The sequence below is a fragment of the Choloepus didactylus genome, chromosome X, assembly GCF_015220235.1.
Source record: "Choloepus didactylus isolate mChoDid1 chromosome X, mChoDid1.pri, whole genome shotgun sequence".
NCBI lineage: Eukaryota > Metazoa > Chordata > Mammalia > Pilosa > Megalonychidae > Choloepus > Choloepus didactylus.
This window is the reverse complement of record NC_051334.1, coordinates 123,745,158-123,817,246: the sequence shown is the minus strand read 5'-3', so window position 1 is coordinate 123,817,246 and position 72,089 is coordinate 123,745,158. Positions and strand designations below refer to the sequence as shown.

Sequence of the window (72,089 nt, the reverse complement as noted above, 5' to 3'; positions counted from 1 at the left end):
TTACCCAGTCCTACAGTCAACATCAGGAACGTTTATTTTGTTTAGCACTAGTCACTTTCACCTAATGTTCAGCCCATTATATAGGAAGAATGCAAGACAGATTCCTCACTCAGCAGGAGTGAGTAGTGTCAAAATCTCAGTAGAGACACTCCTACCCACCTTGGAAAAATGCCACGTAGTGATGACTTCAGCCTTGGGTAGACACCATTTGCTGTACCACGGGTACAAGTTTGCACACTCAGGCATGTCTGTTCATCTCTTTCCATCAGTCACATCCCTGCACTGCGGTGACAGTTGTGTCCCTCTTCTGTTTTCCTGATCCTCCACCCCTGGATTCCATGTCTATGGCCGTGGTGAACTTGGCTTACTGGTGTATTACACTATCCTGCTTCTCAGGGTTTGCATATGTGGTTCCCTCAGACAGAGCAAACTCTCTAACGGCTGCTGTCCCTCTCCCCTTCTTGCTTCCTTTCACTCCTATTTGGATTTGCATTTATGGCTTAGATGTCCCTTCCTTGTCTTGGGCTAGTGTGTGAGCTCTTCCTGGGTGCTTTCAAGGAAGGCCCCCTGCATGTATTCCTTTTTTGCACAATTGTACTTAATTATAGCAACTGGATGCCTTTTCTGTGTCTCCTACTGGCCTGTAGAACCCCAGAGGATAAAGACAGTGTCATGAACATCATCCTGGTGCCTGACTTTTGATAAATATTTGATTAATAAATGAAGATACACTATGTACCACCTTTAAAAAGTGCAATGCCTTTTTTTCACTGAGTGAAATTACATCTTATTGTGTCCTAGATCTTTTCATATGTATACTTAGTTGGCTTGAACAAAAAAACGACAAAACGAAGAAATATAAGATAAATTGGAACTTAGCTATTCTTTGTTTCCCCTTAATCACAGCATCTTTAGCAGCTAAAGACCATGAAAAACTCCAAAGAATGAAAAAACAATTAGCAAATTCATTAACTGTTTGTTTATGCTTCTAGTCTTAAGGATAATTAGTTGTCTTAGATGAAGATTTTGGAGTACATTAATGCCTTTTGCAGGGCAACAGCCTGTATTTCACAAGTATTTTTCAAAATATATCAGTGTAGCGAGATTTGTAAATGGGTTAATGCGAAGACATCTTGTGTCAAGCAGACGCTGCTAAGTTTGAGTGTAGGAGTGCAAACAAATGCATTTCATGAATTTGCAAGAGTTTGAATTTCTGCCAGGTTGATCTGAATTATCCAATTTCATCACGCAGCCAGAGCCCTTGCTTAATGATATATGACATTCTTTGTGATGTAGACATTTTCAATTATTTATATGGCCTGATGTTGTTTAAGATACTTGGTGATAATTACTGGTTGATCCAAATTTATATCTGAGGATCCATTGAAGCAAATTATTAATTCATCAAGCAGATATTGGTCTTTGTATGCATTGCGTGCAGACTCTATCATGGGAGTTTTGGAGTAAAAAGCACAATATGACAACATGATTAAGGTTAAAAAACGAACACACAAAAATACAATACAAAGTAAACTATTAGGTGTGCTATTTGATAGCAAAGGCAGAACATTGGATTTTGGAGAAGACAAAGGATACTTCCAGATTGGAAAATCAGGGACATCTTTATAAAAGTAGTGGCTCTTGACTTGGGGTCTATAAAACAGAGGGGATTCAGATACAGCAACATTTGGGATTTGGGGGTTGGGGGTGGGGAGAGAAAGTCTGCTTGGTTCCTAAACTGAAACTATTTCTAAAGGGGCCCCTGAAGAAGAAAGAAAGAGTGGGGTTTCCCTCATTGACAAACTGCTTTAATATCTATATCTCTTTGACCAGGTGATAACACTTTTAACATCCCAGGCTTGGTACCTTGGGAAGCAGTTGTTTTTCTGTGAATTGGCTCTTTTCTTAATATGAATTCACGTTTTGGTTCTCAGTGCTGCAAGATTTACTTTCAAATAAAATCGCTTAGCGATTGCAAGCTGAATGTGATTCAACTGATCCCTGATGTTCTTTCCAGAACCCAAGTCTTGGTCCCAAAGTATGACTTTGATATTTTGAAATACTTAAGAAATAAGCCGTTGGGACCAAAAATGCTTAAAGAGGTTATTCCAGGAACAATCTAGGGCTAGTGACATTGCCGTCTATTCCTGTAAAATCTAGGATGAAAATGCAATTTTCCAGATTTACACTCCCATCATTCACTTCAAAAGCAGACTTTACTGTCAGGATATAGAAGATACATTGTCACTAGCAGCAAAGCCTAGTTAGTCTAGTTTCCACTACAAACAAGTTAGTTAAAAACAGTGGCTCCCTGGATTTTACACAATGACGATGCTTTATGGGAAGAGATGTCTTTACCCTTGGCTTTTAGGAACATTTTTTCAAATGGAAGAGTTAAACACATCCAAATGACAGGTTATAAGACAGAGAATAAGGGTCTCACTTAAAGAGAGCACATTATAGTAATAGCTAATGATGTAATGAGGCACTCTTGTTTCGGCCATCCAAATGGGATAGAACAAGACAGAACTGCTGAATCTTGGGGAACATGGTATATTTATATATCTGATAAACAGTGCTGGATGTCTCACAGGAAAGTAGTTTTATTACGTACTATGAATTAAGTGTGAACAATATGACTGTCTTCATGATTTCATACTCATCGACTTTGGGGCAAAGGACAATAGATAAGATACAAGTTTTCATTAAAGCCAAAGGGTCATCTCTAGCAGAGATTGAGAAAGCACCACATTTTGCAATTAGCATTGACTCTTCATTTTCTTTATAGACCCAGTATGCCTATTTGAGGTGACTGGAGGGGGGTTTCTTTGTAACTTCAGGCTTCCTCGAGTGTGATCACTACAGAATACAGCGTTATAATGATGGTAGCTTTTCTTGTGTGACAGCCCATGCTGAATTTCACATACAAAATGAGCTCTTGTCTCCTTCTCACTTACCCCATCCTGCCTTGGAATAGACAATATTAAAATGGAAGAAAAGTAAATGACTGTTTTAACAGGTTCCGTGACAAAGTGCCAAGGAGAATATGCTTATATAGTAAACCTTGTTTACATGGATGATTATGTATATCAAATGTTGCTAAAATCTGGAGATTTTCTTTTAGTATGCTTCAGGAAAATAATCCAATTTTATTTTACTTTTTGTACTGTATTGTTTTTTTTTGTTTTGTTTTTCATACAAAATAAATTGTACTTTCGATTGTTTACAGTACCATTACATAGTTGTACATTCATCACCTAAATCAATCCCTGACACCTTCATTAGCACACACACAAAAATAACAAGAATAATAATTAGAGTGAAAAAGAGCAATTGAAGTAAAAAAGAACACTGGGTCCCTTTGTCTGTTTGTTTCCTTCCCCTACTTTTCTACACATCCATCCATAAACTAGACAAAGTGGAGTTTGGTCCTTATGGCTTTCCCAATCCCATTGTCACCCCTCATAAGCTACATTTTTATACAACTGTCTTCGAGATTCATGGGTTCTGGGTTGTAGTTTGATAGTTTCAGGTATCCACCACCAGCTACCCCAATTCTTTAGAACCTAAAAAGGGTTGTCTAAAGTGTGCGTAAGAGTGCCCACCAGAGTGATCTCTCGGCTCGTTTTGGAATCTCTCTGCCACTGAAGCTTATTTCATTTCCTTTCACATCCCCCTTTTGGTCAAGAAGATGTTCTCCGTCCCACGATGCCGGGTCAACATTCCTCCCCGGGAGTCATATTCCACGTTGCCAGGGAGATTCACTCCCCTGGGTGTCTGATCCCACGTAGGGGGGAGGGCAGTGATTTCACCTTTCAAGTTGGCTTAGCCAGAGAGAGAGGCCCACATCTGAGCAACAAAGAGGCATTCAGGAGGAGACTCTTAGGCACAAATATAGGGAGGCCTAGCCTCTCCTTTGCAGCAACCATCTTCCCAAGGGTAAAACTTATGGTAGAGGGCTCAACCCATCAAACCACCAGTCCCCTATGTCTGTGGTCATGTTAGCAACCATGGAGGTAGGGTAGGCGAGTACCCCTGCATTCTCCACAGGCTCCTCAAGGGGGCACTACATCTTTTTTTTTTTTCCTTGTTTTTCTTTTCTTTTTTTTTTTTTTTTTAACTTTCCCTTCTTTTTTAAATCAACTGTACGAAAAAAAAAGTTAAAAAGAAAACAAACATACAATAAAAGAACATTTCAAAGAGACCATAACAAGGGAGTAAGAAAAAGACAACTAACCTAAGATAACTGCTTAACTTCCAACATGTTCCTACTTTACCCCAAGAAAGTTACATAATATAGCAACATTTCTGTGAACTTGTTCCTACTATATCCATCAGAAATTAACAGACCATAGTCATTTCTGGGCATCCCCAGAACGTTAAATAGCTTATCTGTTCTTCTTGGATTATTGTTCCCCCTTCCTTAATTGCTCTCTATTGCTAGTTCCCCTACATTCTACATTATAAACCATTTGTTTTACATTTTTCAAAGTTCACATTAGTGGTAGCATATAATATTTCTCTTTTTGTGCCTGGCTTATTTCGCTCAGCATTATGTCTTCAAGGTTCATCCATGTTGTCATATGTTTCACGAGATCGTTCCTTCTTACTGCCGCGTAGTATTCCATCGTGTGTATATACCACATTTTATTTATCCACTCATCTGTTGAAGGACATTTGGGTTGTTTCCATCTCTTGGCAATTGTGAATAATGCTGCTATGAACATTGGCGTGCAGATATCTGTTCGTGTCACTGCTTTCCGATCTTCTGGGTATATACCGAGGAGTGCAATCGCTGGATCGAATGGTAGCTCTATATCTAGTTATCTAAGGAACTGCCAGACTGACTTCCAGAGTGGCTGAACCATTATACAGTCCCACCAACAATGAATAAGAGTTCCAATTTCTCCACATCCCCTCCAGCATTTGTAGTTTCCTGTTTGTTTAATGGCAGCCATTCTAACCGGTGTTAGATGGTATCTCATTGTGGTCTTAATTTGCATCTCTCTAATAGCTAGTGAAGCTGAACATTTTTTCATGTGTTTCTTGGCCATTTGTATTTCCTCTTCAGAGAACTGTCTTTTCATATCTTTTGCCCATTTTATAATTGGGCTGTCTGTACTATTGTCATTGAGTTGTAGGATTTCTTTGTATATGCAAGATATCAGTCTTTTGTCAGATACATGGTTTCCAAAAATTTTTTCCCATTGAGTTGGCTGCCTCTTTACCTTTTTGAGAAATTCCTTTGAGGTGCAGAAACTTCTAAGCTTGAGGAGTTCCCATTTATCTATTTTCTCTTTTGTTGCTTGTGCTTTGAGTGTAAAGTCTAGGAAGTGGCCGCCTAATACAAGGTCTTGAAGATGTTTTCCTACATTATCTTCTAGGAGTTTTATGGTACTTTCTTTTATATTGAGATCTTTGGTCCATTTTGAGTTAATTTTTGTGTAGGGGGTGAGGTAGGGGTCCTCTTTCATTCTTTTGGATATGGATATCCAACTCTCCCAGCCCCATTTGTTGAAAAGACCATTATGGCTCAGTTCAGTGACTTTGGGGGCCTTATCAAAGATCAGTCGGCCATAGATCTGAGGGTCTATCTCTGAATTCTCAATTTGATTCCATTGATCTATATGTCTATCTTTGTGCCAGTACCATGCTGTTTTGGCAACTGTGGCTTTATAATAAGCTTCAAAGTCAGGGAGTGTAAGTCCTCCCACTTCGTTTTTCTTTTTTAGAGTGTCTTTAGCAATTCGAGGCATCTTCCCTTTCCAAATAAATTTGATAACTAGCTTTTCCAAGTCTGCAAAGTAGGTTGTTGGAATTTTGATTGGGATTGCATTGAATCTGTAGATGAGTTTGGGTAGAATTGACATCTTAATGACATTTAGCCTTCCTATCCATGAACATGGAATATTTTTCCATCTTTTAAGGTCCCCTTCTATTTCTTTTAGTAGAGTTATGTAGTTTTCTTTGTATAGGTCTTTTACATCTTTGGTTAAGTTTATTCCTAGGTACTTGATTTTTTTTAGTTGCTATTGAAAATGGTATCTTTTTCTTGAGTGTCTCTTCAGTTTGTTCATTTCTAGCATATAGAAACATTACTGACTTATGTGCATTAATCTTGTATCCCGCTACTTTGCTAAATTTGTTTATTAGCTCTAGTAGGTGTATTGTTGATTTCTCAGGGTTTTCTAGATATAAGATCATATCATCTGCAAACAATGACAGTTTTACTTCTTCTTTTCCAATTTGGATGCCTTTTATTTCTTTGTCTTGCCGGATTGCCCTGGCTAGCACTTCCAGCACAATGTTGAATAACAGTGGTGACAGCGGGCATCCTTGTCTTGTTCCTGATCTTAGAGGGAAGGCTTTCAGTCTCTCACCATTGAGTACTATGCTGGCTGTGGGTTTTTCATATATGCTCTTTATCATGTTGAGGAAGTTTCCTTCAATTCCTACCTTTTGAAGTGTTTTTATCAAAAAGGGATGTTGGATTTTGTCAAATGCTTTTTCAGCATCTATTGAGATGATCAATTGATTTTTCCCTTTCGAGTTTTTAATGTGTTGTAATACATTGATTGTTTTTCTTATGTTGAACCATCCTTGCATGCCTGGAATGAACCCCACTTGGTCATGGTGTATGATTTTTTTAATGTGTCTTTGGATTCGATTTGCAAGTATTTTGTTGAGGATTTTTGCATCTATATTCATTAGGGAGATTGGCCGGTAGTTTTCCTTTTTTGTAGCATCTTTGCCTGGTTTTGGTATTAGATTGATGTTAGCTTCATAAAATGAGTTAGGTAGTGTTCCATTTTTTTCAATGTTTTGAAAGAGTTTGAGTAAGATTGGTGTCAGTTCTTTCTGGAAAGTTTGGTAGAATTCCCCTGTGAAGCCATCTGGCCCTGGGCATTTATTTGTGGGAAGATTTTTGATGACTGATTGGATCTCTTTGCTTGTGATGGGTTGGTTGAGGTCTTCTATTTCTTCTCTGGTCAGTCTAGGTTGTTCATATGTTTCCAGGAAATTGTCCATTTCTTCTACATTATCCAGTTTGTTGCCATACAGTTATTCATAATATCCTCTAATAATTTTTTTAATTTCTTCAGGATCTGTAGTTATGTCACCTTTTTCATTAATTATTATGTTTATATGGGTCTTCTCTCTTTTTGATTTTGTCAGTCTAGCTAGGGGCTTGTCAATCTTGTTGATCTTCTCAAAGAACCAACTTTTGGTGATATTTATCCTCTCTATTGTTTTTTTGTTCTCTATGTCATTTATTTCTGCTTTAATCCTTGTTATTTCTTTTCTTCTACTTGGTTTAGGATTGGTTTGCTGTTCATTTTCTAGCTTCTTCAGTTGATCCATTAGTTCTTTGATTTTGGCTCTTTCTTCCTTTTTAATATATGCGTTTAGTGCTATAAATTTCCCCCTTAGCACTGCTTTTGCTGCATCCCATAGGTTTTGGTATGTTGTGTTCTCATTTTCATTCGTCTCTATATATTTAGCAATTTCTCTTGCTATTTCTTCTTTAACCCACTGATTGTTTAGGAGTGTGTTGTTTAACCTCCAGGTATTTGTGAATTTTCTAAGTCTCTGATGGTTATTGACTTCTAACTGTATTCCATTGTGGTCAGAGAATGTGCTTTGAATAATTTCAATCTTTTTAAATTTATTGAGGCTTGTTTTATGTCCCAGCATATGATCTATTCTGGAGAAAGTTCCATGAGCACTAGAAAAGTATGTGTATCCTGGTGATTTGGGATGTAATGTCCTGTAGATGTCTGTTAAATCTAATTCATTTATCAGATTGTTTAGGTTTTCAATTTCCTTATTGGTCTTCTGTCTGGTTGATCTATCTATAGGAGAGAGTGATGTGTTGAAGTCTCCCACAATTATTGTGGAAACATCAATTGCTTCCTTTAGTTTTGCCAATGTTTCTCTCATGTATTTTGTGGCACCTTGATTGGGTGCATAGACATTTACGATTGTTATTTCTTCTTGCTGAATTGCCCCTTTTATTAGTATGTAGTGGCCTTCTTTGTCTCTCAAAACATCCCTGCATTTGAAGTCTATTTTATCTGAGATTAATATTGCTACACCTGCTTTCTTTTGGCTGTAGCTTGCATGAAATATTTTTTTCCATCCTTTCACTTTCAGTTTCTTTGTGTCCCTGTGTCTAAGATGAGTCTCTTGTATGCAACATATTGATGGTTCATTTTTTTTGATCCATTCTGCGAATCTATATCTTTTAATTGGGGAGTTTAACCCATTTACATTCAACGTTAAAACCGTGAAGGCATTTCTTGAATCGGCCATCTTATCCTTTGGTTTATGTTTGCCATATTTTTCCCTCTCTCTATTAATATCCTTTATTGTACCCTTACCGAATCTCTTTAGTACTGAACCTTTCTCCAAGTCTCTCTGTCCTGTCTTTGTTTCTCTGTCTGTAGGGCTCCCTTTAGTATCTCCAGTAGGGCAGGTCTCTTGTTAGCAAATTCTCTCAGCATTTGTTTGTCTGTGAAAAATTTAAGCTCTCCCTCAAATTTGAAGGAGAGCTTTGCTGGATAAAGTATTCTTGGCTGGAAATTTTTCTCACTCAGAATTTTAAATATATCGTGCCACTGCCTTCTCACCTCCATGGTGGCTGCTGAGTAGTCACTACTTAGTCTTATGCTGTTTCCTTTGTATGTGGTGAATTGCTTTTCTCTTGCTGCTTTCAGAACTTGCTCCTTCTCTTCTGTGTTTGACAGTGTGATCAGTATATGTCTCGGAGTGGGTTTATTTGGATTTATTCTATTTGGAGTTCGCTGAGCATTTATGATTTCTGTATTTATGTTGTTTTGAAGATTTGGGAAGTTTTCCCCAACAATTTCTTTGAATACTCTTCCTAGACCTTTACCCTTTTCTTCCCCTTCTGGGACACCAATGAGTCTTATATTTAGACGTTTCATATTATCTATCATATCCCTGAGGTCCATTTCGATTTTTTCAATTTTTTTCCCCATTCTTTCTTTTATGCTTTCATTTTCCATTCTGTCATCTTCCAGGTCACTGATTCGTTGTTCAACTTCCTCTAGTCTTGTACTATGAGTGTCCAGAATCTTTTTAATTTGGTCAACAGTTTCTTTAATTTCCATAAGATCATCCATTTTTTTATTTAGTCTTGCAATGTCTTCTTTATGCTTTTCTAGAGTCTTCTTGATTTCCTTCATATCCCGTACTATGGTCTCATTGTTCATCTTTAGTTCTTTGAGTAGCTGCTCTAGGTGCTGTGTCTCTTCTGGTCTTTTGATTTGGGTGCTTGGGCTTGGGTTATCCATATCGTCTGGTTTTTTCATATGCTTTATAATTTTCTGTTGTTTTTGGCCTCGTGGCATTTGCTGAACTTGATAGGGTTCTTTTAGGGTTTGTAGACCTATTGAAGTCCTTATCTCTAATTTATCCGATCTACAGCTTCGTGGAGTACACTTTCTCTAACTAACCAGCAGGTGGCGTCCACGCGCCACCTGTTCTCCACAAGCCAGTTCTCCCCTGCTTAGCCTTTTTGGTGAGTGGGGGAGTGAGTCTTGTGGGGCCCAATTGGTGTACCAAGCTTGCGTGTGTAGTTGGTGTTGCCTGCCCTGCATGTGGGGCTTGTTTCTGGGCAGTCGGGGAGGGGCGGTGGCCCTAACAATCAAATCTCCCTGATGATCCTAGAGTTTTAAAGCTGCTGCAATAGTCTAATCCTTCAGTTCAGTCCTGCCACAGTTTGTCTCTGCCACTGACCCACAAGTCCTTGGTATTGGCGTATGGCTCCTGAGACTTGCAAGTGGGCCCCTCTTCCAGGCTGTGCACCCCGGGTCCTCTGTTGAGGGATGACTGTGCTATGTCACAGGTGAGTGCCGTCCCCCCAGGGCAGTTCTGGGCTGCTGGGCTGTGTAGGGAGGCTCCCAGTCTGCTCAAATGATGGCTGAATGGGGCTTTGTTAATTCACACTGCTCCACCTTCCCAGCTCTGGGACAATCAGCTGAGGTTGCAGGGAAGGCTAATGTCTACGCCCAGTTTTGTGGTGTGTGCCTGTTATTTGAAGCACTTCCGTCACACTGGGTTGTCTGGGGCAGCTCTGGGCTATGGGGCTGGCGATGGGCAGGAGTGTTTCCTGTCCACCAGGATGGTGGCTGTGAGCGGACACCCCCCTTTTCTTGGGAAGTTGTGGTGTTTAGTGAATTTTCTCAGCCACTGGATTATTGCCTTTTGTCTCAGAGCTCTCTTAGTTCTGCTCTTGACTTGATGTGCCCAAATTGCAATTCTTTGAAGCTTTCTGTATTGGGCTTCTTAGAGTAATTGTTTTAGAAAAAGAAAAAAGGATTAAAAAAAAAAAAAAAAGAAAAGAAAAAGGGCCCTCCTCAGAGATCTAATAGGTTATTGAAATGCTAATAGACAAAGCAACCAGGGCCATTAAGGAAAGGTCCACAGGGCAGAGAGATCAGCTTTTCTTCGGGATTTGCATATGCGCCTCAAGTCCTGAGCTCCGCCCTTCCCCTTTCTGTGTTCACCAGAACTCCAAAAATCCTCTGCTTTTATTTTGGAGTTTTTCGTGTTATTTTTTTTTTCTATGCCTGTCTCCTCTCTTTTGGGCTGGCAGCTGTCAGATTCTCTGGTGTCTGGTCTCAGTCTATCTATGGTTGGAGTTTGGATCAGTAGAATGAGTTTCCGAGAAGGGCTACCACTGCAGTTCTCCCTTCTCCTTCCCGGAGCTGGCAGCCCCTCCTCCCACGGGACTGAGCCTGGCAGGGAGGGGCGCGGGTCCCCTAGCCGCAAAAACTTACAGATTTCGCTGATCTCAGCAGTTCGACATTTTCATGAGTGTTGTATGAAGTATGCCCAAAGACAGATTGCTCTGTGGTGTCCAGTCCACGCAGTTCCTGGCTTTTTACCTACTTTCCTGGAGGAGTAACTAAAACTTACAGCTCACCAGTCTGCCATCTTGCCCCGCCCTCCCCCATTAGCTTCTTAATCAGTCCCCAAAACGTTTCCCTTTGTGTCCCCCGAACCTTTCATTTCTCCTGGGATCCCCAAACCCTTCTGGTGTCCTACATCCCTGAGACCTATTTCCTTCTCTTGCGTCTCCCCAAACATTCCCCTTTTCCTCTGCCCCCACACCCTTTCCTCTTCCATGTCCCCCAAACCCTTTCCTTCCCTCGTGTCCCCCATCTTTCCCTTTTCCTGTGTTCCCTGGCCTGGTTGATCAGAACCCCAATGTGAGGCAGCACCCCCCATCCAGCCACCCACCTTGGCACCTGGAGACCCCTGCAGGGCTGGACCTCACCACCAGGAGCACCTATCAGTGTGACACTGCACTGAGTTGTCATCCTCCTCCCTCACCTGCCATGTCAAACCGGCCTCCACATCTTGCCAGCTGCACCCTCTCCCCACCTCCCATAGCCTCCTCCTCCTCCCCTCCGTCTCCTCACCACCATCCTTGTTTCCATCTAGAGCCTGCATGCTGCAGCCAGTCATTCGTACAGCATGCCAATGTGCGTGTGCCACATCTGTGACCACGACCCCAAACATCCTGTCCACTCACTGCCATCTAAGGTGCTTTGTGTGGCGTTCCTAACATGAGCTGGGCCCGCTCCTGCCTCCTCTCCAGCCTCATGTCCAAATGCCCTCCTCGCCGCCTCCTGCCCACCTGTTCTCGACTGCTGCACATTTGTGAAGGTAACTGTGCTCTTTTCCAAAGGGTCCCCCATCCCGGGCGGATGTCTTGTCCCCTCTGTCTGCCCTGTGTCCTCTCCTCCAGGCCACCTTCCGTGGCTTCTGCAATTGAGTGGCGCCATATTTAAACCTTGATGATGCCTCTGGGATATCACTGGTTGTGCTCTGTTGCTGCAAACCTACCCCACTCTGATCCCTTTGGGCAGGGGTCAGCAGCTTGCCTTTCTCCTAAAAGGACCAGGTAGTAAACATTCTAAGTTTTCTGTCCCATCCTATCTGCATCACAAATACTTAACTCTGTTGTAGTACAAAGCAGCCTTAGGCAGTGTGTAAATAAGTGGGTGTGGCTGTGTTCTAATAAAACTTTATTTACAAAAACGAGTGGAGGGCTGAATTTGGTCAAGGGGCTATAGTTTGCCGACCTCTGCTTTCTTAGACTACTTAATTTATCTATATGTGTGTGCTGCCTGGCATGTGTCTGGACCCAATAGATAATCAGCAAATGTATCTGAATGATTCCATGCCTATTCATGTTACATTGAGCCAGCTGAGGAACTATTCATTCATCCATCCATTGATTTTATGAAGTCATTTGGTATTTGCTGTGTCCCCCCACAGTCCTTGCAACAGGTGGGAGGCACAGTTGCTTCCTGCAGCTCAGGGTTTGGAGGTGGAGATGGAGAGGGTGGTCTCCTTGGCAGAGCACACAGGTGGAGATTCCTGCACCCTGCAGGTGCTCTAGGGAGACAGTGTAACCCAAGCTCCATTTTCCCAGATTTGGCCAAGCAAAGGGCAGGTGGGAAAGAAATGCAGGCTGAGAGAGGAGTGTGTGCAAAGGCTCAGAGCTGGGAGACAGCCCAGCTCATCCATGGTGGTGGTGATGGGGTTTGAGGTCATTCTAGTCCGGAGAAACTTCCCAAAACATGCCCTGTTGAATTATATGAAAGACACATAATTGACCTGAAATTCTGAAACTGCAGTGCCTTGGAAATGAGTTGTTACGTATGGACACAGTCATTGTGAGTCATGAACCTAAGGTGAATAATCTCACCTTCCAGATTAAAAACAATACCAAATGAGCACGTTTTCAAAAGGAGTCGAGCAGGCGATACAGTAACCCTCGGCCAACTTTATGGCATTGGCTGTCTGTGCAGAATTTCTACGGAAACCCAAATTAGGCTGCAGAGAATGCCAATTAGAACTTTTCCGAAGGAAGCAGCAGTGCTCTGTGTCACTTTGAAAGTGTCTTCATACCCCCACCCTCAAGTCACGACATTGTACAAGCATTTCTGTCTTAGCCGTGTCAATGGCAAGTGCTGTCCTCCAGTTTATTACTGCCATTGAGCTGGAATTGCACATGGGGCTGAAAACAACCCCCCTGTATTTTGATAGCTTGGACATCATTTAAAAGTTTAGCTCAATTGGGTCACTTTCAATTTTTCATGGCAGAAATGAGCCTCTCCTTGACAAGCAATATATCTGCCACTCTGTTAAACTTTCCACAGCAGCATGATTTATTGCCTGCTTCTAGGAAAGGGCGCATTAGGTGCAAGATACAAAAAAAAAAAAAAAAAAAAAAAAAAGAGATCTATCTAAAAAGTTTGCAGAATAGACTTTTATCCCATCCTTTAAAAAGTATTCAAATATTTTGCTTTAAAGTAAGCAAACTTTAATTCAGAGACTTGGAGTCTTATTATTTTAAATAAAGTTTTCTCTGTAGTTCCATGACCAATTTCAGTTATCAGGCACTCATGTTCAAAGAGCAAGTTCACCTGCCATGTTCTTAAGTCAAATGTTAAGTTTTGTTGGCCTGTGATGAAAACAGCTTCAAGAATAGAAAGGAAGATGGTTTCTAACAGACATTCCATCTTGGCCTGGGTGATCATGGAAAGGCCTTCTCTCTGCATCCTGGAGGTAGAGGACATGAATAGGAGCTCTCTGTTCACTGTTTCCTCACCTTGAGGGATATTTTCGCCATTGGGGGCATCCCATGATCTGATACCCACACGTTCACGCTTTCCTTCCCATCCCTTCCCTTCTTTCAGCTCTATTCAAAATCTCATGTTATTAAGGTCTGATTCTTTCTTGAAAGGAATTTGAAAAGAGTGAAACACAATACCTGCCATTCTGGGATAGAAATGATATTTCAGAGAACACTCTGTTTCTGGATAGAACTGTCTCAGCCGTATTTCCTTTCCTCCTGCTCATGGTTAACGGGAGCGGAGGCTTGGGGACATGAGCCAAGCGTGCCTTTTGTTCTTATTTTTAACTTATGATAATGGAATATTTCTGTCCATAGGCAACTGTGTAATAACAAGGGTTGAGGTTGGGGAAGTGCTGAGCCACAAGGCTATAATTACAGTACGGGGTTTTAGTGACACCAAGTAAACCACAAAAAGCTCAAGGGACTCAGAACCTCTCAAACATGCTTACTCAAATTATATAGCCATGTTCAACTTCCAGTTTCTAAATGCCTTTTAATAGAGGATGGCAGGGATGTTGTGTTTTTAGTCAGAGAAAGAAAATCGACACGTGGAACTCTTTCAGAGTAGATCTTTGTCCCTTTTTTTTGGTTACAGAACCCTGTATCAATGGCTTCGATTTCTAAAGGAGCTGTTAAGTTTAACTCAGAACAAAATATTAGGCTTTTTCCTTTGTTTAAACTTTTAGATTTCTTTAATCTTATTTTGCTCACAACCAACTTTATATATGAATTGTTTGCAATCTGCAGAGTTCTCCTTCTTGGCATGGCTAGATGCCCAGTAGTGGAGGAGATATGTTTTCATTTGTCAATAACCCAACTATAGGTTTTTTAAAAAATATTATCCTTATCATTATTTATAAATTAATTCATTCTGATTTGGAAATTCATTAATGTCTGTCTGATTCAAGTTGCCTTATGCTATGTATTATATTTTTGAACCCAATTATCAAGTATTCTTATATTTTCAACAGACCCATCATTTGTGAATAGAGCTTGTGCCTTGACAAGGCTATAGGTAGAAAATTGTGGTTAGGAGAGGCAGTACATGGAGCAATGGAGAGCTGGATGACCAACAGCTCTGTGTCTTACTAGTCATAGACCTGAGATACATCACTTAGAATTTCAGTGCCTCAGTTTCCTCCCCTCTATGCTGGGGATGCTAATATCCCCAATGTGCTGTTAAGAAATTAATTGGGTTACCATATGGCCAGAGCTGGGCTCTCCCATGGGGGTTGGTGGTATCCTTTGTATTAGTTACTTCATTCTGGCTGTAGACCTAGCATCCCTTGCTTGCTAAGGAAGGACAATTCGACATCGGGGCATTTCCGCCTGAGGATGGCGTGGCTGTCCCCCACCTGACCCCACTGCTCTGTCCCACAGGGTCATTGATGGACATGACATGATGCCCCTGCTTCGAGGGAGAAGCCAACACTCGGAGCACGAGTTCCTCTTCCATTACTGCAACTCCTACCTGAATGCCGTGCTCTGGCACCCGCCAAACAGTGCGTCAACTCACCTTCCCGTGTGCCTCATCCTTCCTGCAGCCGTGGGGGGGATCGATGGAACGAGCATGGTCTCTGCTCTGCAGAGCCCAGTGGTGCCGAAACACGCGGGTGTGCTTTGCTTTCTGCTCCCCTTTCCTCCTGCTCTCTTCTCCTTCTGCTTCTGGGGACCTCATGGCTCAGGTACTCAGTGTGGGACTGGGCCACTCACCCCACTTTGCGCCGCCAGGGCTCCTCCTTCTGGGGGTAGCTCCAGGTTTCACAGGGGCCTGGGATGCCTTCCCCCATTGGATCAAAATGCTTTCATGCCACCATACTTCCCCGAGTGTCCTTTGAATCGTGCTCTCCATCAATAATGGCATCTCATTCAGTTTTTCGGTACCAGTTCCATAATTTTATGTCTAACAAGCGTAAGGGAACAAATGGAGCCAACCTGTAATCTAAAGTGTTGTATGTTTTAAGGACTGTTGACCGTATACCTGAAACTTGAATTTGCAGTCTTGTTCTTATGGCTGACTCAGATGCTTGGAATCTGCAGAAATCTGCAGTGCATGCAACCATTGTACATTCTTGTGGCAGATACTGAAGTTGGCCTTTCGGGCCCCTCTTGAGAGATTAAGTACTTCTCTTTGCTCTTGTATGCTTTGGTGTTCAGCTCCTAGAGGCCAGGCTCCCCCAGGCCATCCAGTAACCTCCCAGTTGATGGCCCTTTGTAAACTCACGGTGATCCTTCAACTGCTTTCCCATTGCTCTCCCCACCCTACGAACCCAGCCGATTTCCGATTTACAAAGGACATAACTTAAAGGGCTGCCTACCCATCCTTCTTTAAGGTGGAAAATTATATCTGTTACATTATCCTCAGAAATAACACCAAATTACCCCTTCAACATTTCTTTAGATCTGGGCAGCTTCCTTGCAATGTTTTCTGGAAGACAAAATAAAAAAATACGGGTTATGATTTTAGAAATGGAAAGATTTTATTTACACATCTCATCGACATGTCCACGTTCTTAATCTCCATGGGAGCCCTGTTTCTTTTTTTATGTTGATTTAGAGCGTTCAGGTCTGAACCTTGTAATAAATGAGACCTCTACCACTCCCGATTCTTTTGATATGGATCCTGCAAAAAAAAAAAAAAAGAGAACCATTTCTGTGACATCCTGACCCCTGGGAAACTGCATTTAAATAAAGCCAGTCCCCCTTAGAGAGGCAGGGTGGGACATCCTGGGTCAGGGCTAAGGACCACAGTATGTGTGGGAATCACAAGTAAAGGCACAGGAAGAGACAGAAAATACCAAGTGAGAAAAGCAAGCCCAGTTTCTGATGGGCTTCTGGCACCGGGATAAAATCTGCTTCTCAGAAGGATGCAAATGTTATTTCCACTTGATGCATTCCTTACAGTCTTCTGCCTTAAATTGGCAATAAAAAAAAATCACTTTATCTCAATACTAGAATTGTTCATCTCCCCAAAGGGGAGCAATAAGCCATGGAATTTGTGAACCTTCTATTTGCTTTTCAAATTATAGCTAGAACTCTGCAATGATGGTTACTGACTCGGCTTTCAGGCACGGCTCAGTGTTTATTTAGCCAGCACTTTGTCTATTCACTTCTATAAATTCGTATTGATCGCCTAATATGTGAAATGTGCTGTGTTGGAGGCACTGGCAAAATAGTCTATGGAGGAGTTGCCTACATCTTCGAGTTTTGTGCTGTGGAATGTGAATCTCAGCTGGAGGGCTTTGTCAATTAGGAAAAGCTGGTACTAGTTAACAGAGCCTGCTTGGACCATCTCTGGTTTACTCTGGTTGGAGAGTCTTAGGAATCACTGGAATCCATAAATCTTAGGGGTAAGAAGGCTGCTGCCTGACCGCAAAACACTTGGTAGAAAGTAAAAGAGAAATTTCGCTGCAGTGTTTAGCCATAGGCAGCCCTGTCCTGGAGGTCACTCCTAATTGTTCAGGAATCTTGCCCGCTGGTTCTTCAAGCATTGGTAGCTTGAAATTGGCCAGGATGGAGAATTTGCACCATAGAAATTGGCAAACACTACAAATCAGGGCTTTATTCCTCCTGCAGAGGGCTGGTTTGGCAGCAGTTCACTGCCACCAGGTAATTAGAACTGACTGGAAATGTTTTCTAAGATCCAATGACTATTTGTCCTGATTAGTTGGAGGATTACATTTGACAGTTCCTGACTAAATACTTATATTCAGAAAGCATAGAGCAAGAATTCTGTTTCCACTTTTAAAAAAAAAATCCTTTTAAATGTTTATATGTCATTTCCTCTCTATAACTTATTTGGTTGTCTCAGTGAGTCGCATGATAAAGTTTATCAATGATCTGATACTATTATCCCTGTGGCATTTTAGAAGAACCCATGAAAGCATGATTATACCGTGGAACTCTGAGTTAAATATTGCCATTTGATGTATGTTAAAATTTTGACTTTAAGTTTTGACATGTGAATTGATGCTATTAATATTTAAACAGAAAGGCAACCTGATTTTACAGGTAAAATTTATCTTAGAAGGTAGGTAGATATTTGGCTCTAGGAATACATTGCAGATTTCCCATTAGGTCAGTATAGACCAAAATAAATAATCACATTAATATGAGAATTAATAAATCAGCTTGTGTTACCAAGATTTGTGGCATGGCTATGGGCCAATTCTAGAAAACATTGCAATGTAGAGCACAATTAGTGGTTTAAAGTTTTTCTGTAAACATGTATGGGATTTTGACATCCTCTAGAGAAAAAAAATCACCTTTATTTGATTTTTCTTTTTGTCTTCTGTGGGGAAATAAGCTCTCCAGAAAGCTGCAGTGGTAGAGAGGAGAACAGGATATGGCTAGCATTCTTCCCCTTGGAAAAGAACACGTCTGTCCCCCTGCGGAACCAGCAGTGCCTCACAGATCATGCTCCATTTCAATTCAGGTTCATTGGAAAATTTTATTGTGCTGTGATTAAAAAAAAAAATAAAGCATCATTTTTTTTTTAATTCCATCAAACTTAATAGGCTAATAGAATCATTCTAGAAAACATGTGTTTTTGTCTGACTTTTCTAAAAGGTACCTTCCTTCCAAAATAAGAAGTAATAATAGCTTAACATCAAAACTGCATTGCCGTCATAAGGAAGCAAGAGTTCCTTTTTCACTCTTTAAAATTGTTTTCATTCCATTAAAAAGGCAGTTTCTCTTTTAAAATACACCTAATAAAAGAGAGAAGATTCTATTTACAGCTGCTTTTGCCTCTTGAGTTAACTGATATATGAAAGGCTGTGGTTGGCGTTTGTCTCTGTTGATAATTTTAGTATTTGTTGGATGTCCTCCACTGTTTGGTCAGCAGAAGTAGTATCTAAAGGGGTCAGAAATAAAATATCGAGGGTTGAAGCGGAACAAATGGTTCTAGTATTTCCAAATGCAAGCGCTCAGAGAACTTTCCCATACCCCAGCTTACCTTAAAAAGTACATGCTCTTGCCCTACTGTCACTTTTGTAGCAATTAAGGAAAAGCATGTATAGTTGATTGCCATTGGTTTTAATAATTCTCATTGTGCAGATTCCATAACACCTCCGTGATCCCTGGTGGTCATTTGTGGACATAAACAGAATGGTAAAAAAAAATTGAGTTCCCCAATGTGCACATCCCCAGCTGTGGTTGAACGAGGTAAGGATGTTCTGCCTTCTTGATTTAGCTCTCATATTCTGAAGGCAATGAAACTGCTTGGCAGGATCAAAATGGGGGAGTCTCTAAAAGGCTGGAGAAACAAAGAACTTCCTAGGAACCCTGTGCATATTTAAGGAGGAAGCAAAAGATACAAAGTGTCTTTAAACAGTAGCAAACATAAACAAGCTTAAATGTCAGCAGGATCCATTGAGGAAATATGGTGCCCAGGGGCTGGCAGAAAAGCATGCCAGTTTCCCCCAGGGGCAGCAGTTCAAGGTTCACTAATTCAGAGTCAGTGGGAGCTTTATGGAACATAACTACTGCAGATGACAAGAATAGACTGACTAGTTGAACCATTTCAAAGGGATAGTTTAAGTCCTAGTATTTAGGTGGGAAATTCCCAGAAGAGGAACTGGTGTGCAAAATGGTTGCAGGTGTGGGAGATGAGGGCTTGTTCCTGAAGAGGGAATGGGCAAGTCCGGGGAACTGGGTTTGGGATATGAGGGGGGTGGGAAGGATGTTGAGAAAGGAGCCGTAGGTGGGGGGATCCAGCTAGACGTGGTAAGCACTGGAAAGTCATTGGCTAGGTTTAGGGAAAGGAGTCACGGGCAGCAGATTTGGGAAGGCAGCAATGAGGGATGAAGGAGGTAAAACCGAGGGCAGGATATGAATTTTATATCCCTATTGCTCAGATGCTGTAGTATCAGCCCTAACTGTCCCAGCCATTCATTTCCCCTAATGAAAAAAACCTTGTGAACATATTTTGTTTTTTCCAACGTATTCTATTAGACATAATTATTCATATGACACTTCATATTACTTAGTATGTAAGATTAGACAATTTGCAAAGCAGACATTCACTTTTCTGCTAAAGTCTTCATGTCTGACCTAAGATGACGCTAATAGCATGGATGAAAAAAACAACCAACCATCCGTTACTTTTGTAATTTGCCCCAGTACAAACTTGCTTCCTTATGGAGTCAAGATAAACCAATTGAATTTTCTTTCTGAAATACCAAATAAGTGATTCTGGATGTTCAAACACACTCTTCAGACCTAGCTCAGCACCCAGCTTGTCGTAACCTTCTCACCAGAGTTCAGTGTTTTTTCCGCTTACATATTCATTCCTACAGTTTCATTGATTTTCTACATGATGTTCCACATCTCTTTTCTTTCATTTCAACATGGGGTATAACTGGGTCCTTCTCACATGTTTACTTTTGACTAACCTCTCCTCTGGATTTGCTTTCAGTTGCTCTATCGGACTTGATATTTTTTAAAAGGACATTAACCAAGGGACGTAGTGTTTGACAACTCTTTGTGTCTTCTTTACCTTTTTATCTTTGATACAAAAATGTTTTGTAGGTGGTTATATACTTTTCCCTTTGTTAATCTTTGGTTCTTAACATTTCTCATCTTTTATGTGGGCATTGTATGTCTTTTGAAGCCGTTCCTGATAACAATAAACTGCATTTATTGTGTATTTACCATCTGGCAGACATGCTCCTAAGCACTTTGCATTCCAAATCTCATTTAATCCTCATAATTAAAGAGACTATGACTCGGTAAGAATCAGGCTTGGGTGTATCAGAAAACAAAAAACATAGCAGTAGCTTACGTTACAGAGGTTTGTAGCTCCTTCTCGTCAATGAAGTCTACAGGTGAACGGCCCAAAGCTTGTATGTTGACTCCGAAGTCTCCGGGACACATATCCTCCAAGCCCCCTTCCACCCCCGTAGGAGGCAGTGTCTTTCTCCTCATGGTGACTGATGCCAGTGTCCACCCTCCAAGCAGCAAGGTGCAGAATGGAAGGAAAAGTTGGGAAGGAAAGGGATGTGTGTCAGCCATCTGCCAAGAGAGATTCCAGACCTTCCCAGCAGTTGGTCACCTGCCCACTCCTCGCTGAAGGAAGGCTGGGAAGTGGACTCTCGATGACGATTGTCTGCCTGCACAGGTGTTCTTCCTGTTTACAGATGGGGAGATGGAGATGGAGGTTTCTCGGAGACAGAGGCAGCATTCCAGGGTTGCTGTGCAGCTGGCATGTGAAGCCACTGCTGCACTCTCTGCCCCTCCATGAACTGGAACTTCCGCCCCAGACAGTAAATTCTCTTACTTGTGGTCACCATTGTGAGGCCGCCTCCTCCTCGTCATCTCTCTGGTACCCGTGTCCTCGAGTCCCTGGGTGTAGCCGTCCTTGGGTACACCAGTTCTGAGCCTGCACTGGCTCCTGCCTGGCAGTGCACCCTCTCAGCTGCCCGCTGCCCATCCTGCTCACTTCTCCACAGACATTCTTTTCTGATCACACAGTGTCTCGTGCTCGCCACACTAGTCCCTTATTCTGCCTGTTTTGGGATGCCGAAGCATCCAAATGTATTTCCAAGCTCTGACTTCCTCCATCAGTGATCTGCTGTCACCCTGCTGCCCCTCCCCAGAGCCCCAAGCAGCCTGTTCTTCTTCGTGCTGGAAGTTGGAGAGTCTTAGTGAGTTGAGGCAGGCGGCTCATGGGGGCATTCCGGAGGGCAGAGAGCACAATGCAGGGGGCTCCGTCTGCCCTCTCCAGCCTCCCTCCGCCCTCTCCAGCCTCCCTTCCCCCTCTCCAGCCTCCATCTGCCTCTCCAGGCTCCAGGATGCTGTCTTGGAGCATCTTCCCTCTGTTTCAGTCCCTCCCCCGCTAAGGGCCATCGCCTCATTCATTTGTTAATTCATCAAATGAATGCTCACTCATGGAGCATCTGCTATAGGTGAAGCCCTGGGTGCTGTGCATTTGAGTGCTACCAGGGATAATACCCCAATCTTGCCTCCAGAGAGGGATAATCTGGCAAGAGAAATGGGGTCCCAGGTGGTGATTTACCCTAAGGGCTGCACAGGTTGGGGGGAATGGTGAGGGGAAGAGGGGCGATTTCCAGGCTCCTGTAGGAGGAATTTGTTGCAGGTTCTTGAAGGATGGGTAGGATTTCCATATTCAGAGATGAGGTAGGGAAGGTAAAGTGTCTGCCATGTATCACAGATCCCCTTTGGGCCAGGTTCTAGATTTCTGTGTCCCCCAACAGGAAACATCTGTGCTTGGTCAAGGGCAGTATTTTGCCCTCAGACACACAGGCAGTCAGTGGAATACTAGGGTTGTTCTACCAGCCTGGCTGCAAAGCTGGACCCTTGGCCAAGCCCCAAGAAGCTTCCCCTTCCTTCTGTGGGTTCCAGAGCACGCGGCAGGCAGGACTCGAGCTGGAGTGTGGTAGTCTACTGCTGGGTGACAGAGAGCAGACAGGAGTGAACCTCAGGGCTTTGGGATCCTTTATTTGTGTTGAGTGAGAAGACATGCTCCGCCAAGATGGCTCCGAGTGGGGGCACATTGTAACTTTCTTTGGTTCTAAGGAGAAGAACTGGGGCATTGGGCTGGCTGGAGAGAGGGAAATTCACAGAATGCTTTTTGAGTTTCTGGAGATCATGGGATGGATTTTTTTCAAGCACCAGTTAACATGTGATGTCAGCATTTCTGTAAACTTACTTAGTGGGGCAAGCCTGGGGTCACCAGGTTTGTGTCCCTCACACAGAAAAAGTTGAACAAAATCTGAAATAATTCTTGAAGAACTCCAAGACAGTGGTAAGACTGGAAATGATGCCAACGCTGAAAGCCCAAAATACCCTTTATGGCTTGTATGATCCTGAAAGCATCCAAAATAATGCTTGCCAAGACGAACAGTTGAGCATCATTCATCAAGGGAAGTCTAAATCTGAGTGACAAATTAAGAGCCAATTTAAATTGAGTTTTCCATATTCTTTAAGAACTCTGAGTAAAAAAATTTATATCTTCAGACATGTATTACAGTAGCAAGAGATTAAAGAGGAGATGCAAGCTGTGTTCTTCGCTTAGATTAGCAGTAGTGTTATATTCACAACTAAATACTATGTAGCATTTGCCACACTCCAGGAACTGTTCAGAGAGTGTTACCTGTAAGAAAGTGTCCTTAATCCTAAAAGCAAAGGCAGGTACTGTTATTCTCATTTTACAGAGGAGACTGCTTCACAGAAAAGCTAAAAAACATGCCAGTTTGCAGAGCCTGAACTGAATTTGAATCCAACTGTCAGTGCCTGAATTAAATGTGACTGCCACCCCCTCATAAAAAAGGGATATCGGCATAAAGTCAAACACCCTTTGCAGACTGGGTCTTTGCAGCTGTTGTGCAGATTTAAGCATTTTCTGATTGTATCTGCAGAAGGTGCTTCCGGTGCCTTCCAGGACAGAAGCACAGAGAATGGGTGATATTTTGCACACCAAGATGGTGGGAGGCACCACGTTGGTTGAGCCCATCTGCTCTGCCAGGGCATCCTCTCCCTGGGGAGTCACCCTGGAGAGCCTGCAGTCAGAACTGTGCACTCTCTCTGAGTCTCACACTAGCAGCAAGGCTAAGAAACACAAATGCTCCTAAGTTTGCTCCAAAGGCATCACTGCACCTGGGCAGAAACAGCTTTGAGCCCCTGGTGCTCCTCTCCATCTTATACATTTACAAAATTTTACTGTGGTAACAAATACAGAACATAAAATGTGCCGCTTTAACCATTTTCCAGTGTACAGTTTAGTGGCATTCGTCACATCCACAATGTTGTGCAACTGTCACCACTGTCCATCACCAAAATGTTTTCATTACCCTAAATGGAAACTAGACACCCATTCTGCAGCAACCTCCCCATTCATCTCTCCCCCCCCCTCCCCTGGTAACCTCCAGCTTGCTTTCTCTCTCTATGAATTGCCTATTCTGGACGTTTTGTGTAAGTGGAATCATACAAAATGTGGTCTTTTGTGTCTGACTTCTTTCACTTAACATAATGTTTTCAAGGTCCATCCAGGTTGTGGCACGTATCAGAGATTCATGCCTCTTTTATATTTATGTATTTTTTATATTATTATTCATATTTCTTGGAAGAGCACAGAAATCTTACTTTTCCCTGCATCTTTGTTTGCTCTATATTTCCATTGCTCTTTGATGCGTGATCTCCCCTTTAGAGATGTTAATCCTTTTGCACCAATTATCACCAAATCTTAAAGATTTACTTTGACCATATATATCTCAGGCTGGCTTCTGATTTATTGTATTGAAAATAGAATTTGTGTTATTTCATGTTTTCACCATAAAAAGGTATACCTGTAGGATGTGGTCAGGTTGTCCTGGGGTAACCATTTAGCTCTGAAATCTCAGGAGCTTGAACCAGCAAAGGCTCATTTTCTGCCCTGCTGGGTTTCAGGGTTTCTCAGCCTCAGCACTGCTGACGTTAGGGTCTGGGTGATTCTTTGTGGCGGGGGCTGCCCTGGGCTTTGTAGGATGTTTACTGCTGTGTATGTAATACCTGTTGGTGCGGGGAGGTAGGGGTCTAGGAAGAGGGGGCCCCGCCACCCCGAGTCATTCATGGGCAGACTGATGGAAACCCTATCACCTGGAATGTCACCAGCAGAAGAGATGCTCTCCTGTGCTTGAGAAGAAAGGACATGCCACATTCTGCTTACATGTAGCCGAATCCCGTTACGCAGCCTCACCTAACTTAAAGGAAGCTGGGAACCCTATGGGATGACCTGGATGATTTGGGAGCACCTCTGTCTCCAGGAGAGGCTGTGGTCTTGTTTTTCTGGCATCAAAGTTCCAGGTTGGGGACACCTTCCTTTAGCCCCCATGGGTTAGAAACAGGGGTCTGAAATGTTGCTTGCTGTGGCTACCCATGTGCATCGGTGACTGTCGGTTGTGGGGTGATATTTCCACGTGGAAGAGCTTTCCCAACTTGGCTTTGTTTTTTCTACACAAGGGCCCTAAGACTATTTCAGGGTAGGAGTCTGAAAACTCAGAGGGACCTGAGGGAGAGGGTCCCGGTGCCTGGATTCTGTGAGCTCTGCCCAGTGTCCTTCCTGCCGTCAGCGACAGCATGGGTGAGATTCCCGTCTCATCACCAGAGGGTTGGTCCGTGGGATAAAGGCGAAGCGAAACTCGGAGTGACCTCGACAGCAGGACGTTGGGAGACTGGCAAGGAATGGAGTGTGATCTCACTCAGAAACGTCAACATATGCTAGAGTCTAATTTTTTTTTTTAAGTGTTGGAATGCACCTAAATTTTTTTAAGTTTTGAAATGCACTTAAATTTCAGGTTTGAAGTTCTGGCTACTTTCTTTTCAGAGAAGCGGTGGGGTTGCCAAATGAACTTGGCACTCTCTCGTTTTGCTCTTAGGGACCGTGTGTGCTCGGTCTGACCTTAGAACTCTCCCTTCCAACGGCTGGTTCCTGTAACTGAGAAGTCATGAAAATCCCAAGAGCTCTTCCCTGTGGACCCCAAAAACACTATATCTCTTAATTTTCATGTAAGAGCTGCTTTAGGATTATATGCTGAGTCAGGATCCTGCATGGGGTGAAGCGTTTCTCACTTAATGATTTTATTTTTTTTCAAACAACTAGGAGCTTTCTTCTTTCTTCAATTGAGTCACAATTTTTGGTGTGATTTTGCATAAAAATATGTTTTCACTTGAGGGATATTCAAAAGGTTTTTGCTATTATTATACTGCAGTCACACAGCAATTGTCAAATGTCTTCAACCATTTGGGGCAATTTGTTATCTTAACTTTTGTGAGCAGTTTTTAACCTTGGTAGAATTTTTGTCCTCATCGCTAATTAGAGTATTTTATCAAGAATTGTGTTCCTTAATTTCCCTGCATTTCTAATGTAAAATTTAATCATTCTTTCCCTCAGTCATAGGATCTCAGTTATACATGACTCTAAGGGCACTTTGTGGTAAAAATATTTGTGTCACAGAGCTGAGAAAGATATTTTAATTTTCAGAGGTCTCCCCAACTCTTCTACATCGAAAGGGGTAGAAAGAATAAAGAAAGAAAGTCTCTCCATCATCTACCTCAGTGAATTGTTTATTCTCCCACAGAAGGGAGTAAGGTTGACTCTATCTAGAGAGGGCTCCCAGTTATCGTGTTGGGTATATGCTGAAGTTAAATCAGTAAGAAGTGATTTTCTTGGATCAGTTTCCTAAGGCAAAGGCACATATAAAATATGTGATTTTGGCATATTGATGAAATAAACTGAAGTCAGCCAGGCATAAGAAAGGTGAAGTGAAAAATACAAAATTATAATCAATCAGATGCATCATAAAAGGAGCAGGAAGGTGTTCATAGAAGGAAGGGGCTGTCCTCTCTCCTAAAAAAGCAACCGCAGTTAGGAATTAGGAACCCATGGAAATGTTAGGACTGAATGCATGGTTGGCTGCCATTGGTTCTCGATAGAAACCAGGTAACAAGTGGATTTCTTAGTCCCCTATAAAGAAAGAAAAAATGGTTTCAGAGACTCAACACCTGTGAAAGAACCAAAACAAAAGTCAAACATACAACATCCACATTGAACTGGTAAAATGTACAGCTTTAGCCCTGTGACAATGCATATTCCAGACGCACCTTCTACAAGACAGACAGTGATATAATTACCCTCCTAAAGACTCGTTCCTCAATTATGTATGAATCATTGGTGTGTGGCCCTTTGAAAGTCAGCACTGCTTGGAGGCAATGAGTGAAGTCTTTCAGATGGAAGCTTCTGGAAGCACTGTTTGCCTAGGCATCAGTTTATTCACCCTAGTTTCCCGGCTGTACCCTCTGTGTCATCTTGACCAAGTGTGCAGGATTCCACCCAAAAGGCTTTACAATGTGCATCCCTGATATTGGGTTTACAGCTTCAGAGGTTCCCGTGGAAACTTAAATGGCTGGAGGGATGTCAGGCTCCAGTCAGAGGGGGCCCTGATTTGTGGTCCCAAGAATGAAGAGCTGATGCTCGTCGTCCCCTTCTGGAAAATTCAGCTGGTCATACCAGCTGCCCTGTTGGCACGGTCAGAGCCAGCATTTGCCTGGGAGGCCCCCGTGCCCACAGAAGTGGGTCCTGGCAGGAAGGGGCCAGAACTCAGGCATGTGGGGTTTGGCTTTTGTCAGTTCCCAAGGTGTTGGCTGAATATCGATTGTCCAGCACCTGGCACATACGTTGATTTTTTCCTTACTCCTCTCCTCCCCACCCCCATCAAACAGTGGACTGGAATCTTAAAAGTCATTAATGCATTTTTTAATCCCAGTTTTTTTCCAGTACACGGAGAAATTCAGAATGAAATAAGCAACCAAAATAATTTTGGAATACAGGTAAATATACCAAATAAAAAAATACGTAACGTTGCACCAAGCACCTCCTATTTTATCAAATGATTGGGGTTTCCTCTTTATCTTAGAAATGGCACATTGGAAGATGTCGATTCCTGGATTCCTATTGAATAATAGAATAATGGGATGTTGAAATTAGGATCCATGTCTTGTGAATGCATGTACAAAAAAATGCCATTCTAAGTTTCTCATCCGAACAAATCCATTGTGGTACAAAGAAAACATACAGTGAAGAAGCAGTCGATCATTTTACAATCAGCTTAGAAGGTTCAAATGAGACGATGGAGGGCAGACGCCCCCATAGCACACTAAATAACTTGTCAGAAAAATTCATCCTTGATTGTACTCTTGTCCAGATTACCTAGCCCTACCGCTACCGCTGCCACTCCAGGCAGGGAGGCCAGGGGTTTATTGACCAGCCCTTAAATCATCTCCCCATTCACGTCTGCATAGGCCTGAGTGGAGATAGGAAGCAAGTGGAAAATATAGGCCCTTGAAATGAGTGTTGCAGGAGCCTGCATTCCCTTGGGGTTTTAAGCACACGGAGACTTGACTCGAATACCAAGTTCAAAACGCCCTCCAGATTTGCAGCGTTCCCAGCAAGAGCAAAAGGGGCGTCCCAGCTCTTTCTGTCCCCACCAACCCCAATGACACTGGTAAGTGGCTGCAAACCGCAGGCTCTGTCGGCTTGCTGCCAAAAAGGCTTTGCAAAGAAATCCGTCATGCCTAGGAAGAAAGGAGATGGAGATCAGTCGATGTAGGAATCTCAAGGTTATCCTACTTCTTTATTAAAACTCTGTTGGAGACAGTAACCATGGCCCAAAATTCTCCCTGCAGCCCTGCCTGTCAGCTTGACCTTATCTTTAAAAGGCAAGCGTATTCAGCACGTGTAGAGTGACACAGAAGTTATGTTGCAGCTGTTCTCTCCGTCAACTACGCCCCAGACTGGAGACATCTCATTATAGATTATCTTTAATATCTTCCTCTATAATATATGCGCATAGCTACCTTGATGTCTGCAGCTTCTTCCAAAGAACCACAGAGAGGCTCGCTTTCCCTGAGGCCAGGGGCTGTTTGGTGACAAGGAGGGCGCCAATAGTTATTGATTTAAACTGATTCCATCAGTTTATTTTGCATTTTGATCAATTGATGGATGATAGGGAGGGAGGGAGGGAGGGAAAGAAACAGCGATGTGACAGCATGTTAAAGTTGGTGGATTGGGCTATCAGGGAAGGGAGGTCAGGGTATGATGGAGTTCTGTGTATGGGGTTAGTATTGTTTTTGCAACTGTTCCTATAACTTTGAATTTATTTCAAAATAAAAAAAAAAAAGCAGAAAAAAAAAAAGATCCTGATAGAAAAATCTGCTGTATAACAGGTATTGAAGCTATGTTTGATGAAAAAAAGAGATGCAAGAATGGCTCAAATAATGGATAAATACAGTTGGAGGGTACAGTATTTTTAAAGGAAACTTTATAAATTAAAGCAATATTTTTGCAATAGGAATAGTCATTTATATTTTCTACTTTTTATTTTTTATTTTCATAAGGACACAGCTAAAATTTTATAAGTACAGAGAAATACCATGATTAACCTATAATCAATTATATATACATAATTAGTATATATATAACAAAAAATGTGTATATAATAATATGTACACCTAACAAATTCTAAGGCAGAAGACACCAATCCTCAAAAAAATTCCAAAATAATTAATAAAACTGGAAGATTATTTTTGCCTGTGAGACTCATATTCCTATTCTTTCCAAGTATGATTTCATTATTAATAAGCTTTAACTAGAATTGTATACCAATATTCTTATTTTAGAAAACACAGATAAGAAAAAAGGAAAAAAAATTCATTTATAATACAAAGGCCCAAAATATCTCATTTTGTGCATATCTTTGGCTAACACAAGACTATAGTCTGTGTTACATATACTCAAACTGATCTTTTTTTCCTAATTTAATGATCCACTAAAATACATCTTTGAATGTCAACAAATATCTGTATCTGTGGTACCCATTCTTCCTCATCCTCATAAACTCTGTGGGAGGAAAATGGTATTTCATTCCTCTTTTAAATTTAATTTATCCTGTTATCAGGAGCTCTAAATATTTTTTCCTATATCCACTGGCCACTTGTAGATCTTCTGTGAAAAAGTACTTTGCCCTTCCAAAGAAGATATACAAATGACCAAGCACATGAAAGATGCTCAACATCATTAGCCATTAGGGAAATGCACAACAAAACCACAAAGAGAACTTCTGGGGAAGATGGCAGATAGGGAGCTCCAGGACTCACTCCTCCAAAACAGCTCGTGGACAGGCAGGAGTTGTCTCAAACAACTATACCAGCACTCTGGAAGCCAGGGGAATGCTGTACAGCATCCAGGGAAGAGACTGAGAAACTGTGGTAAACAACTGTGAGTAACTGGCTCCATCGCAGATGCCAGCACTCATTTCTACTCTCTAGTTGAGCTGCCTTGGGTCCAGTCCCTGGCTAGCTGCTGCAGGAGAGGGAAGTGGAAATCCCCTTCTCTCAAGAACAGGGGCAGCCGAGCACGGATCATGGTTTTTGACCTGTGAGTTCAGATTGCTGGGTCCCAGCTCTGAGCTGATGTTTCTGCCTGCCTGAACAGGGACAGCACAGCCGTTTTTTCAACCCCTCTACTAACAGAGGTGGAGGTGGCATAGATTTAAAAACACAGAGCCTCCTTAGGGCTGTGGAGAAGTTTTCTGAAGGGTGTCGTTTGCCGGGCAGGCCAGGAAAGTGCAACTTTGGGGAGACATCAGAAACCTTCAGATGCTTTTGTGACTCTCTCCCCAGGTCTTTTTGGAGCTGGTCTACTCCCCCTTCATGGGTCCCTGACCCTATTTTGGCTGGGCAATACTGACTTGGGAGCAGGCTGACCTTCCTCCCAGGCAAAAGCAGCTAGGGGCAGTAAAAGGAGTATAAAGAAAACTTTAGAAGCAAAACAAAAAGAAATAGAACAGATCAAAATTCCCAGAGAAAGAACAGAGGAAAGGAAGCTTTCTCTTGGGTGTGAAACAATTGCACAAATGATGCAGTCTTAAAAACTGTACCGCAAACTTCTGAGAAGATAACAGAATAGAGAGTTGCAGGCCTTACTCCTCTTCCAAAAATAGCTAGTGGACAGGCAAAAACTGTCCAGAACAATTGTTCTGAGGCTCCAGAAACCAGTGGTGTATTGCACAGCATCCAGGGAAGAGCAGGAAAGAGAGACTGAGAAACTGTGGTGAAAAACTGTGAGTAACGATTAACTTGTTAGGCTGCGGCCCCTTGCACCCATCTCCCACCATCAAGGCAAGCAGCTTCAGATCAACCTGGTCCTTGCCTGGAGGGCTGTTGCAGACTGGGAGGGCCCTTAATGTCCTCTTCCCCAAGAACAGAGGGAAACCTGGCCCAGTATCCAGTTACTGGTTATGTCCTGCTTTTGCCCATCCTGAACAGGCACCGCTGGGCCACTGTTTCAACCCACATCAGAGATGGAGCCACCAGAGGGCTAAGAATACCCTGCCTTCTTAGGGCTGTGGGGAATATGTTGCCAAAGAATGCCAACCACTGGACAGGCCAGGAAAGCACAGACTTAGGGAGCTGGAGAAAAAGGCTTTTTGGAGGCTTTCCTAACCCTCTCCTCAGGGCCCTTTGAACTGGTCTGAGCCCCCAGTGTGGGTCCCTGGCCCTGTTTTGGCTCAGAAATACCGACAAACTAAGGGTCACAGAAGACCCTTAACACAAACTCTATCAACAACAAAAAGAAAAGACAGAGAAATCGACTTTCAGAATAATCTTGTCAAGATAATCAGACAGCCATATATCAGCAAAGTTTAGAAGCCATATGAAGAAACAGAAAGATATGGACCAAAGGAACAAATTAGAAAGTCGGAGGAGCTACAGAATTTGGAACAACTAACCAAAGATGTTCACACAAATCTAAACCAATTCAAGGAGGAGAAGGAAAATAAGGCAAAAGAGATAATGAGTATTAAGAAGACACTGGGTGGAGTGATGTCATCAACATGGCAACATAAACAGCTATTGAAAACTCCTCTCCAGAAAAAGGACAATTCTGAATTGTTTGAAACTATAGAGGAGGATATAGACTGGAGAAGGACCCGGCAGATGGCTTCTGTGTGAGACCAAAGGAAGAGATGTTTATTTGGTGCAAAATCTGTATTTTCTGTAGCATGCTATATAATTTAACTTGTATGGTCAGTTTACTGAAATTCTATAATTACATGAAACTTTGACTAGGGAGCGAGATCTTGTTGGTTTGTACAGGTTAGCATGAAGCCCTGATACAACCCAGAGTAATTTGGGCAGAGAATAAAAAGTATTTGCAAAGCCCCCCTTGAGGGACTGGGGGAAAATGTGGAAATATTAAACTTCCCCAGCTGGAGAATTCTTGATATTCTTGCAAGCATTGGGGACCACCAGCTTAGTAGGCTAAGACCTACTAAGTGATTGAGAAAGTCTTTTGGACCAAAAGAGAAATGAAATAAAATATAATTTTAGTGGCTTGGACATTTCAAACAGATTGAGAGGTCATTCTGGAAGTAACTCTTATGCATTATGTCCAGTATCCTTGATTCTTGAAGGCAAGCGTAAAACTTTATAGGTTTTATGGTGTGACCATGTGATTGTAAAAACCTTATGGCTCACACTCCCTCTCCCAGTGTATGGACAAATGAGTAGAAAAATGGGGACAAAAAGTAACTGAATAATACAGGGGAGGAGGGTTATGGGATGTTTTGGGTGTTCTTTTTACTTTTATTTTTATTCTTAATTTTATTTTTCGGAGTAACAAAAATGTTCAAAAATTGACTCTGGTGTTCAATGCACAACCATATGATGCTACTGTGAACAACTGTTTCACACTTTGGATGATTATATGGTGTGTGAATATATTTCAATGAAAATTAATTAATTTTAAAAAAGCAGATTGGAGCTGACAGAGGAAAGAATCAGTGAAGTTGAAGACAAAATACTTGAAATGAGTCAAGCTGAGGAGCAGGGAAAAAAAGAAAATATCAAAAGGGTAAAAGCACATGATCATATTGATTGATGCAGAAAAGGCATTTGACAAAATCCAGCAAGCATCCTTTCTTGAAAAAAACACTCCAAAGGTGGGACTAGAAGGAAACTTCCTCAGTATGATAAAGGGGATATGTGAAAAACCCACAGTTAACACTGCACTCAACAGTGAGAGACCGAAAGCTTTCCCTCCAAGATATGGAAGAAGACAAGGATGCTCACTCTCACCACTGTTACTCAACATTGTGCTTAAAGTTCTAGCCAGAGTAATTAGACAAGAAGTAGAAGAAATAAAAGGCATCCAAATTGGAAAGGAAGAAGTAAAAGTTTCACTATTTGCAGATAACATAATCCTATATTTAGGAAGTCCTAAAAAATCCAAACAAAGCTACTAGAGCTAATAAACAAGCAATCTAGCAGGATACAAGATCAGCACACAAAAATCAGTAGTGTTTCTATACACTAGTAATGAGAGGATACAAGATCAGCACACAAAAATCAGTAGTGTTTCTATACACTAGTAATGAGCAGTCTGAGGAGGAAATCCATTTACAAAAAAAAAAAAAAAAAAAAAAAAAAAAAAAAAAAAAAAAACATTCTATTTACAACCGTAACTAAAAGAATCAAATATCTAGGAATAAATTCAACCATAGATGTAAAGGACCTGAATTCAAAAAATTACAAAGCATTGCTAAAAGAAATCAAAAACCTAAATAAATGGAAGGACTTTTCATGTTCATGGATTGGAAAACTAAGTATCATTAAGATGTCAATTCTACACAAATTGATTTACAGAGTCAGCACAATCCCAATCAAACCCCCAAAAGCATACTTTGAAGAAATGGATAGGTCAATTATCAAATTTATTTGGAAGGGTAAGGGGCCCTGAGTAGCCAAAAACATCTTGAAAAAGAAAAACGAAGTTGGAGGAATCACATTTCATGACTTTAAAGCATATTACAAAGTTACAGTGGTCAAAACAGCATGCTACTGGATAAAGACAGACATATTAATATCAATGGAACCAAACTGAGAGTTCAGAATTGGACCCACACATTTATGGCCAATTGATTTTTGACAAGACTGCCAAGTCTACTCAACTGGGACAGAACAGTCTCTTTAACAAATGGGCCAACAAAAAGAAGAACCCTATCTCAAACCTTATTCAAAAATTAACTCAAAATGGGTCAAAGTCCTAAATATGAGTCGGGATCATAAAACTCCTATAAGAAAATGTAGGAAAGCATCTTTAAGATTTTGTGGTAGGCAGTAATTTCTTAGACTTTATACCCAAAGCACAAGCAAATGAAAGAAAAAATGAGATAAATGGGACCTGTGCCAGTTTGAATATATTGTGTCCCCCAAGCACCATTATCTTTGATGTAATCTTGTGTGGGCAGATGTTATCAGTGTTGATTAGATTGTAATTCTTTGAGTGTTTCTTTGGAATGCACCCCACCCAGCTGTGGGTGATGACTCTGATTGGATAATTTCCATGGCGGTGTTGCTCCGCCCATTCGGGGTGGGTCTAAGTTGATCAGTGGAGCCATATAAATGAGCTGACGTAACAGAAGGAACTCAGTGCAGCTGTGAGTGATGTTTGCAAGAGGAGCTACAGCTAAGAGGGACACTTTGAAGAAAGCACAGGAGCTGCAGATGACAGACAGTTTGAAGATGGCCGTTGAAAGCAGACTCTTGCTCCAGAGAAGCTGAGAGAGGACAACTATCCCAAGTGCAACTAAGAGTGACATTTTTGAGGAACTGCAGCCTAGAGAGGAACATCCTGGGAGGAAGCCATTTTGAAACCAGAACTTCGGAGCAGACACCAGCCACATGCCTTCCCAGCTAACAGAGTTTTCCAGACACCATTGGCCATCCTCCAGTGAAGGTACCTGATTGCTGATGTGTTACCTTGGACATTTTATGGCCTTAAGACTGTAACTGTTTAACCAAATAAATCCCCTTTTATAAAAGCCAATCCATCTCTGGTGTTTTGCATTCCCGCAGCATTAGCAAACTAGAACAAGACCACATCAAAACTGAAGACTTTTGTGCTTCAAAAGACTGTGACAAAAATGTGAAAAGGCAGCCTACCCAGTGGGAGAAAATATTTGGAAACCACGTATCTGATAAGGGTTTAATATCCAGAATATATGAAGATATCCTACAACTCAACAATAAAAAGACAACTCAATTTAAAAATGGGCAACAGACTTGAATAGACATTATTTCAAAGAGGAAATGGCTAAAAAGCACACAAAAATGCTAAACATCACTGGCTATGAGGAAAATGCAAATCAAAACCACAATGAGATATTTCACATCTACTAGAATGACCACTATTAAACAAACAGAAAACTACAAATGCTGGAGAGGATGTGGAGAAATAGGAAAACTTACTCACTGCTGGTTGGAATGTAAAATGGTAAACCCACTGTGAAGTCACTTTAGTGGTTCCTCAGGAAGCTAAGTATAGACCACCATATGATCCCGCAATCCCACTACTAGATATATACTCAGAAGAATTGAAAGCAGGAACACGAACAGACATTTGCATACCGATGTTCATAGTGCATTATTCACAACTGCCAAAAGATGGAAACAATCGAAGTGTCCATCAACTGATGCATGGATAAACAAAATGTGGTATATATCTACGATGAAATATTATTCAGCAGTAAGAAGGAATGAAATCCTGATGCATGTGATAACATGGATGAACCCTGAGGATATTATGTTGAGTGAAATAAGCCAGACACAAAAGGATAACTACTGTATGATCTCACTAATATGACCTAAATATAATGAGCAAACTCATGTGTTACTATCTAGAATATAGGTTATCAGAAGATAGGGTAGAAAATGGGGAGCTGATGCTTAATTTGTGCAAAATTTTTAATAAGGTTGATCGAAAATGTTTGGAAATGGATAGAGGTGATGGTAGCACATTATTGTGAGTATAATTAACAGTACTGAATCGTGTGTGACTGTGGTTGAAAGGAGATGTTTAGGGTCATGTATATTCACGAGAAGGAAAGCTAGAGGATAAAGCATGGAACTGTATAACCTAGTGAAATCTGTTGTGGATGATGAAGGTGGTTAATAGTACAAATATAAGATGTTCTTCCATGAAGTAGAACAAATATACGTTACTATTACAAGGTGTTGATAATAGGATGGTATATGGGAAAAACACCTAATGCAAGCTTTGGACAACAGTTAACGGTAATATTTTAATATCTTCCATCAATTGCAACAAAAGTAACACACATGCTAAGTGTCAATAATAGGTATAAAGGATATGGGGTTTTGCTTTTTGGAGAAATGAAAATGTTCTAATATTGATTAGTAATTAAAGCACCATGACTCTGCAATTATACTGAGCGCCACTGATTGTACAGGTTGGATGGATTATATGGTATGTGAATAAAACTGCTTAAAAAATTGTACCACATCTTTAGGGCAAGAATCAGATGTTTCCTTCTAAGCCCCCCCCCCCAAAGTACATATATACACAGGTATAGATGTTAGTGAATACTTGTGCATAAAATAGATATTGGATTGTATTGGAAGAATTTTTAGCCCAGAAGTTGATATACTCTGGGAATTATTTCTCCCATCATGCACTTTTCTGAAACGTATTACATTAAACGTGTACATCATTGTATAGACAATTTCATTTCTTTCTATTGACACTTGGTTAAATCACTTTAAAATTGGTACTCTCTAAGGAATTTGTGAGTGCAAAAGGATTTGTACTGGTTCTTGTTGCTCCTGAAGACCCGTTGGGCACCAAACCCCAGGTAAAGTTTCCAAGTCCTAGGCACTTAGGCTCTTCAGATGGAAGGAGCCGAGCCTCTCGGTTTGATGGCCTCTTGAGGGCAGCCCCTGGGAAGATAAACTATCGAGGGACAGACTCTTGAGGGCCAGCCCCTCGGAAGATAACCTTTTGGAGGACGCCCCTCGAGTGACAGCCTCACACGAGATGGCTTCTAGGGAGGCAGCTCCACACGTTACTACCTCTCAGGGGACCGGCCATCGGGGGACAGAGGGCTCCAGGCTGCACCCCGGCTCCCCCCAGACCTCTCCCGCCGGCCCATCCTCGCCCCGCCGCAGGGCCCCCATCACCTGTTCATTTTGTCCTTGTCATTCACGCCATTTTTTCCGAGCAACAGTATCTGCTGCACTTTGGCCACTTTGCCGCGACTGGTGGCCCTGTGGATCTTGCCAAGGTCCTGGTCCCAGAGGAGGTACCCCGACCCGCCGTCCCCGCAGGGGCTGCCGGAGCTCAGCGACAGATCGCTCTTCCTCCTCCTGAAGCTGAAAATCCTCTTCATCGCTGAGGCACCAGCTCCGGAGACACCTCAGCTGTCCCTCGGCTCTTCGCCATCCCCCGACCCCAGAACCAGTGCTAGAGGGGACCCCACCCAATCTCTGTCACACATCCACACAAGAATCAACGCCCTGGAACCTCTTGGCCGAGAATAACAGTAGCCAAATGGTTGGCTAAACGGAAGTGCCTGTGCGCGCCTCAGGAGCTGGGGTCAGTGCACATGTGCACGCGTCCGGCTCTCGTGGATGCCCGGTGCGCGTGCGCAAATGTCGGGCGCCTCCAATCTCAGCGACTTTCCGCATGCTGGGGCAGCACTTCTGACATTGGTGAAGGGAAGAAGGAGCAAGGAGAAGCAAAAGAGCTGCCCGTTGGAACCCGGGCCAGGGCCGGTCCTCTGTAGCCAAGCAAGTGGGAAGGACCCACGGGGCACAGAGGAGCGGAGGCTGGGAGGTAGGTGCAGCGAGAGGGCTGGACATCTCTGCCATCCAGTGGGCTGCAGGCACACCTTCTTCAACACGGTCTGAAGCCCCGTCCCGAGTTTGCCCTTCTTTGGGTCCCATCGTTCAGCCCTGGGCTCCACTTTAGAGTTATCTTTCCAACTTTACAGCGACCCTCCTATCATAGCTTAATAATTCGTTATCTGAAACTTCCACTGTCTGAATGGCTGGGTGGTGTCTGTCTTCTGCCTGGACCCTGACTGACACAGAAGCAGCTGAGTTGAACTGTTCAGATCTGTCTTCAGGAGAACCTGAAGGTGAACTGTAGCTTCCAGCTGCTGCATTTCTGTCTCCAGCAGGGTGCTCACATCGAGCCTTGCTTCTGCCAGGCTGCTGTCAGCAAGTGACAGCACAGCAGGGATACTAACGCCAAGCCATGTCTATCCAACTTAGGGCTCCTCTAACAGGCAACCTCTAGTTGGAGACTCACCCTCAGACCCCAGGGGCCAGCGCTCGGGCTCTCCTACCGGAGCGTGTGATAAGATCCACACTGCGTCTTTTCCCACCACTGAGACCACTAACACCCCAGGATCAACCGGATCCCCTGGCCAAAGCAGCAGGGCTTCTGGAAGCACAGCTGGACCTACTTCAGAGCCCCATCTGCTCGGGACCCACTCAAGTCTGGCATCCCTGAGTGTCACCTGGTGTATGGACCAAAGGGGGTCTCTCAGCCTCAGCAGTATTGGTATATTGGGTCAGATCATTCTTTGTGGGGGACTGTCCTGTGCATGGCAGGATATTTAGCAGCATTCCTGGGCTCTACCTACTAGATATCAGTAGCATCCTCAGTTGTGATCACCAAAAATGTCTCCGGACATCAACAAATGTCCCCTGGGGAGCAAAATGGCTCCAGTTGGGAATCACTGGTATAAAATATGTTGCCTCCAGAACACAAAAAGCCCTACCTGGTGCTGTGTGTCCTTTGTGAAAGGGAAGGCAAGATGCAGCGATTTGTCTTCCCATTTGGGGGGAAATCCTGACATTCCCCTGATGCCGGATCCCTAAAATCTTCACTGAGCTGGCAGTTCTTGTGTCTCACCAGGCCCCCAGCATCACGGCCACCCGCCAAATGATGTCACCAGTGCAGTAGTGATACTCTAGGGATGTTCAGGTGGTCCACTTCTTTCCAGAATATAATAGGACAGAGGCCAGGAGAGTTGATAGAACCCTGAGGTAAAACTATAAATGGACATAGTTGTCCACGCCATGTGAATGTGAACTGTTTTCAATCCTCTGTTTTAACTGGAATAGAAAAAGATGCATTTGTCCCTGTGGCCTTATTAATCCATTCAGGCAACAATAACACGTCTAGAGCAGCAGCTTTGGTTGGGGCTGCTATTTGGTTGAGTTTGCAATAGTCTACAGACATTCTCCAGGATCATCTGGTTTCTGAGGGGACCAGACTAGTGAGAAACATGATAGAGCTCACCACCTTTACACCCTAGAGCTTGTACTCTCCCCCAGGGATGCAGTATTTGCTCTGATTTACAATCTTAGCTAAGGGGATGGGGACAGCCTTGGAGGTTTCCACTTGGCCTTTCCTCCAATGTAGCTCTTAACACACAGGCCAAATTTTCTAATTTTTGTTTTGTACTATAACAGTAAAAACTCAAAATAAAATAAGAAATTTATAAGCCATTTAACATAACTGAACTGATACCGACACTTTGAACGTGCCATTTCTACCTGGCTAGGGCTAATATGCTCCCTGTACTTGCTCTACCTATGAGCATTTTATTCCTCTGAAAATCTGCCCGACTTGACTTTGCTTAATATGCAAAATTCTTTATAATCATTCAACCAGTTCACATTTTTGGCCATGGTTGATTGCAGTTTCTTTTCAGATAACTATTATTATTTCAAAATAATATTTAAAAGTCTTTTTTTCTTCCTGGAAATTCCTTAGCAACCAGTTCTCCAATTGCCTCTGTAATTTGGCTCTCTTCTACTTTTATCTTCTTCCACCTTTGCCTCTTTCACCACCTAGGTCAGAATATCAGAAGAGTTAGCCAGAAGTAACTGACTTATCTGGTTTAAGAAAAACAATCTGTCTTTAACATGCCTGAAGACTAGGAATGGTGGCAAAATTTAGAAGTGAGAGCCAAAAATCATTTCTGAAGAAGACCCACAGCCGCATGGCAGTGTGGGGAAGCCAGGGGTTGGCGATTGGAGACTGACTGGTTCTTTATAAAAAAAAAAAAAAAAGGGAAAAACCCAGGAGTGGCTGCAGTTGTATAAGGTGTGAGATAGGGGTCTTCTTTTTGTTGGCCCATTTGTTAAAGAGACTGTTCTGTCCCAGTTGAGTAGACTTGACAGTCTTGTCAAAAATCAATTGGCCATAAATGTGTGGGTCCAATTCTGAACTCTCAGTTTGGTTCCATTGATATTAATATGTCTATCTTTATCCAGTACCATGCCGTTTTGATCACTGTAACTTTGTAATATGCTTTAAAGTCATGAAATGTGATTCCTCCAACTTCGTTTTTCTTTTTCAAGATGTTTTTGGCTACTCAGGGCCCCTTACCCTTCCAAATAAATTTGATAGTTGACCTATCCATTTCTTCAAAGTATGCTTTTGGGGGTTTGATTGGGATTGTGCTGACTCTGTAAATCAATTTGTGTAGAATTGACATCTTAATGATACTTAGTTTTCCAATCCATGAACATGAAAAGTCCTTCCATTTATTTAGGTCTTTGATTTCTTTTAGCAATGCTTTGTAATTTTTTGAATACAGGTCCTTTACATCCATGGTTGAATTTATTCCTAGATACTTGATTCTTTTAGTTACAGTTGTAAATAGAATTTTTTTTTTTTTTTTTTTTTTTTTTTTTTGGTAAATGGATTTCCTCCTCAGATTGCTCATTACTAGTGTATAGAAACACTACTGATTTTTGTGTGCTGATCTTGTATCCTGCTAGATGGCAAAGAGACACTACAGCCCTTAACTCCCAAGACCTTTTAGGATGCCACGTTACAAAGTAAAGAACCTTGCCATTTTCACACTGAATAGCCTATTGTCTTCCTGTCTAAATAAATCCTAATTTCCCAAAAAGGCATTGGTTTGATCAAGCACAGAAGTAGGTTGGCTTTAATAATTGAAAGGATCAAACCTCTTTGACCTAAGTCAAACAAAAAAGGGAAGTAGCTTAAATCAGGAGGAAACAATAGCTTCCTTGGCAATTTAGGAAGCTCAGCACCACACAATTGTCATGAAGTTCTAGCAGACAGACCATGGATCTTGTGGTAATTGACGCCATTTCCCGAGACACAGCCTAACATATAATTTAGGCAGTAATCTCCCCTTAGCGAAAATTTGCCTTTTGGCATAGTGGACAAAGTTTAACTCTAGCTGCTGGAATGGGAGCACTCTATTAATGAGTCCCAGTTAGAAAGTCTAACAATAAAATGTCTTGAATTTCCCACTTCACCTGCTACAGATGAGGTGGAGGGAGACACAAAGCATGTTTGGGAACACAGTCAAACCTGCTAGAACAGATTGCTCCCCAAGAACCATCAGATAACCTCTTCTAAGGACTGTCATCCCATCAGCACACCACAGAGCACTCTCTGCTGAAGGATGTCACAATCACCTGACACATCCAAGCAGATCCCATTAGGAAACAATTTTTTAAGCCTCCAGCATATTTCCAACACCAAGGACCAAATGTTACTAAAAGAAAACATATGGTACAGTAAAAACAGAACTGGAAAAAGTATCCCTGCCTGTTGCTTATAAAATCTGGTTCTTCTATTAACTGGGTCTTTGTTTCCTTGTCTGTGAAAGGGGACTGTTAACACCAAGCCTATAGAATTATCCCAAAGGTTAATTGTGGGGGTGGGGGTGGGGGCAGTATAGAAATAAGAGAGGAGATATTTATTTGTTTATATGGTCTCTTCCTGTAGTGATTACTTCATTCATTTATCATTCAACAGATATGGAGTGGGGATACAATTATTAGCAAAATAAACTTAGTCTGTGTTATCAGGAAGCTTACAGTGTAATGCCAAGAGATGTTAATTTAAAAAAAAAGAAAAAGATAAAGAGAGGAAGGAAGGAAGGAATGAGGGAAAGGAGAGGGAGGGAAGGAAGGAAGAGAAGGAGAAGGAAGGAAGGAAGGGAGGGAGGGAGGGAATCTATAAAATGATAGTAGCCACGAAGGAGCCAGTGTATGTATGGTACCAGAGAAATGGAACACTTATTGAAATAAGTTACAAAAATAAGTCTCCAATAGAAGATAAGAAGTTGTAGATTTAAAAGATGAGTGTTGGAAAGCCAGAGAATTATCTGTGTGTCTGAATTTTCCTCCTCAAAGTACGGGTAACACTATTGAATTGCAAGTTGCTGTGAGGATGGAATCAGGCCATTTATAGGAAAGTGCCTGCCAGATCCCGACACTAATTAGCTCTCTTCTGTTTGTTGCTATATCTAGTATTGCATATCTTTGTCCTTTCAGTAGGTTTTGGTAATAATCCAAGATCTGGACTTTGTGAGGGAGAGAAGCACGAGGAAATACTAAAGACTTTGAGTTGGGAAAGCAGCTGCAGTTGGAAAAGTGTGGAAAGTGAGATTAAAAATTAATGAGCCATTGATTGTTATGGGAAATGGAAACTTTTCTATTGCTTTTGGGTTTATTAGAGGGCACAGAAATTAGAGGGTTACTCAACTAAAGTTTGTTGACTGCTCCCCCCGGAAACAAAAGACCTGAACATTAGAGAGCATGAGATCAGAGCTTCTTAGGAGTCTTTTTATGATCAACATAATATTAATATTAATTCTTTACAAGGTTCACCTGGAAATGAGTTTGTTCTTGTCAACCATTAAATATGGGAGAGGAAGGAAAAGATTATAAAGTCAGAGAAATAAGATTCCTGCATAATGTAGTGGAAGGAGTCCTGGGAAACGAGACCGTCACATATCCTGGAACCTTTTTATGTACCTGGCAAGATCCCTATGAGTTGCACCTGCCTTCCTGCCCTTGGCTGCTTACACATGGTGGAGAGCCAGGTGTCCACTGTGGACACCAGCTCATCTTCTCAGGGCCAGGGCAAGGACTGGGCTCCAGCATGGCCACCATCTTGCCCACCACAGCAGAAGCTGCAGTGCTCTTGCTCCAAAGTCCACCTCAACTGATCCGAGGATGCTCTGGCTCACCACCCACTTCCAGATCTGAATGAAGTGCCAAACTAGTGGCTTGGGACTCCAGGATCACTAGAGGCTCCCTGGAAGCACCAGAAGCACAAGTGTTAGCCCCGTGTAGACTGAGTGCAGATGGGGGCAGTGAATGTGTCTCCCTTACTCTCCCTGTAGGCATTTCTATGGGATTCCATTCTGCCTCCTCGGAGATGTCCAGTCTGCTTGAGCAACTTATTGTTGTACAGCTGGGGTCAATTCTACAATGCACCACATCTTGCTTCCTAGAGCTCATTTCCCCTAGAAAAGCATCAAAACACAAGGTCCACCTTCAGCTCTGTTTTCTGGGGACTCTGGGCACGAACATGCAGAATCACTGCCTAGGACGTGCGATTTAGATCATGCATCTCTCTAAAGTAGAAGGGAGCAAATTGGTGCTGGTAAGTGAGTTGCTGATTTAATCCTCCAAGCAGTGACCTCACAATTTGCAGAAGCCCCTCACAGCCTCATCACAGCCTGAGCCGGGAGGCACAAGCCCTTCCCTGAGGAACAAAGCACCTGTATCCCAGGAGCTGCAGCTCCAGGGTCACCCGTGGCACATGTGGGCACATGGGAGGTGTGGATCTTAAGACTACAGGTGGTAGGGGGCAGTCCTAGCATGGCCAGCCACCTTTCCCCGGGACCCACAAAGACATCCTGTGCTCAGAGCCAGGTGAGTCAATCTGGTGGGATAAAGCACAATCACCTAGTAAATAAGGGAACTGATGGGCTATTCCTTCCCTATAGTCCTGAGTATATGTAAATATTCACTGGGGACAGTCTGGCTCTGGTGGGCATGTTTTAGGACATCCAGCTCATACCCTGGCAGGGACAGAGTGGGGTTCCTCTACTGGGGCAGCACCAAACACAAGATGGGCACCGTATGTAGAACATGTCCCTAGCTTGGCCTGGGAATGAGACAATGAGACCCACTGGCCATGGGGAACATCGTCCACTAGTGAAGCTGGCCCTGCTCTGTCTCTTCTCCATGTGAGTAAAACGTCTTCCCACCAGAGCCTGTGTGAGTCGTGCCTTTGCTGGAGACCCCGACATCTGTGTTGGAGTTGGCAACATGTCTTTAGACGTCTCACCTTCTGACTGACACTACAAGACTGAAAATAGGAGGAGCAGAGCATCAGGCTGGAGAAGAGAGAATTCACTGTGGGCAGTCACACATGCCTTGGAATCCGAGTTCCTGGATAGACACCCAGAGCTGACCCTAAGAGTTTGAGATGTTGGCCTCTGGAATAGTGGACACAGCAATGGCCTTCCATAATAAGGTGCACTGCCAGCTCTCCCTTCCTGTAGAACTGAGACCAGGTAGGAGGGTCAGGGAAGCTGGAGTGCTGGAACAAATTGCTTATGTGAAAACCAGAGAACGTACCCCATGACTCCATCTCCTGAAAGGGCTCAGAGGACCCCTCCTGTGCCCACTTCACTCCTGCACTAAGGAATTCACAGGTGAGGAAGGGGCATATTTTAGAAGCTACATGGTGGTTATCTGCAGGCCAGGGGTGACTCACTGTGGAAGGTGCAGCCACCAGACTGGATTCCTTAATATCTATACGGCTGATTAGATTCTGGGATGGCAGAGGAAGGCATCAGCACTTAGCCCTTAGAAGCAAGAAGGTCTAATTACTGTGCTGGATAACAAGGCCAGAAAAACAGCCCAGGTGCCTCAGCTTGGGGAGCTAAGGCTAATAGATCATGATGATTCTAGTGGCATTTCTTGACCCGTTTAATAAAAAGAAATTAGTTCTGGCACATGGAAAGCTGCCATTAAATGGACTGGTGGGAAACCATGGTCTCTTACCCAGTTTTCAGAGCTCAGTTAGCTCACAGATCTAGAGCTCACAGATTGATGGAGAGCCCACTCCCAACTTAAGGGAAGGACCCTGCCATGCTACTACTACAAGGCCAGAGAGAAAATATTTCTGCAAATTTTCTTCAAAGGCACCCATGCCCATTTGCCAGAACACTGGCAAGAATGTAATACCCAGAAATGTTTAGGAGTCTTAGATGTGGACTTTTGATCCAAATTCTTTCCATGGTGCATCCAGTGTTTCTATGAGACTTGCTAGGTGATTCTCGCAGCCCCCAAGTGTACAACTGGGATGAATACTTAAAGCAGGCAGGTCCCTCACATGGATTCTCTGACCTGTGGAGCAAGGATTGTTATGATGGGAAAAGCCAAGTGGAATCCCCAAAAGGGGCCAAGACCCTAAAGCAGAAGCAATAGTACATCTCAGGAGAAATTGTGGACATTTGGTTCACCATTAAAGACTTGAAGGAAACTGGGACACAAGTGCTGTCACATCTTTGTTCGAGTCACTGGTCTGGTTTACACAAAATCCAGATGGGCTAGGAAAATGATTACAAACCACTGTATTTAATTGTGCAGTAGCACCAGCTGGAGCCACCACTCCAGAAGTGGTTCATTTACTGGAGTAGTCAAAATGGCATTTAGTGTATCACTGTTCCTTCTAGAGAGTCATCATCAGGGAGGATTGAAAGCATTTCAGCTAAAAATTTTGACTCTTCTCTCTCTGCCATCAAGTTCATCTTGACATTCTGTATAGCATCTCAATGGTCCACTCCCTCAGTGACATCAGGTTCCTATGCAGGAATGTGAGATCAACTCGATGAAGACTTCACATTGGTGAAGTTTGGCAGTTTGCAACCTGCCAGGATATCCAGAGGACAATTTGTTCTATCATGAACTTGCCACCTCTAACCAAGAGACACAGTGCTTGGTGAGATATGAAAGAGTAGAGAAAATTTAGGCTGTATATATGTTTCCACAACTGAAAAAAAAAAAAAGACAGTCTAAATAGATGATGATTGGATGCCAAGGATGAACTTGGATGGGATTGGAGGATAGAGGACAGGTGGCTCAAAGGGACACAGTTGAGACATAAGGTAAAGGAAATATAGAATGTAAGCTTTGTATCATTGTTGAATCTCTTGTACTTCTTAGCTGCGCTTAATGGGATTACATAAAAGAATGTTCTTGTTCATGGGAAGTGTATACGTGAATTATAGTGTATGTTCAAGGATGTGTGCAGCTAGCTCGCATATGTTCAGATGACAGAGCAATAGATGGATGATAGGGAGGGAGGTAGGGAGGGAAAGAAATAGTGATGTGACAGCATGTTAAAGTTGGTGGATTGAGCTATCGGGGGAGGGGGTCAGGGTATGATGGAATTCTGTGTATGGGGTTAGTATTGTTTTTGCAACTGTTCCTATAACTTTGAATTTATTTCAAAATAAAATAGAAAAAATTTAAAAAAATAAAAATTTTAAAAAGCCAAAAAAAAAAGTCAGTTGGATTTGTTCATACGAGCTTTGCATAATCATTATTCTTGAACTATTGATGCGATGCCTTTGGCAACAGCCTCTAACCACCTGAGTATACACTGGCTCCCTCATTTACCAGTTGGGTGGCCCCATGAGAATTACCCACTTTATGGAGCTGTAGGGCTTAAGGCAGTGGCTGGTATACCAGCTGTTGCTCCCATTCATTCATTCATTCATTCAGCATTTATTAAATACTCTGTGCAGTTCACGGAGGATACACAAATGAGTAAGACCCTGCATCCCTCTGTGATATTCTCACACTTAAGTGGGGAAGATGGTTCTATAAATAACCCATACTGAAGTGTCATAACTGAGGACTATGTTAAGTTCCCTGGACTATAATGGAGAGAGAGCTATTAATTCTGCCTTGGAGACATGAGAGGAGGTGTTGCAGAAGAGGAGGTATTTAGGACGGACCTTAAAAGATCATCCTGACTTGGCTTTAATCCTCTCCCTCCAATGGCCTGCACAGGAAACCCCGATCAGATTTCTGCCAGCCCACCTGCTCAAGTAGCTTATATAGTCCGTGGAGCGATTTAAAGTAGGATTCTGGCTCAGGTTATTTCATTGCCCTTGTCATCCAGTGAAGAAGAGAGGCTCACAAAAGAAATTCTAGGATCTGGTGTCTATCACGTGATCATCCTCTTTGAATTCCATTATCAATCAGTACATTCTCTACCATTCGAACCAAATAAATAGCTTGCACTTAGAGATTCTCTCCTTAATCCCTGTATTTAATGTATCACTTGGAATGCTTTTCCTAAATCCTCACAGACAAGGGAAATTGTGCTCCAAAGAGGAAAGGACGCTTTCTTTGGCCATTTTTCTGAAAATCCTCTGAGCTAACAAATGTCAGGCTGAGCAATGAGTCAATACATTTATTTATTTTTTCTTTTGCAGCAGCAAACAGACTCCAAACATAACAAAACATAACATGACATAACAAGAAAAATGCCTCCCAACTCTAAGACAGTGAATGCAAACACCTTCAGATTTACTGAGAGAATGTGTTTTTTGTTTGTTTGCTTTTAATGAAGAAAATAAGCCAGTCCATGGCCAACAGCTGGCTCGTGGGTAGTCGTGGGACAGGTGGGTTCTGAGTGCACTTCAGGTCTATTTCTGTCAAAGTAACAAGAACCTGTTCTTTGATTCTTCTTCATCCCCAACACTTCTATTTCAATGTTTGTTTTTCCCACTGAGAAAAGAAATTCATTATTGAAATAGTGGATAAAAGAATAGTCATAAAAGTCAGCTAAATAATGCATTTAAGTCAGGGAGAGTGGCAGGGAGATTTGTCAACGTTTGAAGAGAAATAGCACTGTGGATGGGGGGTGGGGAGGGAAATGTCTATACTGTCATCATTTTAGTCTTAAGTAGACCAGCTATTTTCTTTGTTAAGTAGAACTAATCAAGCAACCAATCAAACAAGCAAACGTGCAATTGAAATTGTTACCATCTTGTCTTTTGAAGTGAGGGAGCATTAAGAAACTGGCTGTAATTACTCCTCAAGATCATTTGTGTTTGTTTCCCCTAAAGCTATATAAACTCAAATTCATGGATATTAATCATAGAATATTCACGCTAGAAGGCATTTTAGAAATAATTTTATCCAGGCTTTGCAGTTTACAGCAATTAAAGTAACTATAATTCATGGAGGTCCTGCCATTTGCCTAAGATTATACTGAAGGTTTTTTCATTCATTCAGCTAATATCTGCTTGGGGTTACCTCCAGGGCAGGCAAGGTGCAAGGTCTGTAACCACTGACTACAGTGGTTTTACTTTTTGTAGTTGTTATCTTACGTTAACTGAGTGATTTGTAACACAGCTGTAACCAAATGCTTGCCCCTCTTTACAGCCGTCATTTACAGCCTGTTTGTGTAGCTTCTTTCCATTCCTTTACTTGCTATTGTAGTTGTTTTCTTATGTTCACTGAGTGATCTATAAAACTGCTGTACCCAGAAGCTTGGCCTTCCTTTACACCCTCATTTACAGCCAGTTTCTGCTCGCCCCAGCTGGGTTTTGTCAGTTTTCACCGGCTTCTCTGACCTGCCCCTGCACACTCCCTATTGACTATTGTCAGACCCCAGAAAAAGAGTCTAACATATAGAAGGAATGTCTGATCCAAGGGCCCTGCTGCTTATCTCATAGATACCAGGTATGCCATAAACTAAGGGTTGAAGGCTGTTTTAGAAATCCCAGTCACAGTGGTGCCTAGACCTCAGGGGGCGGACAAGGGAAAATTAAGAGTAATGTGTTAAAACCCTAGTAACCAGTCAGCAGAAACTGATAAGCACTCACCCAGTCGAGGCCCAGAACACACTCAGCAGGACCCTTCCCCCCCAACACCCAACGAGGGTTTTTCCTTTAAAAAATGCTGCTCTCAGATAGAGGGCTGGAGCCATTTTTCCTTTCTTTCTTTTCTGATGGCTCCCACCTGGTTTCTTCTCCTTTCTTACTCTAATAAACCTTAAACTCTCTACTTAAACCATGACTCGTTGCATTTGTGTGGATTCTTAAATGGCTCTGGACCTAACATTTGGTGCCGAAGACCCGGGATGGAGGTTTAACTGAGGTTTAAGTTTCCTGGCCCCTCAGGACAGTGGGGCAGCCTTCCAGTCAACTCCATTCCCCAAACTACACAGCCGTTCAGGTTTCCATGCATTCAGTGGCTTGAGTCCATCAACTCAGACCACCTTGATGCGATGCCAGCTCACCCTCATGGCTCTCAAACATCTACAACTAATTTAGCCCTAGGTAGGTAAGTGATGTCTTTCTGCCCAGATCCCCCCTCAGGAGTTTTGTTCAATGTCCTGTGGACATCCCGGCCCACCTGAGGGTGGCGCCTCGGCTCGCTTTAACGCGATGCCTGGCTTCGTAAGCCTAGGAAACCTGAGTGCTCAGTCAAAACTCTCCAACACTCCATGAGTGTCTTTCCCCATTGCAGCAGTCAAAGTAACCCGGAGGACGCCTTGGGTAAAAGACTGCACGCATTTCCTGACCCCCAATGACAAACCAGGGATGCCTGCTTTGTTGTTGCAACCGGGTCTTATGGGTCTGGGCCGTTAGTCTCACTTGAGCAACGTTTTGGGTGGTCTCTGTAAGCCTCTAAAAGAGCAGGGAGCCGTGGGTCCCCCCCACGGGCAATTTCCGTAAGCCTCTGACGAGCGTAGTCCCAATTCGTGTCAGCCTCCTCCAGGGAAATTGTAAGCCTCTAAAGGAGCAGGAAACCGTGAATATCTCTCATGGGCGATCTCCGTAAGCCTCTGATGAGCAAAAGTTCCCTAACAAATCACAAGCCTGTCGAATTTCTTAGATAATCATAGGTAATATACAGTCACTTTTCAATAGCTTCAAAGATGAATTTCCTCCTAAATCTACCCTCTCAGATGTTTAAATTTCAATTAAAAGGGGAAGTAGAACCAATACAATTTGGCCACAGTATCCTTTAGAACAACAAAAACATTAGCCAGAAAATGGCACTTCCAATTGGCAAATTCTCGCTGAACTTAATAATTTTATTCGGCACAACAAGTGGTCTGTAGCTTTTAATCTTAAGCTTTCTAAACTGTTTGGTCCCGGCTATTCTTGGGCCACTCTGTCATCTCCTACCAAATCCTCCTCCTCCACAAAAAAATCCTTCTAAGTCTTCTGCTTTCCTCTCTACAAAAGTTAACCCTGAAAAGCCTTTAAGCAGCTTCTCTTCTTTAATCCTGCAAATCATCCCCCTTGTAACTCTTCTATAACCCCTTCCACTCCCCTCCCCTCGCCATTAACCCCTTCCCCCACTTCTCGTCCCATCGCCGCCGCCCCCTCCTTACCTCACCCCACCCGCGTGCCCGCTCACTGCCTGTGCGCCCCTCCCCCGTCTCCTGCTCCAGCCCGCCTCTCCCGGGCAGGAGAGTGCAGCACAAACCTGAAGCCTGCACACCTGGCGTAACTGGAGGATAAATGAATAAGGCAAGAACTCTTTAATTACTGTCTGCTGCTGTTTTACTATCAACAAACCTATCCCATCCCTAACAATGTTTAGCCTCTGATTTGCAAACACTAAATTTACATCCCAGTGAGCTGCTTCAATGTGTGAATGACCTCCTACTGTGTAGCTGCCCTAGCCTTAACTCCCTCCAACAAAAAGGATATAGTTTCCAAAAATAAAAAACAATTTTCTAAGCCACAAGTCACTTACTTAAAAATTTCCCTCTCCCCTGTCAGAAATAAAGTGGTACCTGTAAGGGAATAAACGCTCTCTCGGTTCTGGAGGAGAAAAGAATTTATTTACGATCTTGCAAGATGGGGCGTCCAGCCAAACATGCGGAAGGCTGGCGCGCCAGAGGAAGAGAATGGCGATGTTTAAATCTCCTGCTCCTAATTCGCAAGTCCCTCCCCTGTTTCCCCATTGACTGGGTACTACAGAGGTTACAGCCTATCCGAGAACACTAACTAATTCATCTTTTGAGATTTTAATTTGTACAGCCAATCCCAGAGAGCCAACTAGCTCATTATTGAGATTTTGAACTGATTAGCCAATGCCCCCCCAAATTTTTATTTTTTTGCTGTGAGTTCCCGCCTCTGATACTACCTCATGTCTCTTTACATCAGGCAGATTCTCTCTTCTCTTTGTCTGGGGCTTGTTTAAACTGGTTTTGCCTCCATTTCCCTTATTCCATGCTGTCTCTATGTGAAAACGAAACTTATTCCTTTCTTACAGATTCCCTCCTCTTTTTTTTAAACACTTTTAGTTTTCACATTTTAGATTCTCAAATTTGCTAAGGGCTTTTTTACATTCCTCATCATAGGGATCTTTCTTATTTTTGATTCTAGTGGTTTTGATGGCTTTTTGAACTAGCCTTTGAGCACACGGGATTATGTAGCACCCAGCTGTTATAAACATTTTGGCTGGAATGATAAGGAAAATTAAAATAGATGTTGCAATTCCTTTCCATTTCTCGAACCAATTTTCCAACCATTCTATGAGTGGGTTGTTAATGCTAGAATTCTTTTCTAGTTTCTGAAATAAGGCTGTTAAGCCTTGTAGGGCTTTGGTGATAGTTCCATTAGGTGCGGTATTATTGGGGATGAATGTGCGACAATTTCCCCCAACTATAGCACAGACGCCTCCTTTTTCAGCTAGCATCATGTCTAGGGCCATTCTGTTTTCCCATGCCATTCGGCTAGTGGCATCTAACTGTTCTGCTATTTCTTTAATGACATTCCTGGTATAGTTGATAAATTTTAGCTGATGATTGACATTTTTATTGATGGTGACCCACCAGAATAAGGACAATTTAAATTTTGCAGCTAATTGATTTTTAGCTTTAAACTCATTAGGAACTTTCTGGGGAACCCCTATACTATCTACAAACATTTTTTTATTGAAGGAACTAGGTACACTTTGTACATTTTTCTTTTCTCCTTTGCCTTGGGTTGGTACTTTATTACTTTCAAATGCCAAGGTAAATGAGATAGCCAATTGAACCAGAGCACAGGTTTCTCCCCACCTTTCAGGTAGTGTTGGCCAGAGGATGCCCTTCCCACAGTACCACCAGAGGTCTGCTCGGGGTATAGTTAGGCTGGAGAAGTTGCCAGTACTATCCTTGCTCACATTCCACACCTGTGTACACAAAGCCATGGTACCAAGATCCTGGAGCCCTTCTTCCCATCTGGAGAGACAGGCAGAGTGGTTTCCGGGACCAAGGTGAGACGCTGGTATGGCTTTGACACTTCCCTCCTGGACTGGAGGGAAAAGGGAGGACAACGTACTACAACTTTCACCAGGAGTAGCATTTTGAAAGAGGAGTGTTATACATTTAAACTCCCTTTCATGCTTTTTCATCCCCAAGGGGAAGGGCATAATCTGAACAGTGGGTTGTTTGGTTGTACAAGCATAACAGTCACTTCTGTTTAGACTCTGGATGGTATGTTTGCCCCATTCTACCCAGGCATTTGTATTTCCATAACCTGTCTCTATTTCTGTGGTTTGCTTTAAGTCTTTGGTCTTAAGTATTCTAATGACCTTGGGGTCAATTTGTACTGGAGAGTTAAATTCCAGCCAAGTTTCCCTTAATGGTTTTTCCTCCAACCTGGGTAAGACCCATCCCTCATACTGTGTGGTCCACCAAGCAGTGTTCCAAGAATAACAGGGGTTAGGTGTCTCATAAGTTATACTCTCAAATGTTCGCCCCCCAACAATCTTGCTTTCTATTTGAACAGTCTGCTAACATAAATGCTTATATTCCTCCCTCAGTTGTTGCTGATGTTTTAGATTTTTACAGCTCATTACTTGACAAACATCAAATTGTACAGTTTGAGACTTTAAGCCTTTGACTACACTTATAACCAGCTTAGCAGAACCTGTTACTCCTTGAATATAGAACATTATGATCAGCATAAGCAATTTCATCATTAAGCTATACACAGCACAATGCAAACATAGGGTTTAATCCAGCCCTTTCTCCCTTCTAATATGTTCCTTTAACTGTTGCCTATTTAAAGTGATCCTTAGGGGATCTGAGGTAGGAGTCACTTTCCAGGATTCAGGTTGAGTTGCTGGATACTTATCGTCTGGTTCAGGCACCGGTCCCTTCACTTGTGTGTAATGAGTCCAGCCTCTTTCTGCCATTCGGACTGCCGTCTCAGTTGTCAGCAAGACTTGATAGGGTCCTTCCCAGATCGGTTGAAGTTTGGATTCTTTCCACGACTGGATCAGAACCCAGCTGCCAGGCTGATGTCGATGGGCAGCAAATTCAAGAGGCGGGGTCTGAGCCAGCAGTCCACGGTACCTGAGAGATGATAAAGTAGAAGACAAGGCCAGTATATAATTCTTAAGAAAAAGATCCTTTGTGTCTAGGGAGGGGAGCTCTCCAGTCCTCCTGGGGAAAGGCAAACCAAAAACCAAAGGCCTACACCTTGTAATTGCCTAAGTACTAAATTACACATGGCTTGCACCCCTCTAATGACTCCCCTAGTGTAAAACTGCTAATACCTGCTTTAGGTACAGACACTCCTGAAGTCATGTGCATGAAGAGCAGCAAGAACTTACCAACATTTCAGGCTAGAACAATTAGACTAAAGGACAACAATAATTTACAATAACCTAAGATTAATGAACATAAAAAGGCTTACCACTCTTAAATGCTAACTTAAAATTCAGTTTTTAGTACACCTAGTTTAGTGATGCTTGAATATACGTGATTCACATATATGCATACCCTGAACATACACACAAGTTTTGCTGTTAGATGAGTAAAAACCCACTCTCCAGGGAGAGGAGGACAAGCCTTGGTGTGTAGTATTTGACAATATATGTGGTGTCTTTATTCCTATTAGACTTAATGTTAAGATAGCAACCTGGCATTACCAAATGGAGACCTGGGAAGAGATATGAACCATTCACTGTTCTAAGTTTGTTTAATTCAGCTTTAGTGAACCTTAAACCCTTTTATAGGAACATTTACTTGCACTTTGAGTATGGACCTTTTGCTTTTGCCCAAAATATATCAGAAAAATTATTCTGCTTTTTACAAGAATACACAGTCTCATATATCTGGAATACAGACACATATAACTTATATACACACTCATAACCATACGAAACAGACATACATTCCCATTTACAAGCATGTATAGCCAATACACTACTGTTACACATACATAGAAAACTTTTACACAGTTTTTCTCACTTTTTTTTCATTTTTCACACTATTGTGAAACTGCACACAATTGCCCAGCTTTAGAGTACACACAAACTAGTATACGCTATAAAGACACAAAGAAATAGCTTCAGTTTACTATAGATGAGTACACAGGAAATTTTTGCCAAGTTTTAAATTACACACTGACAAACTTTAACAGTTTGAAAGACTCCTACGTAATTATATTACATGCTTTTATTACATACAAATACAACTATCCCACATTCCTGTGTAAACATACAACTTAAACTCCCATTAGATTCATGAAGTTTTAACTCTCAGAATGCATCCAAATACAGTCCTAAAAAATGTGCATATAACTTTCTATATACCCTGATACACACATTAAGGGACTTTAAATGTAGCTTCCACATGCCTTAGACTTAATTACACAGCACACTAAAATATGTAAATGTATTTATTAATACCTGTTTAGCCCCACATAAGTATATGAATAGAGAATCACACAAACCCCATGCTACAAATTTCCTTCCTCCTTTTTTTTTTTTTTTTAAACTGCTCCAATTACTTCTCTATCTCACTTTTGTCTGTTTCCTCCCTGGCTTGTTGACTCTCTGAATATTTCCTCTAATGGCTTATTCAGCCATTCATCGATTTTTGGATCTTCTCTGAATATTAGGCTAAAATTCCTTTATATAGCTGACCTTTTAAAGTCTGAGTTATTAACAGAATGACATTGTATTCTTGGGGCTTGAGGGAGTGGGAGTCCAACCCTTTTTAGAGGCTTTTGTGGCAGCGCTTTTCTTTTCAAAGTCTGGGGTGATGTTGGGGAGATTACCTTTTTGGCCCCACCCTTCTTAAACATCGGGGTGCCACCCAGACTCTGCCTCTTCGTGGTAAAGGCTGTACCTAACAGTGGGGTGGCAGCCAGGCTTTTCCCATTCCCCTGGGAATGTGCTCCACCCTCTGGGTCCTGAGGCGGCAAAACTTTTCTAGAGCATTGAGGCGGAAAGCCCACCCTCAACCCGCAGGGCAAACTCACCCTTTTCATGCATGTGGGCCACTCCACCCTCCCAGCCTGAGACCACTTGACTTCAGACCTCAACTTTCATCGTTCTTTGGGGATATGGGTACAGCCAATTTTATTTTAGGTGGATGCAGTCTCTCTCTTTCTCTCATAGCCACCCTCTTTCCCATTTCCCTTTCTTCTCTGAAGAAAGGGATATTTACATAAACCAGATTTTAAGAATCAAGTTAATTGTTATTCAGCTAGCCTTGCTAGGCTTTTTATTAATGATTCTTACCTTCCTTTCTTTAAGAGCCTTTAGAAACAGAAACTTTTGGAAATCTCTCCATTTTTTTTTTTTTTTTAACTTTTGGTGGGTTGTAATTACTGGAGCAGTCAGCATTAACTGGCTCTCCAATTGCCTGGGGGCATAGACTGCTTCCACCAAAACCTCAGGCTTTAATGGTTCCCGCCCCAGTGGGGGAGGGGAAACCATAAGGTGGGGGAATGCTTATCCCAGGTTTTAGTTTCTTTTTTCCCTGCAGCCACCACATGGCACAGTTCAATTCTGCCTTGGAAAAAGGTTTATTTTTATTAACATGACACACGAGGTCAGCACAAAGCCAACTCTTATCTGCCTTATATTTTGGCCAGAATACATTTGGCAGCAAAATGCCTTTTTTTTTTTTTTTTTTTTGTCTAAACATAACAATAATATTTGATCATTTTCTTTTACCCTTTCCCTTGGTCCAATTACTTTTAGCCCAATGTTTTAACATGTTTCCCAATGGATTATTTAGAGGAATGTTCCCCGGGGACCCTAAAGGTACCCCCTTCCCTTTATTCCCGGCCGGCTGACTGCCTCTATTCCCCATTCTGAGTCTTGCCTGAGCATCTTTCCCTTAGGATCAGCTCTAGGCTCATCAGAATGTCCCCATTCTGAGTCTTGTTTGGGCATCTTTCCCTCAGGATCAGCCCCAGACTTTCAGAATGCTTTAACCACCAAGGTAATATAATATTTCTTTCCTTACCTTGGTCCGTGCACGGAGTTGCCTGGTTAACCAGAGGCAGGCCTTTTCTTTTCCCCCTTTTCTCATCCACAACCGGCAGATCCAAGCATCTGGCCTCGGGCCCTTTAGCTGCCGGAGATGGGCCCCCAATGGCGGAGTCCGAGACCGCTCAATCAGCGGGGCGCGCCTTCCCTTTGTCCACCTCGGGGGTCCCCCTCCGAAGCTTTGGATCCCGGACGAGCCCCCAAGTTGTCGGAAATAAAGTGGTACCTGTAAGGGAATAAACGCTCTCTCGGTTCTGGAGGAGAAAAGAATTTATTTACGATCTTGCAAGATGGGGCGTCCAGCCAAACATGCGGAAGGCTGGCGCACCAGAGGAAGAGAATGGCGATGTTTAAATCTCCTACTCCTAATTCGCAAGTCCCTCCCCTGTTTCCCCATTGACTGGGTACTACAGAGGTTACAGCCTATCCGAGAACACTAACTAATTCATCTTTTGAGATTTTAATTTGTACAGCCAATCCCAGAGAGCCAACTAGCTCATTATTGAGATTTTGAACTGATTAGCCAATGCCCCCCCAAATTTTTATTTTTTTGCTGTGAGTTCCCGCCTCTGATACTACCTCATGTCTCTTTACATCAGGCAGATTCTCTCTTCTCTTTGTCTGGGGCTTGTTTAAACTGGTTTTGCCTCCATTTCCCTTATTCCATGCTGTCTCTATGTGAAAACGAAACTTATTCCTTTCTTACATCCCCTAACAAAAAAAACTTATTTCTCTATTTATTGAGAGGTCAGGCAAGCCTAACTATTTAAAACCATGTTTTCAAATGCCCTAATCCATGTCTCATGGGCTGTGAAGCTCCCCTCAGCTACCCAGAAATTTTTCCCAGAGTACCGGGACTTGGAAGTCCAGGTGAAAGTGCCCGCTTCAGGCGGGCGCCAAATGCATCTGAGTTGAGGTAGCTTTACCGTTGGGACTTTCCCTGTGCTTGGTAAGTGTGTAATTTTTTTGTTTATTGTGTTCACTGTGCTTTCTTTTGTTTCAATTAGTCTATTGTGTAGTAAGGCTAATTAAGTTAATCCAAGGGTTGTGCATGAAAACTCAGTGGGTTTGAACCCCACTAACCATAACCCCAGATTTTGTAGTTCTCCTTTTAAATTTTGTGCAGTTTGCACAGTTTTGCATTTGTGTAAAAAACCAGTAACATTTAAACAGTTCCTACTCCTATGTTCTGTCTTTATAATTTCTTTCGCTGTTGTTCAGCAGTGGGAAACTCTCAAAACATGCCAGTTACATCTTCCCTAAAAACTATTCTTAATAATTGGCCTAAATTTAAAAAGTGTCATTAAAATTGTTATTAAGCTATAGCTGCAGTCAGCTGGCCTTTATATGTGGTATGGCTAGCTATAGCAAACTGTCTCAAGAAAAACAATGAAATCTATAAGTTAAAAGAAAAGTTCCAGCTTAAAAAATATATGCAGAACTTCCACCTCTGCTTTAATATCATAATTTCCAAAGCAATTAAAAAATATAATAATGTAAATGTGCTAGCCTATCAGTTTTTAAAATTAAGAAGTCAAAAAGAACCTAGTCAAAAGGGTCCTTGCAAAAACCTAAAATTACTGAAAGGACATCAAAAGTATAGAAAGCTGTAAAACGTTTGTAAAAACAATTATTCCTGTGGTCAAAGTTAAAAAAAAAATAGTAGAAACTAGTAATAACACTGCTTAACAACAAAACCTCAGAACTTAAAGAAAAAAGTGGTTTTATAAAACAAAATAGCATTAAATATTTTAACCACCACCCAAAGCAGTAATATGCAATGTTGTATGTGCCTAATAATTCACCAAATATAAAGATTCCTCACCATACTGCAAGCTCCTCACGTTAAGGTCTCCTGCTGTTTTTACTAAGAAAAAGTTTCCTTAAATTATTAGGGTGTTATTTCTTAATAAAAGGTTGTAGAAGTGTTTTTCTGAGTAATCAGTGTAGGATGCAAAAAGTCTCTTTTATCAAAATAACTTCTTGCACTTTATGTTAACATTATTATGTTTATTTAAATTCTTGTATTAGGCACTCTCTACTTTTAAATTATTGTCTGTCCCTATACTCTTATTTAAATGGGAGATTACTTAATGAAACCCAAACTGGCTAAATGATGACCTAATAAGGCTCAGGCCTTTTCCAATAGAAACCATAGGTTTAAAGTGTAACAAACAAACCTGTAACATGAGCACAAAGCCCCTTTAACAGCCTTGTTTAGCCAGTAAATAAAACTATGTTGACTCATTTTATATTAAATAAAACTTTGTAAATGTATAAAAATATTATTTGTTCTCTAAGTTATCCATGCCTCAAATAAATATATCCATCAATTACTTAATAATCACTGTAATAAACCTGAAATATATAAAGAAAACTTAATATCTTGTAAGCACAAAGCAAAAGCTTTAACCCATATCCTCTTAATATGTCCCAAACCTACCAAGGACGCTACCTTAAAGCACATAAAAAGGTGGGCATAAAAAGCAGCCATAAAATGGCAAACAGCAAAACCCTCTCAAATACTCTAATTTAATAATTGTTATACAAGATTATAAAGCTTATTCATAACTGCAACCTTGTTCAGTAATATAGTAATCATATTCATAGAGCCAATATGCTATAAAAATTTAACAAAACTAAAAAAACAAAATACTTTCATGAATTTCAAAATTCATGCCAAGTTAAATCATTGTGTGCATTTTTTAAGAGAAACAATGTAACACCTATACATTCCATTAATCCTTGCCAAAAATTGTTTATTACTATTTCAAGATGCATTAACTGAAATCTTTTAATTATTTAGCAATATTCTAACAAGTTTAAACCTATATTTTTTATTAAAATGTTATAAAATGTTTTCCCCAATAATCAATGTAAAAGGCAAAATGATTAAATTCATGTAATATGTTATAAGTTGCAGAAGAAACATTTAGACAATGTTTATAAGAATTAAAAACTTCTAACCTTCTTTTGGTTACTGATGTGCATAACATCAAACAACAATGTAGTACTGCTAGTTATAATTTCAGTTATTTTTAAAGTGTTATCTGTCACAAAAACAGCCAAATTTCCTTGTAAGTTACATTGTTTTACTCTAATGCTTCTCTGAAAGTGCTTGCAGTTATCTGCAAGTCAAAGCTTCATCTTCAACAACAAAAAAAAACACTTTTAAAAAGAAGCAAGTGCAAAGGAGAGGCTAGGCCTCCCTGTATTTGTGCCTAAGAGTCTCCTCCTGAATGCCTCTTTGTTGCTCAGATGTGGCCCTCTCTCTCTGGCTAAGCCAACTTGAAAGGTGAAATCACTGCCCTCCCCCCTACGTGGGATCAGACACCCAGGGAAGTGAATCTCCCTGGCAACGTGGAATATGACTCCCAGGGAGGAATGTAGACCTGGCACCGTGGGACGGAGAACATCTTCTTGACCAAAAGGGGGATGTGAAAGGAAATGAAATAAGCTTCAGTGGCAGAGAGATTCCAAAAGGAGCCGAGAGGTCACTCTGGTGGGCACTCTTATGCACACTTTAGACAACCCTTTTTAGGTTCTAAAGAATTGGGGTAGCTGGTGGTGGATACCTGAAACTATCAAACTACAACCCAGAACCCATGAATCTCGAAGACAGTTGTATAAAAATGTAGCTTATGAGGGGTGACAATGGGATTGGGAAAGCCATAAGGACCAAACACCACTTTGTCTAGTTTATGGATGGATGTGTAGAAAAGTAGGGGAAGGAAACAAACAGACAAAGGTACCCAGTGTTCTTTTTTACTTCAATTGCTCTTTTTCACTCTAATTATTATTCTTGTTATTTTTGTGTGTGTGCTAATGAAGGTGTCAGGGATTGATTTAGGTGATGAATGTACAACTATGTAATGGTACTGTAAACAATCGAAAGTACAATTTGTTTTGTATGACTGCGTGGTATGTGAATATATCTCAATAAAATGATGATTAAAAAAAAATAAAAAAAAAAATAAATAAAATAAAAAGAAGCAAGTATATAAATTATGTTCTACCCATTATCTAACATAACCCTACTAAAAATGTAAAGAAAAATTAGACCTCTATTTTAATGGAAGTGCTTGCATGTTTAAACCAAGCTCCTAGTACTGTGCCTGCCATGCTCTCTCCCCATCAGAGTTATTGGTAAAACCCATTTCTGTGGTCCCTAAAGCTATAACGGTGTCAACCACATCACATGGACGTGCTCCAGAAGTAAATGAACACATGCTGTTACTGAAAACACCTTTTATTACAGACACCTTTGCCTCTGCCTGCCAGAAAAGACTCAATCACTTAAGCTTTTCGGTGAACATTGCCTCCAGACTAGCTCTGCTGCATGGTGCCAGAGGGTGCTGTGGAACAGCCAACGGAACCCTAAAGCCCACCGTCCTGCTTCCCAAAGGACCAACGATGCTGCGCTACAACTGTACAAAGAAGATACCTCCTGGAGCTGTAATTGCCAGTGTGATGTGGTTGAAACTTAAAAACATAATTAACACTAAGTCCTGCTCTTATGAGGGGACAGCATGTATGGTATTATAAACTTAACACCCAATGCAGCTCAGGAAAAACTTAAACATTCATTAGCATTCAGTGCTACACATATATACCAAATAAATATAACACTGTCTCTTCAATATTAAATCATATGCAAAATAATAATAATGTTAAAATTATAGTAAACACATTTTCTAAGTGGTTAATGAATTTACCATAAAATAGAAAATGGCCCTTATTACCATAGTTTGTGTTCTGCTTGTCACTTGTTTGTCTTAATTGTTGCCTGTATTGTATCTTTAAGTTTGTCCAGAGCATCTTCCAAATTAATATAAAAACCTATTAACCCTTGCTCAGCAAAAAGCAGTTACAAGAAAAAACCTCCACCCACCTCCCCCTTTATAGAAGATGCTCACAAGATACCATTTCTTAAAAATAAGAAAATGTCTCATAAAAAGGAGAGATTTAATTGCTAAGTCTGAATAAGTAAGCAATATTCAATTTTTCTTTCTTTTCTATGCAATATTCAATAAAACTTTCTCTCAATTTTTCTTTCATTCTTCTCCATGCCTCTACAAGCTATTCTACTCCCCCTTATGAAGCCAGTAATTATCCTTATATTAATTTTTCTTTTTGCTCCTTGTCTCTTACAATGTCTAATTAAATTTATCAATAGGTCAATAGCAGCCGTTACTAACCAGCAAAACTCCAAAAACATACTCCTGCTACAACGAGAAATTGAAAATCTCCTGCCACAGCAAAGGCCTCACTACCAGCCAGTTCCAGCAGAAAATATCCAAACATCAATCTAATAATGCTAAAACTTAGTTCAAAACAACTCTGCCCCAACTCCGTCCGAACCCAGCCGGAAGTAGCTAAGAGATGAGTGCGACGTCCCTTTCCCTACAAAGTTTGCTTCGAGCTAAGTTAAAGCATTAACCCAAAATTCTACCCAAACCCATACCAATTTTTTTTTTTATTAAAAATAAAAGGCAGGAATGTCAGACCCCAGAAAAAGAGTCTAACATATAGAAGGAATGTCTGATCCAGGGGCCCTGCTGCTTATCTCATAGATACCAGGTGCGCCATAAACTAAGGGTTGAAGGCTGTTTTAGAAATCCCAGTCACAGTGGCACCTAGACCTCAGGGGGCGGACAAGGGAAAATTAAGAGTAGTGTGTTAAAACCCTAGTAACCAGTCAGCAGAAACTGATAAGCACTCACCCAGTCGAGGCCCAGAACACACTCAGCAGGACCCTTCCCCCCCAACACCCAACGAGGGTTTTTCCTTTAAAAAAATGCTGCTCTCAGATAGAGGGCTGGAGCCATTTTTCCTTTCTTTCTTTTCTGATGGCTCCCACCTGGTTTCTTCTCCTTTCTTCCTCTAATAAACCTTAAACTCTCTACTTAAACCATGCCTCGTTGCATTTGTGTGGATTCTTAAACAGCTCTGGACCTAACAACTATAACTGAAACATAGTCAATCTGTGCCAACTTAAATAATGTCACTGTCTCCACCTCTCTTTGTTTAAGTCCCATAAAAACCCTAAACTCATTAAAATTTGGGGGAGACACATTTGTGCCAGGGCAAGGGGCTCCTGTCTCCATGCTCGTCAACCTTGCATTAAAGCTCTTTCTTTTCTCAAAATCCCGATGTCTTGGCCTTGACTTCTGTGTACATCGGGCAGCAAGCCCTTGCTCAGTGACAGGTAGAGTGACACCAAAATGCATAAGTCTTGGACTCCGATTACTGGAGTTTTACAGTTGAGTAAGGGAGAGACACATGTAAAAACAAGTAATTACAGTCAGTGCAATACATTAAAGAAAAGGATAATAAATAGGAACAGTGGTGCAGCAGGCTCAGGAATGTTGAGAAAATGATGTTTGAGTTGATTTTTGAAGAAATAATGGAGGTTTATCAAATGGAGCAGCCTATATGGTGTCTCTGTGCATATTACAAAAAGTTGCCCCATCTGGACAGCAAGGACATGGTGTCTTGAGCTGAATTACTGTCCCTGATAACCTTCTTATCTGATTGTGCAAAACACAATGGTCCCAGCTGTACTCAGTGGCATTGTTTGAAATTTATTTGTGTTCATGTGCATTTGTATGTGTGTGTTGGGTTGAGTCACTCTAAGCAAGAGAATTAGCTTATGCAAAGGCTTGAAGGTTCAGAAAAAAGCCTGAGTTTGGAAACAATGAATAAATCAGTATTATTACATCATCATGAAGATAGAGTAAGAGAAGAAGGCAAGAGTTAGATGATGGACAAGAGCCTGGAAAAACATGTTCAGGTACTCCTTGGATTTCGTAGAGTGAACTGTGCTTCTCAAAAAGAGTACAGTGTTCCCAGGAATCTAAGAGTGTGCCAGTTGGTACATGAGACCACATTCTATACTCTTCTGGAATGCCAATGATTCTCTGCATGAGAAGGGGACAAGTCCAAAATGTTTATTTGATAATAGTATACATAATGTATGTCCTGCAATTATCCCTGTTCCATAACCCAACCATCACTGAGAAAAAGAGAGAGAGTAACATTATCTCTACTAGGCATTCACTGATATATATCTATAAATATGACTAATCTCCTTAAGGGGGATTTTCTTGAATTATTTCTTAAATATTTCTTTCTATCTGTTGTCTCTTTTCTCTTTTAAGACCTACTGTTACTCAACTGTTGAACTTTCAAGACAGGGCCTATCATTTTCTTCCACTTCCGCTTCTATTTCTTTTTCTTTTACTTTTTTGCTCTTCTTCCTGGAAGATTTCCCCATTTTCCTTTCCCAGATTTCTTCTGAGCTTGTATAGATACATAAAGCCCAGAGATCTTTGCTTCTTTTCCTTGGAGCGCTCCTTTTGGGAGTACTCTATTCACTGGTTATGGATTCACAGTCTTCTGTTATCTCTGAGGATATTAATTACATCTTTTGAATTTTTGAGGTTTACTTCCCTCTGGTTAGTTTCTGTGTCCTTCGATTGGTTTTTGTTTTGTCTTGTTTGACTTTGTGATTTGTTTTGGTCACTATTTTGCATTGCGGGGTCTTTGTTGAGGTGTCTCATGATCCATGGCTGTCTGCTTATAGGAGAAAGTGGGGTCTCAAAGATCATTTGAGACCCTGATCTCATGAAGTAGGATGAGTTTATTCTGGGCTTCACAGTGGGATTATCTGGCTGGGTCGTTTCCTCAGGAAACTGATATCCATATAGTCATACAATTTCTCTTGTCTGGACAGATTCCCTACACAAGTATCCTACACTGCTTGTTTGGAAGGGGACAAGCCTGGTTTTTAAAAAGTGATAAAAATAATAAAGCATTAATGAAGAAAATTTGGAAACTACAAAAAATAAAATATCTAATGTATACCATATATAACTCCATCACTATTTTATTTCCTTTTATTTGTATATAAATATTTATAAAATTTTACTCATACTTTTTACATTTTTGTATCCTGCTTTATGACTTAACATTATGTAATTAACAATTTCATATGATGTCAAAATCACTTAAAATGATTGTATTCAATGCCTATTACTCCCTGATACAGATACGCTAGAGTTTATTTCATTACCATCTACTTTTGAACATATAGGTTATTTCCAATTTTTTATTGCTAATAACATTTTGATGAATATCAGTTCACTAATTCAACTAATAGGCCTTAACTATTAAATAAAATCTGGGACACATCTCCAGTTATTTAGGGTAAATTCATAGAAGTATATTTATTGTGTCAAAAGATATGAATATTTCTTAGGACATGTGTTAGGTGAGGCCAGTTTACCATCTCAAGAGATTATACCTTTATTCATAACCACTAGCCCTAAGAGAGTGTAGCCAGCTGGCACTACTTTTTGGTTTCTCTTAGCATGGAAAACTTTTTTGCAGCTGTGCCTCAGGGCTGGTGATTCATCAATGGAGTATGAGGTAATTGGGCATTTGAAATAACAATGAATTTCAATCTTCTGTTAAATATCTGATAAGTGTTAATCAGATGGAATCTGTGGTTTCAAGGGTGCAGCTGGTTCTCTTTCTTAATCACCACAGAACAGTGTTGTGCTACCCTGGCCAAGTTGGTGTTGATGGAATTTTCCATATATTGGTTTAGAGTAAGGCTTCTCAGCCTTGGCAAGCTTGACATTTTGGGCCCAGTAATTCTTTGTTTGCAGGGTGGTGGGGGGGTGTCCTGTGCATTGTAGGATGATTAGCAGCATCCATGCTACACCAATGGCACTCCGCAGGTGTGATAAACAAAAATGTCTCTAGACGTTGCAGAATATTCCCTAGGGGGCAAAGCCATTCCCTGTTGAGGACCACTGACTTCAAGTAAGGTGAAGAGTCCTCATTGATCTTATTGGAGAAATGATGTGTTAAAACAAACTAACCATTGTTGTACTAATAGTCAGAGGTCTTTTTCTAAATCAAGGTTGTTTCCAAATGTCTGCTTTGCAAAATGGAGACTCTGCCTATTTTGTATGTGAGGTGTATGTGTCTGTGTGTCTGTGTGTGTATACATACGTGGATGGGTGGAAATATCTCTTCTTTTGTAGACATTGTGTTGAGGAAATGGTGCTAGGACATGAAAATTACTCCAGCTTTTCAAGTCCCAAAAGGGGCACTTGGGAGAAGCATTGGGTGTAACTGGACTTGAGTGTATTGGGTATTCCAAGCTATTGTCTGCCAGGTTTTCACCAGGAGGTAGCTCATTTCTTTGTGAAAACACAGGCCAGCCACCTCAAACTGGCTGCCTGGGAAGGGAGCAAAAGTGGATACCCCAACCCCTCATGCTCCAGAACAATCAGCTCTACCACCAGGAAAAATTACAGTGGGGGCTATCTTTTCTTTCTTTATTCTGCTTCTTTCAGTTCTTTCAATTACTCCCTTCCTCCTCCTCCTCCTCCTGTTTCTTCTTTTGTTGTTTCTGCTGCTGCTTCTCTTGCTGAAGTTGCTCCCCTCTCTCCCTTCCTCCCTCTCTCTCTCTCTCTCTCTCTCTCTCTCTCTCACACACACACACACACACACACACACGCACACACATTTTACCAGTTACCAAGAGATCTTCTAGTTCTTCTCTTTCAAGGAAAGAAAAGCAATTTGATAACCTCCTTAGCAGTGATATCTTGGTGACTAAAGCATTACCTTCTCCAGGTAGTATTTGAAACAGGTACCCCAGGGCAATTCTTAGCAAAGCTTAGGTTAATCCGAGCAACTCCTTATGGTGCAGTCTCCAGGCACTTGTCAAGTAAAGAGAACCAAAGCCTGGGCTTTTAGGCTGCTGCGATTGAACTGGCACGTGTGGTTGGGTGGCACTGTTTTGGAGTAATTGACATCATCTCACTTTGGTTACAACATAGAAATACTTATTTGTTTCCTATGTGAAGGGAATTAGGTCTATTTTGGATTTCAATTTCCTTTCCCCAATTATGTTGAGTATAAATATGTGCCTGTCATTCGCAGAAATGGAAGCAGAGTTTCTGTGTGTTCATACATTCAAATTTATGAATAATAGCATGATCATTCAACAGTGATGCATTTCTTTATATAAGCAATTCACTCATGTATCTTATAGGATTTAATACTGCCTACGTGTATTCTCATTGTGGAAGAACAGAGTTTGTGCTTGGTCATGTTCAGGACAGATTTTGCCCAATAGTCTCTTTCCCCCTGAGGAGTTGTCTAAAGAGTTTGGGTGCTAGAGAGTTAATGTCATCATGCTGGCTCAGCCACCTCTACCAAAATAGACCTGCAGAGCAGGTGGTTCCTTCCTAGTAAAGATGTCAATTCTACCCAAACTGATCTACAGATCAACACAATTCCAATCAAAATTCCAAAAACTTTTCAGACTTGGAAAAGCTAGTTATTAAATTTATTTGGAAGGGAATGGGGCCTCGAATTGCCAAAAACATTCAAAAAAAAAAAAAAAAAAAAAGAACCAAGTAGGAGGACTTACACTTCCAGACTTTAAAGCCTACTATAAAGCCACAGTAGTCAAAACAGCATGGTATTGGCACAAAGATAGACATATAAATCAATGGAATCAAATCAAGAGTTCAGAAATAGACCCCCAGATCTATGGTTGACTGATTTTTGATACGGCCCCCAAATCCACTGAACTGGGACACAACAGTCTCTTCAACAAATCAGCTGGGAGAACTGGATAGCCATATCCAAAAGAATGAAAGAAGACCCATACCTCACACCCTATTCAAAAATTAACTCAAAATGGATCAAAGATCTCAATATAAGAGACAGCACCATAAAACTCTTAACAGATAATGTAGGGAAACATCTTCAAGACGTAGTATTGGGAGGTTACTTAGATCTTACACCCAAAGCATAAGCAACAAAAAATAGATAAATGGGAACTCCTCAAAACCAAAAAGCTTCTGTACCTCAGAGGAATTTGTGAAAAAAGTAGAGGCAGCCAATGCAATGGGAGAAAATATTTGGAAACCATATGTCTGATAAGAGACTGATATCCAGCATATATAAGGAAATCCTACAACTCAATGACAATAGTACAAACAGCCCAATTATAAAATGGGCAAAAGATATGAAAAGACATTTCTCTGAAGAGGAAATACAAATAGCTATAAAACACATGAAAAAACATTCATCTTCACTAGCTGCTAGGGAAATGCAAATCAAAACTACAATGAGATACCATTTCATACCAACAAGAATGGCTACTATTAAACAAACAGGAAACTACAGATGCTGGAAAGGATGTGGAGAAATTGGAACTCTTATTCATTGCTGGTGGGAATGTATAATGGTACAGCCACTGTGAAAGACAGTTTGGTGGTTCCTCAGAAAACTAGATATCGAGTTACCCTACGATTCAGCAATTTCACTTCTCAGTATATACCCAGAAGATCTGAAAGTCACATGAACAGACATTTGTACACCAATGTTCATAGTGGCACTGTTCACAATTTCCCAAGGTGGAAGCAACCCAAGTGTCCTTCATCAGACGAGTGGATAAACAAAATGTGGCATATACATATGATGGAATACTATGCAGCAGTAAGAAGGAATGAGGTCCTGAAACATATGACAACATGATGAACCCTGAAGACGTAATGCTGAGTGAAATAAGTCAGACACAAAAGGAGAGATATTGTATGTTACCACTACTATGAACTCCCTGAACAATGTAAAATCAGTGTCTTATAATGTAGAATATAGGGGACCTGGACATAGACAGAAGCTAGTGAAGGGGGAATGATAATCTAGTATGTACAGACATGTTAATAACAGTGAACTTAAATGTATGGGAATGGACAGGGGCGATGATTGTTCATTATTGAGACTGTAAGTATTCAGTGCCACATTGAAGGCAAACATGATTGAAAGGGTTTGTTTAAAGGTATGTATCCCACAAGTGCTTGCATGATCTACTTCTAAGGTATGACACGGGTACAAAGAGTTAACAACAGAATGGTATATGGGAAAAACTACATATTGCACATTATAGACTATATATGAATAGCATAGACTATATTTAATAGGAATACCTTACCAGTACCATAGTAATACCAGGGTTAAATAACCAGGGGCTGATAAGAGCTTTGGGGTATTTTGGGTTATAATTGTTTAAAAATTTGACAGTGACAATGATTGTACAACTAAGTAAAGATAATGTGAGACATTGATTGTTTATCTTGGACAGAATATATGTTACATGAAATTAGGAACCCCCTACTTAATAAGTCAAGCTCCTGATCTAGAGGCTTACTCTAGTGAAACTAATGGCTGTAAAGAGGAAGCTAAGCCTACCTATAATTACGCCTAGGAGTCACCTCCAGAGAACCTCTTTGCTTTTCAGATATGGCCTTTCTCTCTCTAAGCCCAATTCTGCAAATAAATTCATTAACCTACCCCCTTTGTAGGACATGACTCCCAGGGGAGTGAATCTCCCTGGCGACATGGGACATGACTCCTAGGAATGAGTCAGGCCCTGCCATTGAGGGATTGAGATTGCTTTTTTGACCAAAAGGGGGATAAAAAGTAACAAAATAAGGTTTCAGTGGCTAAGAGATTTCAAATAGAGTCAAGAGGCTATCTTGGGGTTACTCTTATGCAAGTTCCAGGTAGATATTCCAAATGCCCACAGTATGCCAAGCCCTAATCAACAGTAGTCCAAAAATACTCAAGAATACCTAGATCCCTATCTGAGACTCTATAAAAGTTTCACTAAGTTTACTTTTCAGAAACTTGAATCCCCCAGACTGTTCCTATGCCAGATAAATCCTAAAATCCCAGAGGCAACAGCCTCCCCAAGAACATCAACCAGATGCATGCCCCTTCCCCATAATGTTGACACCCCTTTTTAATATGAACAGGTTATGCTGGTCACTGCACAGATATCCCTGAAGACTGAGACGGTAATCAACTGACAAGACAGGATTTAACAAAGGATTATGAATACTGAATCTTTATGTAATTTTTTTTTAGTTTCTAGGGTACTAGAATAGCTAGAAGGAAATAACTGACATGGTGGAACTGTAACATATAACATGCTTTGAACTTTGCTCTATAGCAACTTGTTAAACTATACTTTGAAAGTTATCACATTTCTGTATTTACATTATATTTCACAATAAGGAAATAACTGAAAGGGTGGAATAGTAAACCATAACATTCTTTGAAATTTTCTCTATAACTACTTGTTAAATCGTACTTTGAAAGTTATCAACTTTCTGTATATGTGTTATACTTCACAATAAAAAAACATAAAAAAAATTCAGTATTGCATCATAAAGTAAAATAAAAATTAGAGTCTGTAATTTACAAAATCATTACTATGAGATCATATGACAAAAAAATCAGATTATAAATCACAAACATCAACCAATATCATAAAGGAATATGAAATCCTGCTACATCCTGGATTTTATGTTGCCCCATCAGAAAAACTACTTTTCTACTATCTGATGATTTGTGTTGATATTTTTCACCATATAAAAATAATCATAAGTTAATCCTTTTCTTATTAATTCAATCTCTCTGACATGAGTGGTTCTTACCACTCCAGAACACCGCTGAGGTTTAAAAAAAGAAAGAACTACTGTACCTTTTTGCCTTATCAACTGCATGTATATTTGCTTCTTTCTTTTCTAAAAATTCCACCATTTGCTGTTTGTTTTCATCTACAGCAAGTAAAAGTGGTGTGAAGTCATCCTGAAAATTAGTAAAAACAATTTATAATTTACAAAATTACCTAATTTCTCAAGTGAATTTAAAACCTTAAAAAAGATCACTTCAGTTTCGTCTCACATTTGCATGGCCAATTCCCTTTATAATTTGGAGATTTGGCCAAAAAAGGAGAGTAAGTAATAGAGTACATAACAAAAACTGGATTTAATTTTCCTAGGTAGCAGTGGAACAGAGCCTAGTAAACTCAAACTGTACCTTAATTTCACTGTGCATAAAATCCTTTCCTCCCAGCTTCCCATCAAGATATTCGAGATTTGAGAGCAGAGGTTAGACTCTTATCTAAGTGGCTATTTCTGCCAGAATAGGATGTCAGTTAATTATTTGTTTTTCTGTCTCATTGCCCAATTCACTCAATTTGATTTCCTCACAGACTGCCTAAAACTGATCTCTAGGCAAGTTTACAACTCACCCTTTTCCAAACTGAGAATTATCATCCACAGAATTGAAGAGCACCTTGCCTAAACATAAAAACTGAAAAAAAATCTTCTCTTGATATTTTCCCTCAATTACTAAATTTCCAAATTGATTTGAATATTTCTGATTGTTCTCTTTTTCTTTTCCTTTTTTTTTCTCTTTTAAATTAAGCCTTGGTCACTGAAAGATAAAACACTTTTACATAAACATTTTTTATAAAACAGGAACTGTCAAAAGCAGCAGGAATTCTATTTATTGTAAAATGCTTTTGTCTAGTTTATTTTAATAAAGCCTGTTTCCAAATGAAATATGTAAAACAGACCCTACTTACGTCAAGATTAAAATAAATTTATTTCAAATATTTTGTAAATGAAGCTAGTAGATCTCTACCTTGTTTCTTGCCTCAATATTTGCATTGTATGAAAGCAGTTTGGCTGCTAGTGGTATATGCTGAGCACAGGCAGCATAGTGGAGAGCCGTGTTGCCACTGGCGTCCATAATATCTGGGTCAGCACCATGTTGTAGCAGAATGGTTGCACATTCCTCTTCCTTGCATTGTACAGCCTGTCAGTATTAGAAGGAGAAACAGACTTCAAATTCTAGGAATTAAGAATAAACAGTCCAAATATTTCACCTATTAGTTATACAAATCTGTTTTTATCCTAAGTATTTAAGTCAAATCCATCTCATGCTGAAACAGTTGGCCACTACATACCTTCATCAGAGCTGTCCTATGTTCACCGTCATAGAGGTTCAGCTGGCACTTTCTCTCTACCAGGAGAGTTACCACTTCTGCATGGCCATTGGCACAGGCCAGATGCAGAGCGGTCCTATAAAAGGGAGAGGACTTTTTAGGAACTTATAGTCACTATCTCAAGAGGTACAATTATTAGTGTATTTGTAGACATTAAAGAGCATGTTACTCCTATGCCTTCAAAACAAAGACTTATTTTCTTCTGAAGTTTAATATTTGTTAGCACGTATTACTTACTACATTAATGAAAGAGCATGGCTTTTGGATTCAGCCCAACTTGGGTTGGAATCCTATTTTAACTCTGTGACTTATTAGCTATCAGCCTTTCTGTGCTTCCACTTCCTTATCAGTAAAATGGGAAGAAAAATAGTAGCTATCTCACAGGACACCGGTGTGATGCTTAAATCAGAATCTATACAAAGTCTTTATAACAGGTCCTAGCAGAAAAAACAGCTCAATAAATGTTAGCTAAAATTATTATTCCTACTGAACAATGATAACATTTCAACTAAGTAAAATGATACAATTATACTTATTTTGCAGGTATGTATTAAGAATTAGAGAAAAAGCATATTTCCGTGATTCAAAGATGTTCATTTTCTCACATTTTAATAGCTCTGACATTGGAATGCAACTTAACATCGATGATGTCTTACAACCATAGTTAGCTGCATTTTAAAAAATTTCTTATTGATACATAAAACAATGGGACATCTTCAGTGGGACATCTCACAATTCACAGTGCCTTACATTAAGAGAAATATGGTACATACAACAGGTTTACTGAAGTTCAAGTCATTTGGTTGGCATTTGAATAAAGTTTAGTTCTTAAAAGTGTTATGGGGAAAGAGGGCTGAAATAAAACAACAAAAGGAATTAAAAGGATAAAGTAATTGTTACTTTGGTTTTCAAGAAACTTTAACTCAGCCAAAGGAAACTCAGAATTTAAATGAATAGGTATAGCTCATTTTATTCAATATTTAGAAGTATACAATGTATGTAAGTCATGTATTTCCAAAGATTAATATTAATATTTAATGTTGTTATAAATTTTTAGAAGGCAATTAAAGTATTTCTCTGTGCTTATAAAATTTTAGCTGTGTCCTTATGAAAATAAAAAATGAAAAGTAGAAAATATAAATGATTATTCCTATTGCAAAAGTATTGTTTTAATTTATGAAGTTTTCTTTTTACAATTTCCTACTTTCAGAAATGCTTTTGCATGAAGGGAGAGAGGAAAAACTTCAATTCACATTAAGTCTTAATACTTCAATTTTAAATTTCTCAACTTGCTCAGACTAGGCAGGTAAACTTGAAGTTTTTAAGGACAAAAAGATCCTGATAGAAAAATGTCTGCTGTATAACAGGTGTTGAGGCTATGTTTGATGAAAAAAACAGATGCAAGAATGGCTCAGATAATGGATAAATACAGTTGGAGAGTACAATATTTTTAAAGAAAACTTTATAATCACCTGTTCTTTCTGTCCTTGTCATTCACGCCATTTTTTCCGAGCAACAGGATCTGCTGCACTTTGGCCACTTTGCCGCGACTGGCGGCCCTGTGGATCTTGCCAAGGTCCTGGTCCCAGAGGAGGTACCCCCACCCGCCGGCCCTGCCGGAGCTCAGGGACGGATCGCTCTTCCTCCTCCCGAAGCGGAAAATCCTCTTCATCGCTGAGGCACCGGCTCCGGAGACACCTCAGCTGTCCCTCGGCTCTTCGCCGCCCCCCCGAGCCCAGAACCAGCGCTAGAGGGGACCCCACCCAATCTCTGTCACACAGGCACACAGGGAACATCAACGCCTCTTGGCCCAGAATAACTGTAGCCAAACGGTTGGCTAAACGAAGTGCGCATGCGCGCGCGCGCCTCAGGAGCCGGCGTCCGTGCGCGTGCTGATGTTTGCCGTGAGGCTGCCTTTAGCTCCGGTTTGTGTGTCCTGAGGCCTCCCCCCCCCCCCCCCCGGCTTTGTAATTTCCCAGTGGTCAGGGTTTGTTGCTGACGTTCGTGAGGATAGGATTGTTGTTATCTTATTATTAACAAATTGGG

At 41.2% G+C, this 72,089-nt stretch overlaps 1 protein-coding gene across 2 annotated transcripts; it reads right to left on the bottom strand.

Annotated features, from left to right (window-relative positions):
* Positions 1–27,525: 27,525 nt before the first annotated feature.
* Positions 27,526–71,840, bottom strand: LOC119523787 (putative ankyrin repeat domain-containing protein 26-like protein). 2 transcript variants are annotated; one of them, XM_037822600.1, is made up of 5 exons: positions 71,516–71,840; positions 70,005–70,119; positions 69,680–69,853; positions 68,733–68,839; positions 27,526–27,748 (listed from the first exon to the last, which is right to left on the bottom strand). In XM_037822600.1, the coding sequence occupies exons 1-5, from the start codon at positions 71,713–71,715 to the stop codon at positions 27,556–27,558; spliced, it is 789 nt and encodes a 262-aa protein (XP_037678528.1). In that variant the 5' UTR covers positions 71,716–71,840; the 3' UTR covers positions 27,526–27,555. The 2 variants fall into 2 exon arrangements, with proteins under 2 accessions (XP_037678528.1, XP_037678529.1); XM_037822601.1 differs by lacking the exon at positions 27,526–27,748 and adding an exon at positions 46,345–46,636.
* Positions 71,841–72,089: the final 249 nt, after the last annotated feature.

Excerpts from the sequence above, each read along its gene's own strand:
- LOC119523787 (XM_037822600.1), bottom strand. The coding sequence starts at position 71,715 with ATGAAGAGGATTTTCCGCTTCGGGAGGAGGAAGAGCGATCCGTCCCTG. Across the intron at positions 70,120-71,515 it reads GACAAGGACAGAAAGAACAG|GACCGCTCTGCATCTGGCCT; the intron begins GTGATTATAAAG and ends TCCCTTTTATAG. Across the intron at positions 68,840-69,679 it reads ATATTGAGGCAAGAAACAAG|GATGACTTCACACCACTTTT; the intron begins GTAGAGATCTAC and ends ACTAATTTTCAG.